Genomic DNA, 71,896 nt, shown 5'->3' with positions numbered 1-71,896 from the left:
CATCACCAGCAGGCTTGTCACTCCATGACGAATTCCTTGGCAATGGCAGGCCATGAATCCAAGATGAAAAAAAAAATGACCCCCAAGTAATAAACAAGTGTTTATCGAGAACTTATTTTGTTCTTAGCACCATGCTAGGTCCAGAGATAATAAAATGAAGGGGTCCCTGCCTATCGAGAGACTACATCTTATCAGAGGAGCCAATACACATACTAGAAGAAGGGAGCATGGCTCAGTGGGTAGAGCCAACCAGGAGCCAAGGGTTCAAGTCTTACCTTTGAGATATACTACATGACTCTGGTCAAGCCTAATGTTGCCCAGAAGGTGGCCAACATTTCCTGGGGAGGAGGTTTCGACACCTAGGAGTTTTCTACTCCAAAGAAGCCACAGGTTCCCTCCTTTCCCATCCTATAGTAAGAAAAAAGCAAACAGAAGGGAATTTGAGAAGGGAAGGCATTCAAGAAGGTATCAGCCAAGCTTTGGAAAACAGGGCTTCTCTTCAAAATTGTGGCAAAGAGGGGGTGCATTTCAGACATGGGGAACAGTTGATGCAAAGGCACAGGGATGAGACATACTGTCCTATGTGCGGAACAGCAAAAAGGCTAGTTCTGCTTCTGCAGGGACCAACCAATCAACAAATATTTTATAAATATTTATTTGTGCATTCATTCATTCATTCATTCATTCAAACTCTTACCTTTGTCTTAGTATCACTCTGAAGACAGAAGAGTGGCAAGGGCAAGGCAATCAGGGCTAAGTGACTTGCCCAGAGACACCCAGCCAGGAAGTGACTGAGGCCAGATTTGAACCCAGGTCTTTCTGACTCCAGGTCGGGGGTTCTATCTGCTGAATTTATCAAGCATCCCTTGTGTGCCAGTCACAGTGCTAGGTGTGCAAGTATGCAATAATCCCTACTTGCAATGAGCTCATATGCTAAATGTTGTGATGGTAGGTAGGTAACAGGTCACACAGCTGGTAAGTGTCTGTAGCTGGATTTGAACTCATGAAGATGAGTTTTCCTGATTCCAAGCCCAGTGCTCTATCCATTGCACTGCCTAGGATAGAAGTCCAAGCAAAAAGAGAGCCTCTCAAGGAGCTTATATTCTAATGGAAAGACAATACATGAAAAAGAGTAAAAAAGCTGGGAGATAAGGAAGCTGGAGGTGAAGGGTCAAGAGGAGAGTGAAGGGGGCAGCTGGGAAGCACAGTGGATTGAGAGCCAGACCTAGAGACAGGAGGTCCCAGGTTCAAATCTGGCCTTAGACACTTCCCAGCTGTATGACCCTGGGCAAGTCACTTGACCCTCATTGCCTAGCCCTTACCACTCTTCTGCCTTGGAACCAATACGCAGTATTGACTCCAAGACAGAAGGTAAGGGTTTTAATATTAAAAAAAAAAAAAGAGGAGAGTGAAGCCTGGTCAGCCTGGACTTCTATTGCAAAATAGAAACTCCCAAGAAAGAACTTATGAATGGGAAAAGTGGGCTGGCATAGAGAAGGGATGTTCCAGGATGAGGACAAAGAGTATAAAGAATCATGTAAAATAGGAACATTTTAATTTTTTTAAACCCTCACCTTCTGTTTTAGAATCAATACTGTGTATCAGTTCCAAGGCAGAAGAGTGGAAAGGGTTAGGCAATGGGGGTTAAGTGACTTGCCCAGGGTCACACAGCTAGGAAGTATCTGAGGTCACATTTGAACTCAGGATCTCCTATTTCTCGGTCTGGCTCTCCATCCACTTTGCCTCCTAGGCAAGTCTCTTGATCTTAGTTGCTCAGTCCCTGCTGCTCTTCTGTCTCAGAACTGATACTAAGACATAAAATAAGGGTTTAAAAAAATTTAAAAAGGACGACAATAACTAGCGAGTCACTTTTGTCTTCTCTTCATTTTTTCTTTTGACTAGTTCTGTGATTTCACTAGTATAAAAGTGTCCTTCCCAGGAAGCTCCCTCTTACTGCTGAAGGCAGCGCTTCCCAGCTATTCGGAGTCCAAAGGAGTTGCCTAATTCCCTGAGAGAATCAAAGACTTGCCCAGGGTCACAGGGCTACCATTGCCTGCCAGGTAGGGAAACTCATATGCCTCCAATCAGCCTCAATTTCCTGACCTGTCCATGAGAATAGCAATGCCTACAACTCTGCACACTTTGTTTCTAGAGCTTGTTAGTTGTTGACAGAGGTGGGGGATCTGGCCTTTCTTAGGGCGCACCTTTATAAATGATCACAATCAGGTTGTCTTTCCTGTTGACTGTATTCATGTAGTGGTTTGGGGCAGTAGGTGGCGCTGCAGTGCAGAGAGTGCCTGGCTCGGACTCATGCTCCTGAGTTCAAATTCAGCTTCAGACACTTAGCAGCTGGGTGACCCTGGGCAAGTCACTTCACTCTATTTGCCTCAATTCCTCATTTATAAAATGAGTTGGAGATGGCACATCACTCCAGTATCTCTACCTAGAGAACCCCAAATGGGGTCAGGGAGAGTCAGATACAACTAAAAAAAATGATGACAACAATAATTGCTTTTGATTTTTTGAAGCTAAATGGAGAAGTACTGGACCTAGACTGAATTCAAGACTTGAACCCAAAGGTGACTTCAGATACTAACTGTCAGACCCTGGGCAAGTCATTTAACCCTGCTTGCCTCAGTTTCTCCATTTTTAAGCTGGGGATAAGAATAGCATCTACCTCTCAGCGTTGTTGTGAGGGTCAAATGAGACAACCTTTGTAAAGTGCCTTGTGAACCCTGAAATGTTACATAAATGCTTGCTATTATTATATTTGAGAATAATGTATATACAATGCTTCACAAAACTTAAGGTACTATATAAATGTAGGTGATTATTACTAGTAGTAGTAATGATATTAAAATCATTGGAAATAGGGTATATTATAACATATAACAAAATTACATTTCTATATCAGTCAATGTATGAAGTGAGTTGTTTCTATCTAAAAGGGGGAAAGTAAAAAGAGAAAGGAGGAAAAAACATTTATTAAGTACCAAATGTATGCCAGGTTTTGTGTTAAACACTTTATAAATATTTTCCTCACAGAAACCTAAGAGCTAGATTCTTTAGTTATTCCTATTTAGGACTGAGAAAACGGAGACAGATAGAGATGAAATGACTTGCCCAAGGTCATACAACTAGGAAGCATTGAAGGCTGAATTTGAACTCATCTCTTTGACTCTAGGCCCTGTTCTCTATCCACTGTGCCACCCAACTGCCCTCTGTCTTAGATCCTCAATCCTAAAATAAGGACAATAATAGCACGTATCTAGTAGGATTGTTGTGAGTATCAAATAAGATAATATTTGTAAAATTTGTAAAAATCTCTCTGGGGAAATATGTTTTACATGATAATATATGTATAATGTAGATTGAATTACTGGCCAGCTCCAGGTGAGGGGAAGGGAAAGAAGAGGGAGACAATTTGGATCATATAATTTCAGAAAACTTATGTCAACATTTATTATTACATGTAATTGGTAAAATAAAATATCTTTAGAAAAAATATCTCTGGGCCTCAGTTTTCTTCTCTGTGAAGAGGGAATGATGATGACAACTGGCTGCCTCTTAGATGAGAGCCCCATGACTATATCCTACAAGAATTCTCTTCATTTCCTAGGCTTCATTTAGGGCTCAAGCTTTCTTGTCACTGAATAATTACATTGTTTTCCTAGCGTTCAGCTCATCATTGAGCATATTTTCTTTTTTTCTCTCTTCTGAAAAAAATCTGGTATTGATATCTTTTGTTTTTATATGACCTAATTAATTATCTTTCTTTTCTTCCCAGAAAACTATATTTAAAAAAAATAACACACAGAGTTCAACAAGGGGCTGCTAGGTTGCACAGTGGATAGAGTGATAGGCTGGAGTCAGGAGGCCTTTGGTTCAAATCTGATCTGAGACTGTGACCTTGGGTAAGTCACTTAACCCCAATCGTCTACCCTTTACCATTAGGATTAAAAAAAAACAACAACAAAGCCATACAATTAAAAAATTAACCACAACATGGAAAAATCTTAAACTGTTAACCTGGAACTATGCAATGTTCCACCCCTGTACTTACTACCTCTTTAGAGGAGACAGGTGAGGTACATTCTCATATCTCTCCTTTGGAGCCAAGTTTGGTCATTAGAATTTCCCAGCATTCAATGTGGATTATTTCCCCTTCCTTCCTTCCTTCCTTCCTTCCTTCCTTCCTTCCTTCCTTCCTTCCTTCCTTCCTTCCTTCCTTCCTTCCTTCCTTCCTTCCTTCCTTCCTTCCTTCCTTCCTTCCTTCCTTCCTTCCTTCCCATGAACAAAGTTGTACTTGTTATCCGTAGTGTTTTCCTGATATTGCCATTAGGATGTTTTCATTTATTATTTGGTGGCAAAAGAGTTTTTAAAATTTTAAAAATGTCTATGATTTAGTATGATGGGTCTTGAACTTTTGGGTCTAAGGAACCTTTCTTACTTAAAACAAACCAACAAACCAAACTCACCTTCCATCTTAGAATTGCTACTATCAGTTCCTAGCCATAAGAACAGTGAGGGCCAGGCAACAGGGCTTAAGTAACTTACCCCAGTTCACACAGAGAGGAAGAATCTAAGGTCACATTTGAATCCACAACTATGTGTGGGAACAGGTAGTATGTCTAAGTAGGGTTTTTGTGTTATGCATTGCAATGGAAAATGTGTGTGTGTGTGTGTGTGTGTGTGTGTGTGTGTGTGTGTGTGTGTGTGCGCGCGCTGTACCTGTTCTACTTCCCCATCTATCCTGCTTTTTCTTACTACCCTCCCCAATATTCTTTCCCCCAGATGTCTAGAAAAAAAAGGAATCTGCAGACATTTTCTGTACTGATAACCCCTACTTATCAGTTATACATTCTTAGGGAGGAGAGGCAGGAAGGGGAGGAGATCTTCCAGCAGGCTGACAATTGCTTATAGACTCTCCTTGTAAACTTTCAGTTTTCTCCTTTGAAATCCAGAAAAAGGAGGTGTTAAAAAAAAAAAAAGGATTTCAAGAAGGAGCTGAGGATAAGAATGGGGATATTGCTATAGAGATCAGGAAAACGGTCTGAGAAATATCACTTGGGGTCAAAAGATTAATCTATTAGCTTAAAAAAGCTGACTGAGAGGGGTCAGATGGATATAGGGGGGCTCTCATGCCTTCTCTATACCCCAGTGACTATAACACAGGATGGGTCATTTCTAAAATATATTTATACTTATCAATTTCTAAAAAAAAAAAAAGCCAACCCTTTTTACTCTTAGAAATTATAGTAAAATAGGTAGTTACTTTTTCCAAAGGAAAATGCACGTGAATGACAAAAACAGAATTTCTTAAGCATTTATGGATGTAGAAGAATAAGCATTGCGCAGAGTAAAAAATATATCTATAATTTAACAATCACATATTCTTCCTCAGCAATTTTGACTCACCCACATATGAAATCTTTTCAGGGTTAAGGGAGAAGATATCTTTCTTGGCAGCTTGAAATTTTTTTTTTTTAAAAAATCAGGAATTAATTTAAGAACATTATATATATTATGTATTTATGTATAAAGATACTATGTTATTTGGAGAGAAAGAAAGAAATGGGGTGAATTCTTGGTTCCAGGAAATAAAATTCCTGTCAAGGAAATCAGCATTGAATAGGAATGGTAGGCTCAGCAGATCAAAAGCCTGGCTTAGAGATGGGAGGTCCAGGGTTCAAATTTGACCTCAGACACTTCCTAGCTGTGCAAGTCACTTAACCTGGGCAAGTCACTTAACCTCATTGCCTAACCCTTACTGCTCTTCTGCCTTGGAACCAATTCTTGTCTCAATTATAAGTTAGGAGGGGGCAGCTGGGTGGCTCAGTGGACTGAGAGTCAGGCCTAGAGACTGGGAGGTCCTGGGTACAAATTTGGCCTCAGACACTTCCCAGCTGTGTGACCCTGGGCAAGTCACTTAACCCACATTGTCTAGCCCTTACCAGTCTTTTCCCTTAAAACTGATATATAGTATTGATTCTAAGACAAAAAGTAAGTGTTAAAACAATTATAGAGGACTTCCCTTTATCCCCCAAAGTTTTCATTTATATGGAATATAACTATTGATATCTACCACATTAGAAATTAAAACATAGTATTATTATGAAATTAGTGTTTACCTTATGGCCTCCCTGAAAGGGAGTATCCCAGAACCAGAGTTGGAGAGCAACTGATTTAGTAGATAAATGAGGCCAAATGATTAGGTCTAGATCCCATTATAATGGGGGACAAACAGAAATAACAGGATAATCCCAGGTTTTCCTGACTCTAAGCCAATTCATTTTCCATTACTGCATGCTGTCTCAAAGAAAATATTCTGAAATCCACAGATTTAATATGACGCTCAGGGCATAAATGAGACACAGTTCAAGCTCAGGCAAGTTAAGGGAATCTCTCAGGGAGCCAAGAATCTCAGGTGGGATGATGTGCCTTTATCCAAACATGAGGATGGGTGTTCAGTTTCAAGGAAGAAATGGACAATTATAACCCCTTAATTGGTCCCCAGTATATCTGAGGGAAGTTTTGATTAGATGAAAGAAAAAATACACCCCAGGCAACAATCTGAGTATAAATGGGAAAGCAGGTGAAAAGGAATTACATATACACAAATTGCCCTAAATTTTTTTGGTGTTTAAGAGATTGAAACTTAATTATATGTATGTATGTGTAGAACAATATGTATGTATATATAATTTATATCTACTCATAAGTGGGGTGTATGGGGTGCTCAGGGAGGGGTAGTATCTCTGGTATGGAGGGCTTGTGTGCCCTCCTAGGGCAGCTCTCCAGCCTCTGACCCCCACCTGACACCCAGCTCTCACTTGTGGCTCCTAGTAGCTGCCACTCTCCAGGCAACAGCTTCAACAGGCCAGCCAAACCTTGTGAGGGTAGCCATCAGGTCGTCGACCCCTGGTGAACCAGGACTTTGCTCACCCAGCATGTGAAGACTGCTTTGGCCGAACAGACGGAAGAAACCAATAAGAAGGTTCAACGGCTGAGAGGGCTACGAAGCAAAGCACTGTGGAGTGCTTAGGGCGTGTTGGAGCACAAAAGACAACAGGGCCATCCAATGCAGCTGAGGAAGTCTCCAGGTATAACGATTTGATTTTTCGTGCCACTGGACCCAGGCTTCCAATGCCAAGAGAGTGGGACTGTCTCTGTGCATTGACTTTTCCACTTAAATTTCCTTCATGCACAAGTGTCTTTGTGCACACTCATCTATCATAGATGAAAACGCACAAAGACAATTGTCATTCTCGGTTACCGAGAGACTACTACTATTACTCATAAGTACAGGAGAAGTAGAATATATGTTGAAAACCTGGTTAATTTATCTACCCAACACTGACAAAAAGAAAGGGAGAGGAAGGGGGGGGGCAACCATAGAAAAGACCTATATATATATATTTGGAAATAGATGAGAAACTGAGGAAAAGACTACAATTATCTGAGGAGATCGAATTATCAGATTTAGAAGGATTAGCACATTTTTGTTGAACTAGGATTTTGAGCCACTAAATGTTCATTCTCTCTTATCATTAAGATCCTAATTACTCAATTAGTCACTAGTTTACAACTCTTTAACTGCTTTTTATTCCTTTAAAAAACCTTCTCCAAATGGGATGGCCACCTACCCCATCAGGGAAAGCATTTTTACTTAAGAAGGGAGAACAACAAAAATTTCTTGGAGGTGTGGGAATAAAACCAAATCCTCAAGGCAAGAGCTGTCCAACTCTTGCCCTCAGGCAGTTTTCCCAGTAACTTGAGTACATTCTCTTAGGGCAAAATGGTTTAAGTTTCAGAGGTACTTATGTGGGAGATAAGAAAATCCCAAAGGAGAGAGGAAAGTGAATAATTGTATGTACTATTTATTAACTTGATTGCCTTTGTTACTTTTTTTCAATGGGTGCTAGATAAGGGCAATTAGGCTTTGGAGATAACACCTCCTTATCTCCAGAGTGGGCTGCAAGTTAACTTTCACCATCTTTTGTTTGCTCCTCTACCACAGCCTCTTCATTTTCTGGACGCTCAGTTGATAATGCTCTCCAAGGACAGATCCTGAGAGAGTCAGTTATAGAGTTTCAGCCTTTAGCTGCTTCTGGGAAAGAGAACTCTAGAGTATAATAAGGCCAGTCATCTCAGGAAGGATACAGGTCTTTCCTGGGAAGTAGTAGGAAGGGAGATTTATATAACATGGAAGAAGCAAATGACTGGTTCCTGTATCCGTTTCAGCTTCTTGGAGCCACAAGTGAAAGCTAGGGCAAAGAGAGACATCCAAGGTGGATGAGCAGCCCTGAAAAGGGCTTAGCAAACCCTCACACCCCATACACTCCAAACCGTACAACCTGTAACACCTCCTAGATGTCATAGGATACTGGCACATTACACAGCAGAGGTGTTAGGTTCTCCCTGAATACCCATATTCTCCCAACACTATAACAGCTCCTAACCAGATGTCATAGGATACTGGCACATTAAAGAGTAAGAGAGACCTCAGAGAATTTCCAGTTTAGCCCATCTCCTTTGCCTGTGTGACAGAGGCTCATTATTGACTCTCTCCCAGGTACTTTCTTGCCTTATCTCTAGGTCTGAGAACTCCCTTGAGTAGAAGTGTTGTTTTTTTTTCTTCTTTAATTATGTCCTTGTGATATTGTTGACTAATATCCTTGCCTAGAAAGGGGTAAAACTGCTGTGGTTATAAAGTGATGCTCAGTTGTTATGCAAGGCATCAGGCCTCCCAGCTCTGCTCAAGGCAATTAACACAATTTTGACTTTGGATTGGGATCCCTAAAGGCATTACTGGCTGGCTCTGAAAATGTGCCCAGTAAGGAGACTTTTAAAAGAATTATAAATGAGCTTGACTAAGACTCCTATCTTTGGCCCAGAGGAAGGAACCTGCTTTTTCTTTGGAAGAGAAGTAAATCATTCCTTAACTTCCAAGCCCAGTTATCCATCATGGACAAAACCTCAGGATTGTTTTGTTTTGGGGTCTGAGTGGAAAGGTCAAGGAGGCTTAAGAGAGACTTGATTTCAGGTTTGAGTTCAGCTGTTTACTACTGTGTGATCTTGGGCAAGTCCATTTAATATCTGGGTCTCGGTTTTCTTATTAACAAATTGAGGAGATTCTATTAGTTGATCTATCTCTAAATCTCTGATCAAGTGAATTTAGTAAAAAGGACCTGAGTTGAAATCTGAACTCTCTTATTTACTACCAAATCTGGCCTTCAAAGCAAGTCTCTGGCTTCAGTTTTTCAGATAGGAAAACTGAGCCTCTGAGGCCAGGTGGTGAACCTGAATTCAGGTACAGCTGAACTATCATGATAACATCCATCTATTAGAACCAGAAGATCAGCCTTCACATCCCACCTCTTGATATTTATTTCCTGGTCAAGTGACTTAATCTCTTTTGGGGGTCTCAGTTTCCTCTTCCAACTGTCTTTAGACTTTGTCACCATCCTTCAGTTGCTTTCTTTTCTCTCCCCACATTGCCCCTTCTCTCCTTTTTAGTTCTAGCTGGGACTTCCATTTTGAGGAAGACCCCAGAAAGATATTCTTCATCATCTAGACTCTTCTTCATTTTTCAAATCCCTTTCAAGCAGACTTTTCTCATCAGATTATAAACTGCCTCGAGGGCAGGCACTGCTTTCCTGCTTATCTTTGTATCCCCACTGTTTAGTTCACTTTGTTGTCCAGTTGTGTTCAACTTTTTGGTAACCTCATTTGGGGTTTTCTTGGCAAAGATACTGGAATGGTTTTCCATTCTCTTCTCCAGTTCATTTGACAAATGAGGAAACTGAGGCCAACAGGGTTAAATGACTTGCCCAGTGTCACACAGCTAGTATCTGAGGTCGGATTTGAACTCAGATCTTCCTGACCCTAGACCCTGCACTCTATTCACTGCTCCATGTGGTTGCCCTCACCTGGCATTTAATAGGTGCTTAATAAATGCTTCTTGACTTGAATAAATCAATGAAATTAGGAATTCTTACTTCTGTAGCACTTTGAGCTTTCCTTATGACTGTCCTAAAGGATAGGATAAAGAAATAGGACTCTTATAGGTGAAATGACTACCTTAGCATCACAGGGTATCAGTGGTAGTGAGTAGAATAGAGGTCAGCTCTCTTGACTCCAAATCCAACTTTCTGCAGTATTTTACTTTGTTTCCCACTAACTTTGAGTGTCCCTCAAGGCTCTGTCTATCTGAGGGCCTCTTCTCTTCTTTCAATACTGTCTCACCTGCTGATCTCACCAGATTCCATGGATTCAATTATCATCTGTAAGCAGATGATTCTCAGATCTATGTATCCTGTCCTAATCTCTCTCCTGAATTCTAGTCTCTTTTCGACAGCTTTAGGTGTCTGACCTGTGACTACACAAACTCAACATGCCCAAAATGGAATTCTCTTTCTTCCCTCCATACACCCCTACCCTCCAAGAAGCTCCCCTCTTCCTGCATTTGTTGTTCCTGTCAAGGCAATTCTCCTGGGCACTTGGCTTGCAACTTTGGTGTCCTGCTAGACTTCTCCCTCCACATATACAATCCTAATCTGGGCCTTCACAATATCTCTCCTCTAAATCCTTCTCTCTAATCACACAACTACCACCTTAGTTTATCACTATGCTTTTTAGACTATTACAAAAGGATTTTATTATTAAAAAAAAATTTTAAACCCTTACCTTCTGTCTTAGAATCAATACTGTGCATTGGTTCCAAGGCAGAAGAGTGGTCAGGGCTAGGCAATGGGGGTTAAGTGACTTGCCCAGGGTCACACAGCTGGGAAGTGTCTGAGGTCAAATTTGAAACCAGGACCTCCCATCTCTGGGCCTGACTCTCAATCCACTGAGCCACCCAGCTGCCCCCTACAAAGGGATTTTAATTGGTTTTCCAGTCTCAAGTCTCTTCCTGCTCTAGTTCATCCTCCCTTCAGCAGTTAGGGTAATTTTTCTAAGGCACAGGTCTGACCTTATGCACTGCCCTCTTCCCTCACCCCTTCAATAAACTTCAGTAATTCCCTCAACTCAAGGATCTTGTTTGTCATTTAATCTCTTTACAACTTGATTCCTTCCTACATTTTGAGCCTTCTCACATTTGATTTCTCTCTATATTTTATGATGCAACTACACTAGCCTACTTGTCCTCACCCATCTCCCATCTCTGGGCCTTTACCCTGACTGTTCCCCATGCCTGGAATGCCTTTCCTACTCATTATGACCTCTTAGTTTCCCTAGATTCCTTTAGGACTCAGCTACAAACCCATAATCTAATGGGTGATCTTTTCTGGTCCTTCCCCCCACCCCCTGGCAGTCAATACTTTCTCTGATTTTACTTTCCAATTACTGGAACTGTACCTCCTTTGTATCTAGTTCTTTATACATTGTCTCCCTCTTTAGAAAGGACAATTCTGAGAAATTTATGACAGAGAATACTATCTATCTCCAGAGAAAGAACTGTTGTTGGAGTTAGAATGCAAATCAAAGCCTGCTATTTTTCACTTTATTTGGGTTTGGGGTATTATATAATTTTTCTCTTACAAAAAATGAAACCAGATTGAGTTGCTTGCCAGTTCCAGGAAGGGGGAGGGAAGGGAGAGACAGACAGAAAGACAGAGAGGGGTGGGGGAGGGAGAGGGAGACAGAGGCTGAATTTGGGATATATAATTTCAGAAAACTTGTGGAAATTTGTTATTACATGTAATTGGTAAAATAAAATATCTCTATTAAAAAAAGTGAGCTCTTTGAAGGTAGAAGCTGATTTAAAAAGGCAAAACCTTACCTTTTGTCTTAGAAACAATACTAAGTATTAGTTCCAAGGCAGAAGAGAAGTAAGGGCTAGGCAACTGGAGTTAAGTGACTTGCCCAGGGTCACACAGCTAGGAAGTGTCTGAGGCCAGATTTGTATCCAGGACCTCCCATCTCCAGGCCTGGGTTCTCTATCTACTGAGCCCACCCAGCTGTATATGCAGTACTTTGCCCAGTGCCTGGAATACAGTGATTACTGAGGAGACTCTGAACTCCATGAGAACAGGGGCCTTGGCTTATCCATTAATCACAAACATTTATTATTATCTGCTGTGTGCCAGGTCCTCTGCTAAATGATTGATATATATGAAACAGTCCCTGGCCTCAAACGGCTAACATTCTAACAATTTGATATTTAAAAATGGAAATATATATATGTATATAGAGAATATAAACAAAATGAGGGGAAGGACAGCTAATTGGTCACTAACATTTTTTGTCTACTATGTGTGGGGTACTGGGCTAAGGCACTAGTAACTCTGGGATCAGGAAAAGCTTGTAGATGGGACACTTGAGCTGAGCCTTGGTAGACACCAGAAGTTCCAAGAAGAGGTGAGAAGTGAGAGCCACAGGCATATGGAAGGAACATCTAGAAAAAACCACCTGGAACTGAGAGATGTCTGGTTTGTGGAACAGCCGGGAGGTCGGTGTCACTGGAGATGAGTATATTTTGCGGAGTAAAGTGTAAGAAGACTGGAAAAATAGCGGGAGGATACAATATGAAAGGCTTTGAATACCAAACAGAGCACTTTGTATTTGATCCTGGAGGTGACAGGGAGTCACTGGAGTTTGCTGAGGAAGGCTGGGGTGTGTGGTGGCAGGATCAGATCTGCATTTTCAGAAAACTGCTTTATTTAATTAATGTGTAATTGATTAAAATTTAGTGGCTGAATGGGGGATGGACTGGAATGGAGAGAGTTTGAGGCAGGCAGACCCCACCAGCTGCTACTGCAGAAGTCCGGATGTGAGGTGATGAGAGTCGGTCAGAGGGGGAAAAGGGGCGTGTCGGGATGTGGCGAACTCTCTCCTCTCTCAAATGCCCTCCTACCTTTCCCTCCGCGGTTACTCCCCCACTCCCACCTTGGTCTCCTTGCGAGCAGAGACAGGACACTTTGGACTGGGATTAGCACCAGGTCTGATGCAGGGTAGCAAAAGGGGATTCTCTGCTCCTTGTGCTCACCTATTACTCAGTCTTCTACGGAGCAACCTAGGTGCTCCCAGGTACCCGATTTAGATGGCCCCAGAGGTTCCATCCAGCTCTGGAACTAGGACACTTTGAATCTCTCTGCTACGTGTAACCTTGGGCTAGTCGCTCCTAGGGCCTCGGTTTCCTTTTCTGTTAAACAAGGGATGACTCGTTATTTTTGGCTCTGGTCTGTTTCCACAAGCCCAGTTAACAGTAGCCCATGTGGCACACACGTGAGCGTTCCAATCTCGCCGCACAATCTCGGCCAAGTTCCAAGTTGCCCCGCCCCCTTACCCCTCCTTTTCCCCGCCTCTTTCTCCGCCCACTCCGGGGTCTTACTTGACGTCATCAGAACGGAGCCCTAAGCTGCCGAAGGACCCCGGGCAGCCCGCCGGGAGGGTGGAGGGTGAGGCAAGGCGGGGACCTTTTATGCTGGCGTCGCGTAGCCGGGCGGGTCCCGGAGGCGCCTGCTTGTAGTCCCCGCGGCTTGGGGCGGGCTCGGAAAACCCCGGCGCCGGGGCAGGGGGCGTCAACGGGCTCGGGGCATCGGCAGGCGGGCTCCCGACGCGGGTCGAGAGTGGCGGGCCGGGGGTGGCGGTCGGGCAGGCGGCGGGGCTGCCCGGCGCGGGTGTCCCGGCGATGTCTGGCGCTGAGGCGACGGCGGCGGCGGCGGGATCGGGATCGGGATCGGGTTCGGGATTGGGAGCAGGAGTCGGAGCCAGAGCCGTAGCGGGATCGCGGCGGCGGCGGTGGCGGCGGCGGCCCCGGAGGCGGCGGCGGCTCCGCGGCGGGAGCTGGCGGCGGCGGGCCTGAGCGGCGGCGGCGGCGGCGCGGGAGGCGGCAGCACCGGTGGGGCGGGCGGCGGCGGGGCCTCGGCCCCTCTCCTCGCTCCGCCCCCGGAGCCCGGGGATGAGGCGGGGCGGCCGCGGCGCCGGAGGCAGCAGCAACAGCAACCGCAGCAGCCCCGAGGGACCCCCACTCCCGCCGCAGGCCTAGCGTCCCCCAGACCCCCGAGCCCGCCGTCGCCTCCCGGGGGCCGGGGCCGCCTGCGCCGAGTCCGGGCCTCGGGTACCGTGCCGAGGAGCATGTCCGCGGAGACGGAAATGGAGAAGAGCATCAGGGTAAGCGAGGACCCCCTGGTGCGCCCACCTCTCGAGACTCACTGATCGACCCGGTAAAATGGGCCGGCAGGGCCGGGGGGTGCTCTTGTGAGGTGCCTCATAAGTGTTTACCTCGAGTGACCCGCTTCCGCCTTCCGACGCTCACCAAGTTTAGGGGGCAGCGGTCAGTCACTTCATCTTCCTTTAGCTTCAGTTTACCGTTCTATGAATAGTAAGAAAATCTGCTTTGGGGCAGGTAGGTGGCTCGGTAGATAGAGAGCCAGGCCCGGAGACTGGAGCGCTGCGTTCAAATTGGGCCACAGATACTTCCTAGCTGTGTGACCCTCTGTAAGTCTCCTAACCCCCCATTGCCTAGCCTTTACGGGTCCTCCTGTGTTGGAAACCAATGCACATTATTGATTTCAAGTTAGAAGAGTAAGGATTAAAAAAAAAAAAGACTTCTCAATGAATTTAGCTATGTGACCCTGGGCAAGTCACTTCACCCCCATTGCCTAGGGCTCTCTTACTGCACTTCTGCCTTGGATTCAATACAGAGTACTGATTCTAAGACAGAAAGTGAGGGTTATTTAAAAAACAACTGTGTCTATATGTATATCTGTCTACATATAGTATCTACTTCATTGAGAAGTTCAAATGAGAAGTATTGGGGACCAGGTCAGTGTTAGCTCCTGGGAATGATAATAAGGGCCATGATGATAATGACAACAACAGCTAGTATTTAGCTGTCTCTTTACAAGGGCTTTATGAATTATCTCATTAGATTTTCACAAACAATTCTAGGAGTCAAGTGCTATTATCATTTCCATTATCATTTCCATTTTATAGATGGGGAGGCTTGGGTAGACTTGGCCAAGTCTAAGAGCCACTATATGTCTGAAGCCAGGTGTTGAACCTGAATTCAGGTACAGCTGAACTATCATGATAACATCCATCTATTAGAACCGGAAAATCAGCCTTCACATCCCACCTCTTGATATTTATTTCCTGGTCAAGTGACTTAATCTCTTTTGGTGTCTCAGTTTCCTCTTTTTTTTGTGTGAAATGGAGACAATGACTGGAGTACCTACCCTTCAAGAGGGATTTTCAATAGGCACAAAGGGAGTAATGTAGGAGAAGAGCTTTGATGAGAATAAATGAAGGTGTTTTTTTTTATGCTTTATTTGGCTCGGTAAGAAGGGAGAAGGGCCTAGGGTGAGATCTTCTTTGTAACGTATTAGCTGTAGGACCTATTAGCTGTAGGACCGTGGAATCATGCGGTTTCCTTAATTTCCCTGAGTCTCAGTTTCCTCCTTTGTTAAATGTAAGGGGCAAGGGTAGCATGTAGGAGGGGTAATAGGAATGCAAATCTCACAAGATGGTGATGAGACTCAAGTTAGCTAAGGGATGCTTGTCAACTGTAGCAAAAAGGGAACCAGGTTTAGAACCAGAGAATGTGGCTTCAGATCCCTCTTGTAATTGACTAGCTGTATGACCCTGAGAGAGTCAACTGCATTTTCCCTGAGCCTTAGTTTACTCCTCTGTAAAATGAGGATAATAGTACCTACATCATAGTGCTACCTGAGGCTCCCATTATGAAACTCCTAACAAGTGTTAGAATATACAGTAATATGGGTTAGAGTTTCATAAACACAGAGCCGGAAAGTGTAATTCCAAGAAATTTAGGCCCAGAGCTTACACAGGTAGTAAGCACCAAAGTTTTGCAAACTTGAAGATTATATAAATATCAGCTACTATTACTGTTACCACCTCAGTGGAAGGAAGGAGGGGCCTTAGAAAGATGATCTTGGTTTCTTTCAGCTTGCCTATCTGGAAGGCTCACTAGTACTTTCGAAACTAGTTTTGGATTAGGAAAGTTTGGGTCAAAACCTTTTTTATCTTTCTCTCTGTCTGTCTGTCTCTCTTCCTCCTTCCCTTCTTCTTTTCCTCCCTCCCTCCCTCCCTCCCTCTCTCTCTCTCTCTCTTTGTCTCTCTCTGGCTCTCTTCTTTTCAAGAGATGGTGGTTGTGTGTATTTTCTCCAACTATGTGAAGCAGTGTGGTGTTACTGAGTGGAGTGCTGTACTTGGTATCAGGAAGATAGTTTCTGATACTAGCCTGAGGAGTTTCCTTATCCATTAATAGAGATAATATTTGAAGGGCCTTTGGGCCTTCCTTATGCCTGGTTGTTTGGAAGTTGAAATGAGAGGTGTGGGAAGCATTTAGCAATCTTTTGGTCTGACCTCTTAACACATGAGGAAATTAAGGTTCACCCAAGATGAAAAAGTTTATCAGGGAAACAAAGGTATTCATTAAAAGAACCAAGATTTAAACCCAAGGCTTCTGATTCCAGACTTAATGCTCTTTCCAATGTACCTCCTTGCCTCCCATTCTTCTCTCTGGATTCTTATATTCTTTCTCCTACTTGAGACTGGGTATATGGGTATAACTCTCCTCTATAGATTGCTTTCTTTCTGATTTACAGATTTGTCTTCCTCATCTCTGGGATGTCTCAGTATCAGAATTTAAATTGTAAGAGCTTTTAGAGACCATTTGGTTCAAGCCTTTGATTTTGAATATAGATAAACGGAGGCATCTAAAGGATAAGATGTTTCCCCAAAGTTTATTTGGAGTGGAAGGGCTTAGATATCTCTTTCTATAGAGAAGTTGGGCTCCTCTGATGTCCCAACAGGTAACAAGTAGCAGAGCTGAGCTTGAAAATTCAGAATTTTCCACTCTTCCATGCTTCAGGGTAGTCATTTGGAATCAATACATCTTCATCAATGTGGAAGCTGAAAGCTCCCCTCCGGCTGTGGTCCTAGACTAATTCAGGGCAAAGATGGGATTTAGACCTAGCATTTCCGAGGCTTAGTTCAAGGGCTCTCTGTCCTATGTCCACCACTTCTGCCCAGTACCCCTTCCCCCCAATTCCTGCTTCTGCTTCCACAGGGCCCAGGTGGGGAACCCTTCCCTCTTCTTCTTTGCCCCAGGATCTGGTACTATCTGGAGGGAGTGACATTCTCTAGCTCTTCTATCTCCCACCCCGACTTTGGCTATCCTCTCTTCCTATTCTACTAGTGTAACAAAAGCTGAACACATTTTTAGATACTTCCTTAAATCAGATATTAATACTAGGAATGATCACTTAAAATGTAAGTTTCTTACATGACAACTGGACCAAGAAGGTAAGTGTCTTGTGTAACTATGTCTTATTTGTCTTGGAGCTATGTGCATGTATTTGTGTGGGAGTGGGTCCCAGGGCAGGCATTCACATTGGGCTTTAGGTAACTTTCTGGTTCCTTTCCTTGGATACTTCAAAGCATTTCTCTCCAAAGAGACTCCTACTATGCAGGACGTGGTCCTAGCCAGGAGCACCCAACTTGGTGTCCAAAATCAGGATGTCTGATTTTGCCTCTGATGATATCCTAGCTCTGTGAGTTAGGCTTTTCACTCACTGCATGGCTCTAAGCCTCATCTGGAAAATGAACGGACATAATAAGAGTATTTCCCTTGGGAGATTGGAAATGCACTTCTGAAAACAGCTTCCCAAAGTCCTTGGTTTAACCTTCTCAGCCTTTGCTGTTGAGTTTTAATTTGTTTTAAAAGAACTAAGAGTGCTTGCTGACTTATTGCTTCCTTTACCAAGGGAGAAACAAATGGAATTTTTAAAGGACCCATAATAAAATGAGTTTTCAAAAGCCTGTCTCCCCCCCTGTTTTGGCTTCCTTTTCTTCAAATCTCCAGTGTTTAGTACAGTGCCTGGCACTCAGTAAACACTTCATTGTTTGTTGATTAATTTTTTTCCATTTTAAAATGAAACAAATTGTTCCTTGACATGTATTTGAAAATTTGATGGACACAGGTCTAAAAAATGTGAAGGCTTTAATTATGCTAAGCAGAAGCAAGCTAGAGACTGTCACTCTACTTTTGGTGAAAAGTTTGATGGCATTGTTTGTTCCTGACATCTTGTAAATTCAAGTTTTTGATCTGTCAGTGACAAATTCAAAGTATTTCAATCTTTAGTTGTTTCCCTGGCACAAGCTTCCTTTGGTAGCTTGGACTTCCTCCTGGGGCTGATCCCTGGAAGGGCATCTTCCAGTGAGTAGTTCACAATCTGTACCAATTCCATTTGAATGTATTTCTTTGATGATAGGAAATGTTCAGGATGGAACTAGAGATTTCAGTGTTATAAGCAGGCAGCTTTGTGTGAGGAAACAACCTCTACCCAATGAGGTCACTACCTTCTCTGCAATTTGGGAGTCTTAGAGTTATCTGGGGCAGTAGAAGTTTCAGTGATTGATCCAGGATCTCTTAAACGACTTGCATGGGTCAAGAGGCAGAATTTGAACCCAGGTTTCCAGGCTAACTTTTTATCACTAGGCTCTATCACCTCTCCTAGACTTAAAGTACTGGAGGCTAATCAGTATTCTGGATAGAGTAGGAGTATTAGCTTTAAAAGGAAACTTGCAAGCAGTTTAAATACTAAGGAAGACTCATGCCTTTAAAAACATCAAGGTTTAAAATTTACTTTCTGCTTTGTTGTATCTGACTCTCCTTATTTGGGGATTGGAAAAAATTCTTTTTAGATGTATGACCGAATAATAGCTATTGTGAGTTGACCTGAGGGGAAAAAAATTGCATGTACACTTAAAAGCCCGATGGACTATATTTTTTTTGTTTTTTTGTTATATAAATAGGACCTTTTTTTTGTTATATAAATAGGACAAATAGATTTAGGAAACCAGAATTTTCAACTTAGGTGAAAATTTACTTTTTTAAGCACAGCTGAAACTTAATTTTCGAAGCTTCATGTTTCATAGCTACTTTCTATCTTAGTATCAATTCTAAGACAAAAGAATGGCAAGATGTAGGAAATAAGAATTAGAATACCTGCGTTACTTACCTCAGGGTTTTGTAAACCAAAGAGCTCTCTATAGAAGAAGAAGAATTAGGGATTAGTGGTGTTAAACGTATCTGATGGAAATCTCTTGCAGTAACCATTGATTCCCAATATTTGGCTTTTTTTGTGAAATAGGATCATTCCCATAAAGCTTTGACCTGTAATGTCTTGGTGTATTCATTGTATTCTTTTTTTTTTTTTAATATTGATTTGAGTTATTGGCAGTATGAGTAGTATGTCCAGGTTTAGTGGCCACAGTTTAAGAAGCACAGAGATGAACTGAAGGCCATCAAGAAGAGGATAACCAGTAGGGAAGGGCCTTGAGATCATGCTATGAGATGTTTGTTCTGGAGAGGAAAGGACTGGAGGATTCAGTGACTCCTGAAGGGTTTGAAGGGGCATCTTGGGGGGCGGGGGTGGACTTGTTCTACTTGGTACCAGAGATCAGAAATAGGAGCAGTGGGTATAAGATGCAAAGGCAAAAGCAGTTAGAACTGTCCAGTAGTAGAATGCACGGCTCTGGGAAGACCCATATTCCTCCTCCTTGGCCATCATCAAGCAGGACTGGGTCACCACTTTTTGGCTATATCCTAATGAGACTGCATAAAAATGGTTTGCAGTAGATGATCTTTGAGGGTCCTTTCAAGGCTGAAGTTTGTTTAGTACAAAAAAAAAAAGGCCCAGAGAGTTTAAGATAGGTTATACAGGTAGTATCTAAGAAACAGAGATTAACTTTAAACTCAGTTCTTAGGACTCTAAATTCAAAATTTTTGTCCCCTGTACCATGTTGGATTTTGTTGTGGTATGTGTTAGAAGGGCCACAGGTCTGTGCGTTATGAAAACTTTTGGAGGGCTGAGGAGTTTGAAAGACCTGGGGATAGTTAGCTTGGAGAATAGAAGACTGGTTGAGAACATTATAGCATAGTACTCTGCACATAGTAGGTACTTAATAATAAATGCTTGCCAACTGATTTTTTTTGATGATTTTTTTTTAATTTTAATATTATTTTATTTGGTCGTTTTCATACATTATTCACTGGAAACAAAGATCGTTTTCTCCCCCCCCCCCCCCCCCCCCCCCCCGCCTTTCCCTCTCCCATAGCCGACGCATGATTCCACTGGTTATTACATGTGTTCTTGACTCGAACCCATTTCCCTGTTGTTGGAGTTTGCATTATAGTGTTCATTTAGAGTCTCTCCTCAGTCTTATCTCCTCCAACCCTGTAGTCAAGCAGTTGCTTTTCAGCGGTGTTTTTACTCCCACAGTTTATCCTCTGCTTGTGGGTAGTATTTTTTTTTAGATCCCTGCAGATTGTTCAGGGATTGCATTGATACTAATGGAGAAGTCCATCACCTTCGATTGTACCACAATGTATCAGTCTCTGTGTACAATGTTTTCCTGGTTCTGCTCCTCTCGCTCTGCATTACTTCCTGGAGGTTGTTCCAGTCTCCATGGAACTTCTCCACTTTATTATTCCTTTTAGCACAATAGTATTCCATTTGCCAACTGATTTTTAAGAAAATCACAAATATGTATACCTGCCAACTAGTGGAATCTTATATCTCTGATCTCTCCTTCCACCACATTCTTTTAGTTCTTCATATCATTCATGTAACCTTTATCTCATTCTACCTTAATCATTCTTGATTCTGATGGCTTTGCTAAATATCCTTTTCTAGATTTACACATTTATTCTTCCACATTTCCTAATATTCTGTCTTACATTACCTTACAATACCTCTCTCTCTCTAAACACACACACACACACATACACAAAATTATATTTTAAAACTCTTACCTTCTATCTTGGAATCAATACTAAGTATTGGTTCCAAGACAGAAAAACAGTAAGGGCTAGGCAATTGGAGTTAATTGACTTGTGCAGAGTCACATAACTAGAAACTGTCAGAGGCCAGATTTGAACCCAGGACCTCCTGAGTTTCCAGGCCTGACTTTCAATCTGCTGAGCCACCTAGTTGCCTCCACAAATATTTTTAAAATTAAAAAAATCACTTGCTTGAGTTGATTAGTTTTGAAAACAGCTTGAGAGCATTGACCTAGTTTATTTTAGATCTGGGGGTCCTTGACCCCTCCTTAGACAACCTGGATTGTGGGGTTTGTTATATTGGTGTTGGAAGTAATACAGATATTGTAGTAACAGGTGTTGGGGGGCTGGGTGGGAAGGAGGCTCTCCTGAGAAGCCTTTATAGACAAAGAGAGAGCCAGATGACACAGGCAGGTTATATGGGTTGGGAGGGAGTATTTGTGTCAGTGAGAGCAACGATCCATCAGAGTATTTTAAGAAGCATGTAGATTGATCATTTGCCAAAATAGATACACAACTAAAATATTAATATCATATCATAAAAAAATTAGAAGAGAACCAGAATATTTTATAGCTATGACTAGGAGGTGAATTATTAACCAAAAAAGGTCTGATTGACGTATACAGAAGTAAGATGGCAATTTTTAATATGTGAAATTGAAAAGCTTTTGCAAGAACAAAATTAATATAGCTAGGATAAGAAAGAAAGTAGTCATCTGGGAAAAGAAATTCTTTCAAACATCTCTGGTAAGTATCCAGTATCTAAGATATATAGGTGACTAACCAGTATTTAAGATCAAAAGCCTTTCTCCAAAAGAGAAGTAGGCACAGGCCATGAACCAGTAGTTCTTACCAGAAAAGTTTTAAATATGACCAAATAACTAATAAGAGAAATACAATTAAAAACAACCAAAATTTATTTTAACACTGAGCAAGTTGGCAAAGATGACCCAATAAATGGGAATAATTACTGTTATAGGTATTGTTGAAAGATGGATACACTAATGCATTATTGGTGGACTTGTGGTTGGACCAGTCATTTTGGAATGCAGTTTAGAATTATGTGAAGAAAGTAATTTAAAATATTTATGTGTTTTGTCTGAGAAATTTCACTGCAAAGCATATACCTCAAGGAGGTCACTGACATAAAGAAAGTCCCGATGTACACCAAAAAATATTTATAGCAACTTTTTCTGGTAGCAAAGAATTAGAAACAAAATGGATGCCAATGAATGGGGAATGCCTAAGCAGATGGAGGTACAGTAATGGAATATTATTGTGCTCTCAGTAATGATTTATCTAATAACAATATAGCAGTATAGGAAGTCACATGAATTGATGCAAAGTATGCAAAATCTAGAGAATAATACACATACAGTGACTATAAGAATAGGATTAGGACAACAGAGGGAATGTAGCCAAAGTAGAGTGACTAAATTAAGTCACAGAGAAGAGATGTGAGATGCCATTGCCTCTTCTTGTGTTCTCCCCCCCCCCCACACATTATTTTATTTTTTTTGAGCATATTTTTCCAAGGTTACATAATTCATGTTCTTCCCCACCCCCACCCCCGCCAGAGCTGACAAACAATACCACTGGTTTATACATGTCTTATTACTTAAAAACTATTTCCATATTATTCATATTTGTAATAATCTTTTAAAACCACAGTCCCAAATCATATACTCATATAACCAAGTGATAAATCATGTTTTTCTTCTGCATTTCTACTCTCATAGTTCTTTCTCTAGATAGCATTCTTTTTCATAAGTTACACGGGATTGTTCTTGATCATTGCATTGCTGTTAGTAGCAGAGACTATTACATTTGATTATGCCACAATATTTCAGTGACTGTGTACAGTGTTCTCTGGATCTGCTCATTTCACTCTGCATCAGCCTCCTTGTGTTCTGAGGCCAAGGATTATGGATATGGAACACTGCATATGGTGTATAAGAATTTAAATTTAGGTTTTTTATGCTATTAGAAAGTTCTAAAGTAATATTGTGGTTGCCGATTTAAAAATATTCCAGCTTAAGTCAAAATGACTTTTAGCAGCTTTATTTACAAAGAGGTGGAAAGACTGAAACTGGAAAAATGTAGATAAAGAGACAGAAAGTACTGCCTAGCTACAAATACCCTAAGTTCAGTCCTAATGTCTCCAGATTGCACATGTGAATCTGAAAGAGAATCTCACCAGAATCCAAAGTCCTAATTAGGAAGCCCAAAATCTGAAGAGCCAGGAGACGCTGAAGGATAATCAGATGGGAACCTTCATTGCACATGAGGCTAAGACTGCCAAGAATCTCACCAGAACTCATGCTGAAGGGAGTGTCCCACTGAAGAACCAAAGAAGGAATCACTCAACTCATCACCTCAGGATCCAAGGGAAGCGTCTCTTCAAGCACCAAGGCAAGAATGACTCCAAGTCAGAAGATCCGAAGATAGAAGTCCCAAATCCAGGAAGTCATGGCCTTTTTATAGGCCTTTTTCCACATCACTTCCTGTTTCTTCCCCTCTTCACAGGGACCAATTACAGCTTCCAAACTGCTTAGCCCTACCCAAGGTAGTGCAATTCCCTTTGGAGGTGAGGGTTTTTGACTGTGAACTCTTCCATGTAGTGACTGGTCTAGTTTTAAGTAGGGGTGTTTTCAGTTTTTGATTGATTAAATGAAAGGTTGCTGATTGATAGACAAAGAGGGTTTGATTCACAGGTATCAGGCTTTTTCAGTATGTTGGTTAGTTTGACTATTGTTTTTTCCTTTAAAAAAATTCTTTGTTAGGATGTACGTCCCTGTGGGACAGGGAGGGGAAGATATGTTGAGAAATATAAGTGATGTCAAAACAATATAAGTCATCAAAGTTGAGGAAAAGAAGAAAACACCTACAAATCTGCCCTATGGTAGGTGATTAATAAATACTTATTAAGAAATAGTACCCTGAGGGCCATCATAGACAGGGATGAGAGTTACTTAAATATTCCATAACTACTTCATATTTCAGGCAAGTGGTCTCATCTGCTACCCTCAACTTTTACCTCTTATGGTCAGTCAGTAAACAAATATTTATTAAGTGACTACTATGTGTCAGGCCTAGATTAGATGCTGGAGATACAAAAACCAAAGTGAAATGACCTCTCCCCTCCAGGATCTCACATGTGGAGATAGAATGTGGCAATGTGCACATATAAATGAACACATTTGTAGATTTTTATACCAGGTAATCTGGAGGGAAGAAAAAGAAGGGACTAGCTTCTCAGGGGACCAGAAAAGATAATCATCCAGAAGGATGGCTCAAGAGGCAGCTAGATGATTCCATGGGCAAAATGTTGGGCCTGGAGTCAAGAAGACTTGAGTCCAATTCAACCATAGACACTGTCAACTTGGAAAAACACAGAACTACTAAAGCAGTCAGAAAAACCAAGCCTTTAATCAGGAAAGAGACAGGTCCATATTAATGGGCCACTCCACAGAGCCAAGTGCCAAATACTACACAGTCAAAACCCTGGGGCTCTGGGAACAGTATCTCTGGGAGGATCAACATTCTAGAAGGTTCTCCAAAGAGTACAGAACTTGGGGATCTTCTAGCATTTGGGGAACTAAGGACAGGGAAGGATGATTGATTGGCATTAGCAGGGCCACAAGGAAATGAGAAGTCCAAGACTGGATTATTAGGGAGAGGCTGATGCTTTACAGTGGATACAAAAGGGAAAGATCCAACCAAGGGCTGGGCTGCTTGGGAGAGGATTTTGATACAACAGGAGAAACTACCAGGACAAAAGGGTACTTTACATTTAGTTAGGTCTACTAGTACCACCTGAACTGGGACCCCAAGTTCTTTAAGGTCTATTGTTTAGTTTGAATTGGGTGAGTCTGGGACCTCCCTCTGGGTTTCTCAGGGGACATGGGCAAACTTGGGGTTCCCCAAAACCCAGTTGACATGCATAATTTAACATTTGACAACATTAACTAGCTGTGTTACCCTTGTCAAAGCATTTAACCTATTGCTCTTATTCTCCCCATCTATTATTAAATGGGTGCTACCGTCGGTGTAATCAGGCCCAGGCAGGATTCCTTTGACTGGAGAGGTACAACTGACATGAAGCGGCAGGAATTACAGAAAAAGGAAGAAAATAAGAGGAGCCAGAATAGAGGTTAGAAAAGTGCTCTCTTTTGTGCCCCAGCTTGAGGGGTTTTATTAAGCAAAAACCATTTCTCATTGACTCCAGGTGGATATCAGTGGGAGACGGGAAACAATACAGATGGTTACATCAAAGATAAAAGGTCTGGTTTTAACACAGGCTAGCCAAATTCTTGTTACAGGAAAAGCTCATTTTTATGGCTATGTGACTTTTGATAAGGAAGTAGGGAAGAGGTGAGAATTAAGATTCTTAGAGATTTGGGGTCTGGGAAATCCTAGGTCTGTAGTGTTGGGATGTTCTAAGTCTGAAGATGCTAATTAGGAAGCACCTTCAGAAGAGGCCAGATTTCAATTGTGAATTAGCCAGTCTTCGGGGAATAGACTTCATGAAATTTGGAGTGCCCACCAATTCTTCTTATATTTTAAAGGGAGATGGTCAGGACTCCTTAACTCATGAGTATTTTTCATTTTGCTACAAGAAAAATGCCTTTGCAATAATATCTTGTTTTTACTAAATCCTAGCTTTTGCCTGGAGATCCAGGGTGACAACAATATTTCTCTCATTGTATTTCAGTCCTGGCAATCCCTTCAAATGGGGATGATGATAACACCTTCTTAGAGTTGTTGTGAGGTTACATTGAGATATTTGTAAAAAGCCTGGCAGACCTTAAGTTGCCATGTTAACTGTTTTTATTAGCTATTATTATTATTATTGATCTGAATCTTGAGAGAATCCTGGGAAGAGAAGAGAAAGAGATGAGGAAGGATTATTTTTCAGATGAGGGGAACAGCCAGTGCAAAGGTACAGAGATGGTAAATGTGGTGGGATCTGTTGGGAATGGTGGAATGTTCAGACTTGGGCTTTAGGAATATGCCTGTTGGTTGGGTAGGCAGGGATAGCAATCTGGAAGTTAGGGTTATAATCTAGGTGAAAGATGAGGGCTTGAAAAAGGGTGAAAGGAGAGAAGGATCTAAGTAGGAGATCTCGTGGAGATAGAAATGACAAGATTTGACTATGTGGCCTGAATAAAAGGGAGAAGTTGAGGAAAATCCAGAGGCCAAAATGCAGGCTTCTGTTTGGCTTTGAAAGCCCTTTCACAACCTGATGCCAATCACTCCCTATCACAGACTCTCCAGCCCAGTCAGACTGGTCATCTTGCAGTTCCTCACACATGATCTCTGTCTCTCATTTCCCTGCTTTGGGTACATGCTGTCCCCTATGCCTCCAGAGTAATCCCTTCAGACTTCTGCCTATTGGAGTCTTTAGTTGCCTTCAGAATTTAGTTCAAGTGCCACTGTTTACTCCGTGAGAACTTTCTTGACCTCTTCAGCTCGGTCATCCCTGACAAATTGCGTTGTGTCCATTTTTTATGTGCTTAGATTTGCCTGTTTTCTCCCTCAGTAAAATGTAAGCTCTTGGAGCTTGGGGAATCCTATTTGGCTTTCTGTTCCACAGATACAAGAATAAAATAGGACCTTGTTGATTGATCAGTGTTGCTCCTCTAGAAGCCCTGTTGGGTCCACCTTGTCTCCAGGACCAAATGCAAATTTCTCTGGCCCTTTACCACCAGGTTCAATGTTGCAGTTTTTTCAGTGAACTTAGTAGTACTGTTTCCAGTCCTTCCTTCCACCCTAACTTTTGTCCCTGTCCCCTTGAAGGGGGGGATTTCAACGTATGGGTTCATATTCCTTCAAAACCCGAGCGGAGGCCCTCAATCTACTCAACGTCCACGACCTCTCCTCTGCCTCAGCCAAACACAGGGATGGTCATACTCATCATCTTGTCATCTCTCACAAGTCTTCCATATCTTGTTCATGAACTCCAAAATTCTATTTTTCAGTCATGATATTTTATCATTCTATCTTAACTTTTGCCTTTTCTCATCTAATGCTGTGCTTTGTCTTTCCTGTGACTGCTAATTCCCCTTCACCTTTCAGTATTTCTATGTAGAGCTCCATATGGCATTGACTATATTCTCCTCCTTCAGTCTTGACCCTGAGGGTCAGGCCAGCAGTTCCACTCTATACTGTCTTTTGGTCTTATCTCCCTTAACACAGTCACTGGTCCTGCTCTGCCAAGTCCTGGAGGATCCAGACCTCTTTCTTCCCCTGCTGCTGACTAGAGCTGGAGGAAGGCACAAAATTGCTGATTGGGCCCTCCACTAGCTTACTTGCTGTTCCTTTTCCAGGATGCTCCATCTTCTGTGTCTGTGCCATTTCACTCACAGGCCTGGCCTGTGCCCTCCTTCCTCACCTCTGCTTCTGAGCTTCCTTTAAGACTTCTACAAGAGGCTTGTCCTGGTCCCTACAGCTGTTGGAGCAGCACCCCCTCTGCAGAACAGCAAAACATATCATCAAATCAACACAAGATGCTTTTTGCATTGACTCCTTCCTCACCTCTGCCTCATAGAATCCTTCTCTTTGAGACTTTGCTTAAGATCCTCTTCTATGTGAAGTCTTTCTTGATGCTCAGAATCCTTAGTGCCTCATATTGTTGGGGGGGGGGGGGACTTGAGGTGAGCCCCTGGGTTTGGGACAGATCCCCTTTGCAAGAATGCAAGACTATAACTTAGCTTTGAAATAAAAAGAGAAATTTATTACTTTGGTATTCATGCTGAAGAGGCTGGGAAGACAGAGTAGGTGGGACAATGCCTCTCCGAGGAGATGGATTCTGGGGCTTTATATATTTATATATCCTTTTGACAGCAGGGGCTCTGTGACCAGGGATGATGGAATGGAATGAGGTGGGGGATGTTTGTTATCTGTCCGGAAGACACAGACTGTATAGTTTAGAGGATGAGGAGCTATCCCAGAATACTGCCTGATGGTATCACAGCATAACTGGAAGCTGTATTTCTGGGTCCATCTCAAAATTTAAGGGAGAATCTAAGGGGAATATTTCTCTTGGGGGTTTTTCCTTGTTGTGAGTCTCTGATGCCCAGAGTTACCTTTTCCTTAGCATTACAAAAATGCAAAGAAGGAAGGGAATTTTCCTGCTTAAATACTTGTGGAGTTTGAGTTGTACAAAGGGTAACCCAGGGTCTCAAGCCAGTATGATAATAACTAGCATTTATATAGTGATTTAAGGTAGGGGTCCCCAAACTTTTACACAGGGGGCCAGTTCACTGTCCCTCAGACCGTTGGAGGGCTGAACTATAAAAAAGAAATTATGAACAAATCTGTATACCGCTATCTGGGGTAGTGGGGCTGCAGCGCTGGCTGTGATGGGCCTGTCACACCTTGCACAGGCCCATCAGTGCCACCACTATACCAGGCAGCAGTATACACAGTGCAGAATCCCCTCCCCCAGATCGCTGCTCACCATGCTGACATCTTCCATTGTGCAGCCACATAATCCTTTGGGCAGCACTTCGTTCTGTTCAGTTACTCTTAGAACAAGGTGCCACTCAAAGAATTATGTCACTGGAAGTAGTACTGTATGTGAGCGACACTGTGCTTTGCGGCGCCACTACATACAGTGCTCCTCTCACTGACCACCAGTGAAAAAGGTGGCCCTTTTGGAAGTGCAGTGGGGGCTGGATAAATGGCCTCAAGGGGCCACATGTGGCCTGCGGGCCCGTAGTTTGAGGACTCTTGATTTAAGGGTTGCAAAGTACTTTCTATCCACCTGTCATTCATTTCTCCTCCCCCTCCCATCTTGCTCTTTTCACATCAAGGTTTATAAAGTGTTTTACAAATATTTGATCCTCATAACAACCTAGGGAGGTCAGTGCTATTATTATCCCCATTTTACAGATGAAGAAACTAAGGCAGATAGGTTAAGTGACTTGCTCAGGGTCACATAGCTAGTGAGTGGTAGAAACTGATCTGAACTCATTTTCATGAGTTTAAAATGCTCTATTTACTGAGCCAGTGCACTTGTCTCCCTCATTAAAAAAAAAAAATCTCTGTCTGGGCAGGTCTTGTTTTAGTCATTGTATCCCAGTGTCTTTAGCACATAGTAGGTGCTTATTAAGTACTTATTAATTGATTTACTTTGTATCTTGCATGTGTCTATATTGATGCCTCCTGTATTAGAATGTAAAATTCTTGAGTCCAGGACCATTTCATTTATGTATTTGTATGCCTATTACCTGGCATGGAGTAGGTTTTCAACAAATGTTTGTTGTCTGGTTGTTTGATTGATAGGAAGCTGTTCTTCTAAGCAAGATTCCTTTACCTCTCCCACAGTTTTTCATTTTTGGCATTGAATTTTGATGAATTTTTCTCTTTGGTGTCCTAGGATTCACATTTGTCTTAAAACATGGGTAGTGTGTAAAGGGAACCCTCTCTTCATGGGCTTGTCTGACCTCTGTCCCTTTGTGGTTGCCATCTGTTAAAGTTAAATTACAAACTCCTGGTTCTTAGTTTCCATAGAGTTTATTAATATTACTTGAGTAAAGAAAGCAGATAGATAGATATTAATGCCTATTTCTAATCTAATTCTGATCATGTGACTCCCCATATGGCTATCTCTCAGCCACAGTCCTTCAACTGCTGCTGTCCAAGGGAATAGAGAGACCACTTCCTGGCACCCCTCCTTTATTGTTTCTTTTAGTCCAGACTCATAACCTTTAGTTCTGGGTCATGTCTCTAGGACTTTTCACCTGTGACCTCTGTTTGTAGCGTTCACGTGACATCCAGCCATGCAGTGTGGAGAAATTTTAGGAAAAGAAAATCACCAACATCCCATATCAGTAAAGTGGATCTTTTGGAGAAGGTGCCATAAGGATGCCTGTGGAAACCACACATTGTGTCAAAAGATCTGGAGTATACTTTGGGATATAATGAATTGAACTGAAGGGGGTTGAACATATTTATTCTGAATGTGAACTCTTATGCCAAAGGGGAGTGCCCCCAGTTGACTTTTTGTCAAGGCATAATATCAATCATTTTTTGTTTTTTTCTTTTTTTCCCTCTCATCCCCAAATTGTTGTAATTCCCCCTTTGTAAAGGGCAATATTTTATACCCTTCTAGTAAGAGAATCTTTAGAGATATAAGCTGGTTATGTGAAATGATTCATTGGAGAGACTAGGCATCTTAATCTCCCAAGACCCCAAGTGGGGAGATTTTAACATGATCGTCTCCCAATAGAATCACAGGGAGGATTGTGTAAAGGGAACCCCTTCCTCCCGGGCTTATCTGACCCGTTTCCCTGCACTGTGTGGCTGGGCATCACATGAACGCTTCAAACAGAGGTCACAGGTGAAGAGTCCTAGAGACATGACCCAGAACTAAAGGTTACAGATTCGGGACAAAAGAAACAAAAGAGGGGTGCCAGGAAGTAGCCTCTCTTCCATTGGACAGTGGCAGTGAAGGACAGTGGCTGAGAGAGAGAGAGAGCCATGTGGGGAGTGATGTTGTCAGAATTAGATTAGAAATAGGCTTTAATATCCATCTTTATTCAAGTAATATTAATAAACTCTATGGAAACTAAGAACCAGGAGTTTGTAATTTAATTTTAGCAGTAGTATTCATGGAATCATTAATAAAATTATAATATTTAGCAGAGGAAAGGTATTTGAGAAAATGGAGAGAGGAATTCTGGAATGTGGGAAGGCCTAGAAGAGTAGAAGTTTTTTTAACCTTAGGTACACCAAGTATAGTGTTAGACTTTTATTCTAAAAACTTACTTTTTGTCTTAGAATTGATCCTGGGTATCAGTTCCAAGGCAGAAGAAATGGTAAGGGTTAGGCAGTTGGTGTTAAATGACTTGCCCAGGGTTATATAGCTGGAAAGTGTCTTAGGCCAAAGGTTTGTCTGAATTTGAACCCAGGACCTCTCGTCTCTTGGCCTGGCTCTCTATCCATTAAGCCACCTAGCTACCTCTATTGTTAGACTTTTCACATAACTCTCCAAAAGGAGTTTATTTAGTTCTTTTTTGGAAAATTATTATGTTTTGAGGATTATGATTTTGAAAATACATTTTTTTGGTGAACATAAAAATCTTTTCTCTCTTCCACTTTTGTGGAAAAATTAAAGCAAAATAAAACTTTTTAATAAGTATGCATAATAAAAGCAAAACAAATTTCTGCACTGTCCAAGTCTAAAAAAAGCTGCCTCTGCTGGGAACCTGAGCCAATCATCTCTCTGTCAGGAGATGGGAAGCATGCTTTGAGCATTGGTGCTCTGGAGTGGTGGTGGTTGTAATGGTTGCAGTTCTTAAAGGCATTCAAAATTGTCTTCATAACATCCAAGGCAACTCGAGATGCAGTGGATTTTGCTGGCCCTGGAGGCAGAAAATCTGGAGTTTATATCCAGCTGAGCTGTGAGACTGGGCAACTGGCTTTACAAAACTCTCTTAGTTTTAGTTTCCTCAACTATAAAATGGGGATTGTAAGATTGTAACTTATGAGAATCAAATGAGGTAACATATGTACAGTGTTTTATAAGCCTGGAAGTGCTATGTTATTATTATTATTAAAAAGCACTACATTATCATCATTATTATTACAGTGCTGTTAATGTATACAGTAAATGTTTTTGTATGTAGTAGCTTTTTTTCTCTTTGATTTTTTTTGGGGGTACCATATAGACTCAATAGTGTGGCATTGCTGGGTCAAAGGGGTATACACAGATTGGCAACTTTTTGTTTCAAATTGCTTTCCTGACTAGCTGGGACATTTTACAGCTACACCCACAATGCAGTAATGTCCCTGTTTCACTCTAGTCCCCTTTAGTATTTATCATTTCCCTTTTTTTCAGTCTTGCCAATCTGGGGGCGGGGGGGGGGGGCGCATAAGGGCATAACTGCAAGTTATCTTGAATTTGCATTTTTTACTTATTAGTGATTAGGAGCATTCTTTCATATGGTTATTGATAGCTTAGATTTCTTCTGAAAAATTCCTGTTCATATTATTTTCCCATTTGTCAGTTGGGGAGATGTGTTTTAATCCCCTATTTATGGGTAAAATGCTTTTCATCCTCATTGCTACTACCTCTTGGAATCAAATTTCTTCAAGGCTCAGCTTAGGTGCCATCTCCGACAAGAGATCTTTTCTGATCTCCCCAGATGTTATTACTCTCACTTACCTTAAATTATCCTTTATTTACATATATACTTATGTGATATATCTCACAGTACAACAAAAGCAATTTGTAGTCAGGTAATGTCTTTCCATATCCTCTGATAGCATATAGTATATACTTAATAAATATTTGTTAAAAAGGAATGAACAGGGGCAGCTAGATGGCTAAGTGGATAGAGAGTCAGACCTGGAGGTAGAAAGATCTAGGTTCAAATTTGGCCTCAGATACTCCCCAGCTGTGTGAGATCCTGGCCAAATTGATTGCCTAATCCTTACCACTTTTCTGCCTTGGAACCAATATTTAGTATTGATTCTAAGATAGAAGGTAAGGGTTTTAAAAAAAAATTCACTAATGCTAGGTTAAAAATTCTTATCTTAGCAGTTTTACAACTGAATTGTTGAAGTGTTTTTTTTTTAAGTTTTATTTTCTCCCAATTATATTTTAAAATAATTTTTAACATTTGTTTTAAAAAATTTTAAGTTCTAAATTCTCCTCCTTCTCTCCTCCTCCCTTATTGGGAAAGCATGCAATTTTATACATTATATATATATATATATATATATATATATATATATATATATATATATATATGCAGTCAGGCAAAACATATTTCCATATTAGTTATGTTGTGAGAGAAAACACAGACCCAAAAAAGCAAACAAACCCCTAAGAGAAATAAAGTAAAAACAAAGTATGCTTTGATTTGTATTCAGACTTTCAGTTCTTTCTTTCAAGAGGTGTATGACATTTTTCATCATAAGTCCTTTGGAATTGTCTTAGATCATTATATTGCAGAAAATAGCGATGTCATTCACAGTTGATCATTGTACCAATTGCTTTTATTGTGTACAATGTTTTCCTGGTTCTTCTCACTTCACTTTGCATCAGTTGATGTAAGTCTTTCTAGGTTTTTCTGAAATGTCCTGCTCATCATTTCTTATAGCATAACAGCATTCTATTACAATCATTCTTCTGCTCATTCAGCCATTTCCCAATTGATGGGCATTCCCTCAATTTCCTATTCTTTGTCACCCCAAAAAGCAGCTTTAACTATTTTTGGTACAAAGATAGGTCCTTTTCCTTTTTCTTTGATCTCTTTGGTATTACCTCATAGTAGTATTGTTGGGTCAAAGGATAGCAGAATTTTATAGCCCTTTGAACATAGTTCCAAAGAGCTCTTCAGAATAGTACAATCAGTTTATAGCTCTAGCAACATTGCATCAGTGTCCCAATTATTCCTTGTCACCTTTTGTCATTTTCCTTTTCTGGTGTATTAACCAATCTAAGGGTTATGAAGCGGTACCTCAGAACTGTTTTAATTTGCATTTCTCTAATCAGTAGTGATTTAGAGCAATTATTGTTGAAGTAAATGTATCTAAACAAAAGTATTACTATTATTTTGCCTGCTTACAGGAATTTTGTAGAAAAGCCTTTCATCTGGGCTCCTTTTTATTGTAGTTCAAAACCTATCCCAAACAAAGTAACTACATTTTTAGTGATTAACGTATATCAAGCCACTGCCATACATGTGTGTCATTGTTTCCTTTCAACTGAGACATTAAAAAATAGGGCATCCCAACTGAATTCAACAAATATTTATTTGATTAAATGATGTGCAAGACATTGTGTGAAGCCCAGGAGAGTCTGAATCTTCTAACTCTTTGTCTTTTTCTCTCCCTCTTTTTATTTTAATAGGAGACCTCCATTTTAGAGGAATACAATATTAATTGGACTCAGAAACTGGGAGCTGGGATTAGTGGTCCAGTTAGGTAAGAAACTATATATTTGAATGTCTCTTTTAGAAAAAGATGCTAGAAAATCCATTTTAGCTCAAATACCATCTTTCTTTGCTCTCCATCTGCCCCAATTTTTTGGATGATGTAAATCATTCTGTGACACAAATTCATTGTTGATATGTGACTTGAAGTTGATTATTACATAGTGCATAATGATGAGATTTTGCCATGCAAGAATTGTGGCAACTTTGCCACATTTGGAAGGTTCTTTAAGTTCAGATGTACCATATGAACAAATGTATAGCCAAATTTGAAAATAACCTAGAATTGCCATGTAGAATGGTAGTATAACTTTTTAAAAGTTTTTTTTTGGACATTTAGAAATAAAAATAAATTCCAAAGTTTTTGCATTTCACTCAAATATGTTTTATACTGCATAGCTTTAGAGCAATGGTATGTGGACTTAAGTGTCTGGAGCCATTTATATGACCTGTAGCATTGACTTTGAGAGTCTTATATGAAAGCTAGTGCTGAATGTTGCTCTTAGATCCAAGATAGCTCAAGAGTCCTGCTCAGGGTGCAATTAGGTGACTTAGAGGATTGAGAGCCAGGCCTAGAGATGGGAGATCCTGGGTTCAAATCTGGACTTAGATACTTCCTAGCTTTGTAATCCTGAACAAGTCACTTAACCCTCATTGCCTAGCCCTTATTGCACCCTTCTGCCTTGGAACCAATACATACTAGTGATTCTAAAATAGAGGGTAAGGGTTTAAAAACAAAGAAGTCCTGGTCAGAATGTCGTTGGCTTAAATATACTTTCTTCCAGTAGGGCTGGTCTTTTCTTTGTTTACTGGGAGGTTTGGCCAATCCAGTTAGTGTAGGATAATGGCTTTGGATTAAACGTTTATGTAATTTATATTCAGATCTTTAGACAAAGGGCAGAGTTTTCTTTCTGATTTGATCTCTAACTCGCTCCCCCCTATCTAATACTAGGGTCTGTGTGAAAAAATCTACCCAAGAAAGATTTGCCCTGAAAATCCTTCTTGATCGTCCAAAAGCTCGGAATGAGGTATGATCCATGTCTGTCTTCCTCTTTCCTTTTTTTGCATCCCCCATTTTCATTTGTAGAAACAATTCTTTTTACCCCTTTATTAATTTAAGCTGGGCAAAGATTGGGCATTTTCCCTTTCTTAAATGATATAAACACACAAGAGAGTTTCATTTAGACTCACAGAAGGCTTGGGTTGGAATTTCACATCTGTAGCTTTACTCCTTTCTTCCTCCCTTCCTCAGCCTGTAGTTTAAACTTCTTTTCAAGGTCTTGTTGAAGTAGCACCAATTAGCCCACAATGGGCATGTGCTTCCTTTTGGGCACAACTCTTGAGAGTAGCCTCTTAACCTTCTTTGAGTGTGGCCTTTGATTTCTGAAGTGTTCATACTGGCTCTATTGTCTGCTCACTTAGAAATGGGGTTTGGAGGCCAAGGATGAAGGTACTTATAGTTATGTGTGTGAGTCTGGGCAGGGGAGATGTGGAAGAAGCAGGAACAGCAGTGAACAGAGGGTACATGGCTCCCAAGAGTGGTTCTCATAGGAGAGGATGCTGACTGTGTGTGTTTGGCTTCTCAGTAGGGTGGAAATCAAGTTGACATGGTGTTATGATCCTGATTTCACAATCCCTGAATGTCTTTTTTTTGTTGTTCTTTCCCCCTATTGCTTGCACTACTCCTGTATGCCAGAGATTGCATGCACAGGACTCACTGGAATAAAGAGTAATGAATTGTTGAACAAAGAAGGGCTTTGCCTAATGCTGATTGTTATTTTTCAGTTCATTTTTCCATTAACCAATAAGATTCAAAATCCATTGGCTTGGAGGTGTGGTTAATGAAAATAGCACTATAAGAGCACGTGTGTGAGTAGTTTGGACCTTTTATCCTATAGTTGTCAGCCTTGGTTTACCTGGAGCAGCAGTCAGGGGAGGTTTCTTTTCTATTCCCTTCCAGATCTAACGTTAAACTAGATCATTAGCAAGTTTACTTAAAAACCCAGTATTTTCTTTTCATTCAGAATAAAACATTTAGCCAGTCCTAAGAGTTGGACTTTCTTCCTGGAACATGTTCCTCCTCTCACTCCACTGGGCTTTTTCTTTGGCCCCAAACCTGAAAGTTTGGAAGGAAAGCATTTTCAAAGCCTACTGCATAGTAACCTATCCTCTGTTCTCTTTAAGGTACGTCTGCACATGATGTGTGCGACACACCCAAATATTGTGCAGATTATTGAAGTATATGCTAACAGTGTGCAGTTTCCTCATGAGTCCAGTCCAAGGTAAGATGCTCGGAGAAGATGGAACACTCAGCTTCCGAGATTTCTGCTTAGTGGTGCTTAAGGCGAAATCATGAAAGTCAACCTGGCCATAAGAAAAGCAGATACTAGTATGAAAGTTGAGCCTACATTTCCGTTGTTCATAAAGCCAATGTTTTGTGTTGTCCAGCACAGACTGACTTTTTTGCTATTTGTACCATGCAGTGACTTGGGCCATCCATTGTAAAGATCACAAACCAAATCATCCTATTTTATAAGTAGGCATTGTTGGTGAAAGCTTTTGGAAGCCAGCAACATTTAGATATGAAACCTTTGTTATTGAGAAGAGGTAGCCGAAAAAGGAGGCGTCTTCTTGGGAACTTTTGTGGGGAATTTCTGGCTCTTTGCTTTTAGAAGTCCAGTGGGACAAGGCAGTTCCTGGTTGAATAGTTTTTCATGGGAGATGATTGCTGTGGTTGGGTAGCTATATGGTTTTGAGCATGGTACCAGTAAAGACAGGATTGTAGTAGGTCTGTTTCCCATCAGACCTTTGTTCCATGACCACAGATCATACTTGTCTGTAACCCTGATCACCTGCTTATATGTGCATAGTGGGTTACATTGGGAACTAGGTGAAAAAGGTGAACAGATCTTACTGATCCGAGATCAGTAATATTGTCATATATCCCCAAAGCACATTTTTGGAGGGGGAAGGCAGTGACAATATTTTTCATTATAATTCTGCAGTATAGTGCTAAGATCACTTCCTCTGAATCCAGTGGACCTGGGTTCAGGTTTGACTGAAGCTTACTAGCTGTGTGACCTTGGGTAAGTCACTTAACCTGCTTATGTTAGCCTCAGTTTCTTCATCTGTGAAATGAGAGTGTTGGACTAGGTGACTTCTGATGTATCTTCTGAAGCTAGAACATTGAATCTCATGATCCTATCCAAATACTGTGAAATATTTATAAGGTGTTATGCTTACAAGATCTCTCCCCATCTTAAATCCCAATGAAATTAAGAGACTGTTAATGGTATAAAAATGTCTCTTAAGGATCTAAAAACAAATGGATTTCTTCCATTATAATTTTTTAGATTGTGGCTGGACCTAACTTTTTGTCACATTTTAGTCATTGGTAGGAACCAAAGAAAGGGGAGAGAATTGGCTTATCACAAAAACTAGCACTATTTAAAATAAAGGGTTACATACACTTTCCAAGTGTGAAATCTGCATCGTTAGGTCAGCAGCTTGATGTTTGAGTTTTTTTCTTTTTTTTTCAATTTAACAAAAATCAAATGCTTTCAAACAGGGCTCGACTCCTAATTGTAATGGAGATGATGGAAGGGGGAGAGCTATTTCACAGAATCAGCCAGCACCGGCACTTTACAGAGAAGCAAGCCAGCCAAGTAACAAAGCAGGCAAGTGACCCCCTGCATAGCCACCCAACTGCAAACGTGGGGCAAGAACAATTTCATTGGGGGGGAGGAAAGGAAGCCCCAAAGAAAGCTTTGTTTGATCTGACGCTCTCATTGCCTGCTTTGTTATGTGATCGGAAAAGCTGTCTGGACAGGAGAGATGGGACCTCTTGGATCTTGTGCCTTTTGGGGGTCCCATAGACTCCAGTGATTGTTTACCTTGACATTGCTGTTCCCTGAAGCCTACGACATTAGTTCTGCTCAAGAAGGAGGATGATATTCTGTATAGACTATAGGTATGAATGTCTTGCTCTTGAGATAGGTAATCTCCTGTGTGCTGTTGTTTGGCTGTTGGGTTAAAATGCTGCTGAGAATACCTAGAAGGGTGTGTGTTATTGGGGTATATTCCAAGATAATTGTGCCTATAAAAATACTAAAAGAGGGGTGGCAGGGGAGGGGGAGAAGAGACAGAGAAACAGAGAGAGAGAGAGAGAGAATGAAGAGAGAATTTGTGTGTGTATGTGTGTAGCCTTTTCTTTGTTGTGTTCAATCTCTGTGTTTACAAGATCTTGGTTTCTCTGATTTCCCCTGGTCCTGCCTGTCTCTGTCGAGGGTTGTATTCTTCCTCTTTGTGACCTCACATTTGGTTGTCGTAGAGCTGATTTACCTCATAAACTCCAGCTGGAGAATAGGCCTCTTGAGAAGGTGAAAAGCTAAGTCTCAGAGGCCATGGTTTCAGGCCAGAGGAGGGGAGAAAGAAATTATCTCCCATAGCACAAATAGTTCTAGGTAGAAAGTACTGTCAAATTTTCCATGATGCCACTGAGCAGCAGAGAAATGTTATTTTTGGAGTAACTGGGAAATGCTATCCTTTGGCTTTGAATTTCCCTTCAAAACCATCTCTTCTATGTATGTTAGCATAACATACTTTACATTAACCTTTTTTTGGAATAAAGGATGCCCTATGGTTTTCTTAAAGACGACAGAACCCAGCACCCTGCCCCAAACCACCATCTAGAAATAACTTTTCACCATTTAGCATGAACCAATAGAAAAATCTGATTCAAAATCCAAATGGAGTTTTAATATTTTCCCTTTAAAGCCGGAACCTGAAGTTGAAGATCTCAGAACCTAACTGGCTTCTGAACCCAGTTTTGTTGCATATTATTGCCTGGGTTTAGTCAGAACAGTGTGGTGTATTGGGAAGAACAAAGGACTCCCATCCAGGGCACTTGAGTATGAATCCTGTCTCTGAAGCTAGGCAGCTATGCACAGGTAACTTCACTTCTCTGAGACCCAGCATTCTCATCTGCAAAATAGGAATAATAGTACTTTCATGACCTACCTCACAGGGTTGTTGTGAGGAAAGTACTTTGTAAACCTCCCATTGCAATGAACCTCTGGGGGCTGATGCCCGTCACAAGAATGTCACTGTTTACTCTGGACCAACTGCAACTTGGACTTCAAAGGACTGATGAAAGCAAGCAAGCCTTTCATTTTAAAAGAAGAATGCCGAACAGGTGCTCCTTTTCTGCTTGTCCTGTCAAAGAGCCCAGCTCTGCCCAGCTTGGGTTTGTGTCCTGGCAGTTTCTTCTTTACCAAGTACAGTTGGCAGCTAAGTTTGATTCCTTGGTTTCATTTTGGTGCAATTGGTTCTTCATTTACTCTGCTTTGAGTCTATTTGACAATGGCTCAACCTGGGAAATAAGCTAATTGTGATTGTTTTCCTCAGAGACCTAAGTAAGCAAGGGGAATGCAACCAGTTCTCCCTCCTAAATTCCAGTTGGTTTATTGTGCCTTTTTCCAGATAGCTTTGGCTTTGCAGCACTGTCACTCACTAAACATTGCACACAGAGACCTCAAGCCTGAGAACCTGCTCTTCAAAGATAACTCCTTGGTAAGAAGCCTTTCTTTTTGGCAAGTTTTCAAGCCCAACTCAATGTGCCTGGTCCAAATGCAGGGGTACGAGTTCAGAGAAAGCGTAGACCAGAAGACTTCAGGGAGTACCAGGCTTTGCCAGCATCCATATATATCACCGAAGGGCTGTGGGTGGAGTGAAATTTCACTGGGTCTCAGAAACCTTGTGTCCTTAGCATTGGCTCCCATACTTATGTTTGGCCCAAAAGAGAGTCCTGTTTCGGAGATTGATACCACTTGCTGTGAGCCCAGGACCAATCAGATTTCAGAGGTGTGAAGGGAAGAGTTATAAGAACTATGCCCTATCAATGTAAGTGCTTGACCATAAATTGAAATCTTGTGTTTCTTATCACCAGATAAAGTCACATTATTTTTACCCTGTTCATTATTACATATTTGTTCTACTGTCATATAAGTTCCCCACTGAGTTATTCTAAAACTTATGACAATTACTCTTTGTGTTTAACTGTTGGTCTCTTTCTGGAACAGTGTGGGATTTAATTTGTTATTAGAAGGAATAGGTCACTAAGATTGGGACACAGTTGGCTTCAGGCCTCAATTTCCCATCGTTTCTTTTCCTGGTTGAGACAGTTAGAGGATAGTAAACATTTTTCAGCCTACATTAGTAAGGTGAACTGTTCTTCCTGTATCCTGCTTAGCCTAGACATTCATTTGGGCACCATTCACAGATCTGATAGTCAGCATAAGACAGAACTTCCAAGTGATGTGTCCCTCTTGCCTCATTTTAGGATGCTCCAGTTAAGTTGTGTGACTTTGGATTTGCCAAAATAGACCAAGGGGACTTGATGACACCACAGTTCACCCCTTACTACGTAGCACCTCAGGTAAGAATAAGCTTTTCCTGCCCCAAAGCTTCATTTAGTAGCAACCTCTTGACACCATCACCTTATTTCTTTCTTAGAATGCACATAGTCTTTAAAAAAAAAACAAACCCTTATCTTCTGTCTTGGAGCCAATACTGTGCATTGGTTCCAAGGCAGAAGAGTGGTATGGGCTAGGCAGTGGGGATCAAGTGACTTGCCCAGGGTCACACAGCTGGAAATGTCTGAGGCCAGATTTGAACCTAGAGCCTGACTATCAATCCACTGAGCCACCCAGCTGCTTCCCCCACATAGATAGTCTTATAAATAGAAGCTTTTAGAAATACAATCCAGGAGCTTAGTGAATATTTCCTTTAGGCTTTATTTACACTGTGACTGACAGAGACTATAGTCTCTTTGCTTTAGAAAATTGCTTTAGAAAAATGGGATTATTTTCAATTAAGTCTTAATTAAATTTCTTATTCACACATGAGTTTTCATCTGTGCCATTGTTTTAGAGAGGACAGTGTAGAACACAAATCCTTAATGGGAGTTGAACACAAGTCTATTGAGGAGATTGAAGGAGAGCATCTTATTATCCTTAGTAGTTCAGTTAAGAGGTGTGGACCATCTACATTCAAGGACAGTAAAAGAAATAGAAGAGAGATCCAAGGAGCATAGTTTAGAGCATAATATAACAAGGAGCCCATCAAAGAGGTGTATATAGCAGAGAGGATTTGAGCCCAGGTTCTAGGCCACTACCAGTGATTTTGAAATAATAATAAAAATATGATCATTTTTATAACACTATAAGATTCATAAATCCTCGGAACAACTTGTAGAGGTAGGTGCTATTAGTATTATCCCCATTTTACAGATGAAGAAACGGAGGCAAAGGTTAAGTGACTTGCTCAGGGTCACACAATAAATGTCTAAGATCATATTTGAACTCGCATCTTCCTCCAGGTCTATCATTGTATTCATTGTGTTACCTTGATGCCTCAGTAATGATAACTAGCAATATCATTATTCTGATTCTGTCATTAATTACAAACAGTATGATCATACACATTATTATATATTCTTAAAGTAATATTATTGCCACAGTAACAGTAATAGCTGACATTATGCAAAGTTCTTGACAAAATGAATCTCATTTGAACCCTACAATAATCTTATGCGGTAGATGCTATTATCATTCCCATTTTTTAGATGTAGAATCTGAGATTCAGAGATTAAGTGACTTTCCCAGGGTTATACAGTTTCTTGAAAGGTGGGATTCGAACTCCTGGCTTTCTGATCCAAGTTGAGTCCTCTATCTGCTTTGCCACAAGAGAAAGGTTGTGATGATTTGGAGAATCAAGACTAGGGAAGAGCTAATGCCCTGATTCTCAAAAAAAGAAGAGAAGGTAGAATTTACAAATTGACAATGGGTTAGTCATTGAGATTGATGGAATAACCAGATTCATAGAGTAATCATGAGTGGCTCTATGTTAGCTTGAGAAGTCTCCAAGGGAGCTCTGCTTGGTTCCATGTTGTTGAATATTTAGATGAAGGTCTAGATGGTGTGCTCTTCACATTTGCAGATGGCTCAAAACTAGCATGGACCACTGAATCAGAATCCAGAAAGATTTTGACAGGCTCAGTTTGGCTGTGGGCCCAGTCTTCCTCAAGATGATATTTGGCAAGGATCACAGTAAAGGCCTACCTTTGAATTTAAATGGTCACTGCCCAAGTCTAGGATGGGGGAGCTGGGGTCATGTGACAGTTCAAGTAAAGATCAGAGGATTCATCACTGAGTCATGGCAGTTCAAAGAGAGTCAGGGTGCTGTGTAGAAAGGGAGCAGTCAGGGTTCAGAAGGAGGGAGTTTTTATAATCCTGCTTGGTCAGACCATATTGGGAGAGTGGTGGACTGTTTCAGGACTGCAATAAGGATATTCAACAAGCTTGAGAAGATATTTGGGAGGAGGTCAATTGGGATAATGTCCACATGAGTACCTACCCTATTGTTATTTCTAGGTATATAATATTTGAAATTTCTGTAATAACAGAATTGATAAACATTTGTTCATTTGATTGAAATAAAATATTTTGTAGATACAATTGGAGTTAGGGAATCTGGGTTTGGATCCTATCTCTGCTACTTTCTACTTGAGGTTTGACCTCAAGAAAAGAATTATTCTTCTTTGGCAAAATCTCCAAAATGAGGAGGTTGGACTAGGTCAGCACTGGCAGATGTTTTTGAGATCACGTGCCCAAATGGCAACTTCAAGCTGCCTGTGAACTCCTTGCATTACCCCAGACAGTAGAGGGAGGAGAACTCGCACTAGGTGGCTGGTTGGAGGGGCAAGGCATGCAAAAAATGTTCTTGAGAGCTGTGGAGAGGGGGAACAGAGCAGTCCCATCCGTCCAGCCCTGGCACTCATGCCACACCTTTGCCCACATGGGACCAAGTTATTGATTTCTCAGGTCCAGCCCAGTTCAAAGAATGGGGCCTGTGAAGGAAGAGTAGTTAACTTCCATCTCTTAGACAGGGATGCATCTACAAGGAAATGCAGTGAGAACTCCTTTCTTACATTCTAGCAGCCCTAGAACAGGCTCTCTCAGTAGAATAAAATTGACAATAATTTGCATAGCAGAGTGTGATTAAAGTTTGTTCCTAGCACAGCAAGATAAGTTTTTTAGGAGAGATGAATTTTCCCAATCAGATCCTACCTTTGCAGGGGAAAAAAGCACTTGAGAAGTCTATATGATGAGAAAGCTGATAAAAGCAGCAATATGTTTTCCAGTTAGCAGTTGTCTGATCCACGGATTCTCCTAAAAGTCTTCAAGTGCAGGTGGATGCCATTTGTGGTGAATGGTGATATTTCTGCTTTTGATTTGGTCCAACAGGTATTGGAGGCACAAAGAAGGCATCAGAAGGAGAAGTCTGGGATTATACCTACCTCGCCCACACCCTACACTTATAATAAGGTAAACTTCTTGACTGTGCATATCTTCATCATTTTGTAGCAAAGTAGATCTTCTTGTGGGAGGTGCCCATGTGAGGCAGGACAGAGAGGTATTCATTTCTGGTTTCAATCCATTTTGTTACCTGCCATAAAGAGCCGATAGCTGGAGCTAGGGAGGGGTTTGAGCTTCCTTAACTGTTGCTTGACGTGTGATACATAACAGTTGAGTTTCTGTAGGAGGACCCACTAGTCGAGGCTCACTTCTGGGCTCTTTTTGCTTTTCTGTATGAATGAACTTCTCTCTTGGTCTCATTTTGTTAGCTGTGTGTTTTAATCTCATTATATTTGAAAACTGGTTCTAACGCATTTTGCATGTGAGGACTTCTCTTTTGGGGACAGAAGGTACCTCAGCTGTTTGCTTTAACGTACCTCCTTCTTGTTAGTTCAGAATGAATAGGAAAAGTGAGGCTGCTTCTGATGAGACATTCATGAAGGGCTGGCTAATGGTTTCTTAAAGATAATAGGAATTTGTGCCAGAATAAGTACAGTCGTTCCCATATTATAGACATTTAGGCAAGCTTCATTTTTGGTTTGCCCACACCACTGAAATCACCAATCCTTGAGGTATTGAGGACTGTGACATAAGAGTAATGTTTTCTTACTTAGAGGATCATCGTGGCATCATTGCTCTGAAGCTGGAAGGGACCTTTGAAGCCATCAGATCCAGACCCCTCATGGTATAGATGAGGAAACTGAGTCTCAGAAAGACAAAAGAAATTGCTCAAAGTTCCACAGCTAGTAAGTGACTAAGGTGGGATTTGAACTCAAGTCTTCCTAACTGTCAAGCCCAGTGCAGACCAGATTTTGGAAACTTATAGCTCCAGAATAGTATAGGGGTAGGGGTGTGAGGAAAGGCTTGAAGGGAGTCAGGATCCCTGGGGCCTTTAGGATCGCAGGAGTCAATAGGGAGATAGTATGGTAGGATGGGAAGAGCCCAAGTTTGTTTCCTGGCTTTACCATTAACCATGGCTTTGATCAAGTCTTTTCACTCCTCTCTTTTGAATGAGATGGTTGTTAAGATCTCTTTTAGCCTGAAGATTCTGTGGTCATTCTGTGATCTCATAGCACATTTGTTTATTCTTGGGAGTCATTTGGATTAGGGATCATTCAGAACATCCAATCATTACAGTGGACATTGTCAGTCTTTTGCACGTTTGGTCTCTCAAAGGCTAATTGGTTATTGAATCAGGTCTTTATTATAAAATACGTGTTAGGAACTGAGGAGAGGGAGACAAAGGATACAATGGACCCCACCCTCAGGGAGCTTCTATACTATCCCGGTTAATAACAACCTATAAAATATGGGTAAATACAGAGTACATGGCAGGGAACTAGCCAAATTCACTGAACTTTTGACTGAATCTTGACTTAATCAAGATGTAGACACAACCTAAGGTCATCAGTCAATAAGCATTTATTGGTACCTGCTTTTCTGCAGATGAAAGACTATGGAGGTCTGACTGTCATGTGGTTCCTACCCAGCTGGCTCCTTTGCTTTGTGTGTATAAAGCACAGATGTCAAACTCACTGCCCCTGGCCAGAAGGGAACCAGCAAAACTCCCCAGGCCTGAACCATTGGGAAATATTTAACAAAATAAAGAAAATTAGAATGCAACATAGATAATGTTGGTTTGTGGTTTTCAAAGTCACTATTTGGGCAAATTCCCCACGCCCACCCCCTTTTTTTTTGAGTTTGACAACTCTGATATAAAGGACTTAATTATCTTTATATCATTGTCTATCTTGGAGCATTTCTGCTCTGGAGATCCCATGTGTGATCCGCTGGTTCAGTATTCTTTACAGTCTACTGAGCTGCCTACCTTCGTGACTACTTATTAGTTGCTTATTGGGTTCAGACCCATGGCATGAGGGGGCATGCAGAGTGCTGCTAAGACTGGAGTTTTGTCTCCCCTCAGGGAGTATACAGTATGGCCGGGAGAAGGATATACAAACAGCGATGATTAGAATCTAGTATGTGCATTCATGGATTCATGACTCAAACCTTTTACCAGATTAGATGGCATTGTCTTCTCCAGGGAGAAGTGACTTGAGCCTGTTTCTCTCAAGGGCTCAGTGATTCTGAATAAAATATCAAATTGATGGTAACTTGGATTTGATGCAGCCCTGTACTGGGAAGATTCAAGAGTTCCTTTCTCATATTCTTAGTCCTTAGTCTTAGAAATTCTCATTTGGTGTGAGATATACATGTATGTATGCATGTTAAGATAAATGTTGTTGATATCTTTTGGTCTTTTACATGATCAAAATTTCCCCTAAGATTTCTCTCTTTCCTCTTCCTTGAGGGTCATTCCATTTAGAAAAATAATACTTTCAAAGTAAAAACAAAGAAAAAAAAGCCATCCAAACTGACAGAGGTCATCCTTCTTGATACCATCTTACTTCAATTTACCATGAACGTGACTTTGGAGAATAGTGGCATTTGCTCTAAATGGAAGCCATTAGCTAGGTGGAAGATCCCTTTCTTGGCAGAAGACAGACCCCCTTGGGCAGACCTGGTTAGTGTTTCTGGGCCTGAAGGGTTCTCATGTGGCAAGTCAGCTTGATAGAATAGTTCATCCTAAAGGATCTTAATTTCCCTAAGAAATGGGGCCTCCATTTGCCTTTCCTAAAGTTGGTCTCCTTAGTGGGATGAATTTGAAAAGAGGCAAGTACTGCTCTCCACTGTCAAGAGCTTCTGCAACAGTGTTGAATAAATCTACCTTGAAAGAGCCCAGAGAGCCCTGGTGTTGAACAGGTCCCAAGTGTGGCAGATACATCAGCCTGCTTTGCCTGGTATAGAGGACCACTGGAGTCCTGGGAAGGAGTAGGCCGTGTGGAGGCCAGGCCCTGAGGACATGTAGGCAGGACTAAGTGTCATCCAAAAGGGGAATTGATCTTTGACTTCACCTGGGCCTTCCAAACAAGACTGATTAGTTTTATTCATCTGTTCAGTTACTATTTAGAATTGTACAAGGCCAGAGCCAAACCTTGCCTAAAGAACGTTCTAGTCCAATGCCCATATTTTATTGAGGCCTGCCAAGTTGAGGAGATTCATCCATCTCCATACTGCTACTCACAGGGATGAGAGGCAGGCCTGTCTGCAAGAGCTTTTGATCCCAAGTCCAGGGTTCTCCCTCTTGCAGTGAGCTGCCTTTTTCCAACATCATGATAAATGGGAAAGAATGCTGAATTTTAAATAAGGGGATGTGGGTTCAAATCCTGCCTCTGCCACTTACTTGTGTGTTCCTTTGTTTCTCTTGGCCTTATGTTCTTCATTTGTACAATGAGATGGTTAGATAAGAAGACTTCTAGCTCTAAATCTATGATGCTATTATATATTGTTATTTATTGAGTGCTTGCTGTTTGCAGAACATAGTCCTAGAAAAGACGCACAATTTAGATCACTCAAAATAGTTCTCAGAAAGCATACAATAAAATAGAGAAAAGATACAAATTAATTTAATACGAATTTTGATGTGGGACCTGAGGACAGAAGGGGTGGGGAGGAAGGGAACAATATTTATATAGCACCTACCATGGGCCAAACACTCTAAAATCCCATCTCATTCAATCTCACAGCAGTCCTGAGAGGTAGATGCTATTAAGATACTCTCATTGTTCATGGGGAAACTGAGGCAGACAAGTTCAGTGACTTGCCCAAGATCACCCAGTTGGAAAGTGTCTGAAGTTGGATTTGAACTCAAGTCTTCCTGATTGTAGGCTCAGCTGCCTCACATAGTATCATATGAGAGGTCTGAAGAGGACTATACTGTCATTAACCTAAGAATTCACAGGTGAAGAGGAAGAAAGAGGAGATTCTAGGCACATAAACAGGGAAAAAAGGTGTGACAGTGGGGAAGCAAGGAGTATGGAGGGGTTTAGAGGGGTCAGTAGAAGTAGTCATCAAGGGGAAGCAACTTTTTCAAGAAGTTTAACAGTGAAGGGAGAGGGAAAAGAGATGAATGAAATGGTAGCTGCTTGGGCTAGGAAGATCAAAGGAAGACTTTATGGTTCTTTTTTTTCATTGGGGAACCTCAGAGGCTGTGATGCAGCCCCCAGAGATAATGTGTAATGATGCTCCTGACAGAGCTCCAAGCATTGTAGTGAGCTGCTCTCATTAGTGGCATTCTGAGAGAAGGACTCAGTGTGGGCCCAGGGTTTCTGAGGCTGTGCGCTGGAGCACGGGTTGTTTTTCCTCTGTTACCAGAGGGAATGAGGAAGGCATGGGTGAGGAAGCCTAGAATGGTGGAGGGAGAAGCTGAGCAGATCCCAGGCTTGACAAGTAGGAGTCACCTGGAAGGTGTGTCCACCGTCGGACATTAGGAACAAGGCTTTATAGCACTTCTTTGCCTTCGATAGATGTTCCCGAAAATGCCTTTGTCAGGACATTTTCATCTGTGTGGTAAGGCCCAGGGAAGATATTTCCTCAGTATCCTAGACCTAAGGTTAGAAGAGTCCTTAAAGGGCATCTAGTCCAGTCCCTTTATTGTACAGATGAAGAAACTGAGGCACAGAGACATTAACTGATTTGTCCACAGTCACATGGTTAATTAGCAAGTGACAGAGCCAGGATACAAATCCAGATCTTCTGACTTCTAACTCTCACCATTTAGTCACAATAGAGCTGACTGAGAGGATGTCCTTTCTACCTCTCTGTGTGCCATGAACTACCATGGCAATCCCTTTAGAACTCTCTTGTGTTGGTTGAGTTTTAGAGTCAGGTGTCTTTTCTTCCCCTCCTATGGATCCCAAGCAGGACATAATGGGCCTGGTTTCCATGAAGGACCTGGCTCAGATCTGTTCCTTCCCAATCCAGGAAAAGGATTGTATCTTATATTTCAGAATAGACTGGTAGTTCAGTAGGGGCTTTGGGACTGGCCAGTGGGAAGGCGTGACATCATTTACATTTCCCCTGGAGCAACTTGGAATAAATGCTTGTTGAATTGAACGTATTTTGTGTCTGAATATTGCTTTGGCTGCATAAAAATAAATACTTTGAACAGAAAGGTTCGTTGTCTTAGGAGCTGGGAAAATTGCTCTCCAGCAGTCCAGTTCAATGTATTCCAGATACCATGTCTCCTACAGATCAGGTGAGGTTTGTTTCCTGGCTCTTCTCCATCCCTCAAGTGTGCCCCAAAGTGACCCTTTCCTTGCTTTCAGAGCTGTGACTTGTGGTCCTTGGGGGTGATAATTTATGTGATGCTGTGCGGCTATCCACCTTTTTACTCCAAACACCACAGTCGGACAATTCCAAAGGACATGCGGAGAAAGATCATGACAGGAAGCTTTGAGTTTCCTGAGGAAGAATGGAGCCAAATCTCAGAGATGGCCAAAGACATTGTGAGAAAGTGAGTCACAGAGGCTTTGTTCTATTACCTCTCTGTTATTCATTTGGACAGATCACAGGGACAATGAAGGGTGAGGGGAGGGTTAGTGTCGGTGGGATGGATGGAGAGGGGAGGGATCACTGACTTGATCTCCCACTGCCATGGAGGGACGATGAGCCCAAACAACTCCAAACATGTTTTTCCACAAACCTTGGTATTTCCTTTGTCACTCTTGTGATTTAGGCTGATGCCAGAAACCCAAAATTACTGAATCAGAAAAGGTGTCCTAGGACCCATACACAAAGACAAATACCCTTTGTGCTGTCCCCAGTGTGACCATACTTAAAATTATTTGAAGATCCCAAGGGAGGCAGCCCTGCCCAATTAAAACAAAAAAGCCTGGGTCTTCCTGTTTCATTGAGGCTAGTAGTACAGGCCCAGCTCCACTCCAATCCACTTAGGAGCTTTGGTCTGCTCTGGTTTCCAACCTGGGCTGATTTGGTCCTTGTGAAGCGACCTGGGTCTCCCCTATGCCCATTCCCAGAAACTCCACATCAGAACGTCAACCTCAGAATGCCTCCTTTGTCAGCAGGAATCACAGGCTTTGTTTGTGCCTCTTTCTATCTGGCCTCTTTCATTTTGGGGATGGCATGATTTTTTAAGTAGGTTTTTTTTCTTAAATTCAACTAAAAACAGCCTCTTCATAGCTTCCCCTTTTGTTCCAAATTCTGCCCTCTGGGGCCAGGCAGAAAGAATTCATTTAGTCCCTCTTTTGTAGGACGTAAGAGCTGACATTCATTTAGCACTTTGGTATAGTAAATAGAGATTTGGACCTGGAATCAGGAAGGCCCAAGTTCAAGTCCGTCCCTAGACAGCTATATGGCCCTGGGCAAACTCATTTAACCTCTCTCTGCCTCAGTTTCCTTATCTGTAAAATTGGGATAACAGCAGCTTTCTATTTTACAATGTTGTCCTGAGGATCAAAGAGATAAAAACCATAAAGTTCTTAATATAGAGCCTGGCACATAGTAGGTACTTAATAAATGCTTGTGTGTCTCCTCCCTCCTGCCTAAGGCAAAACTCTTTACATATAAAGTGTCCCATAGCTTAAGTTTTTGTTTGTTTTTGTTTTTTTTTTAATAAAGCCCTTACCCTGTATCTTAGAATGGATACTCAGTTTCAAGGCAGAAGTGGGTAAGGATTAGGCAATGGGAGTTAAGTGACTTGCCTAGAGTCACACAGCTATGAAGTGTCTGAATCCACTGCTAGGCCTTTCTTTCTGTTTACTGAGCCACCTAGCTGCCCCCTCATTAAAATGTTGTTTTTTTTTTTAAGCCCTCACCTATCTTGGAGTCAATACTGTGTATTGGCTCCAAGGCAGAAGAGCTGTAAGGGATAGGCAATGGGTGTCAAGTGACTTGCCCAGGGTCACACAGTGAGGAAGTGTCTGAGGTCAAATTTGAACCCAGGACCTCCTGTCTCTAGGCCTGACTCTCAATCCACTGAACCACCCAGCTGTTCTCCCTCCTCCATTAAAGTTTAAAACTGCACTAAGATTTTTAAGATATCCTATATTATCTCATTTGACCCTCATAACAGCCTTGGGAAGTAGATGCTATTGTTCCCATTTTATAGTTTGAGAAATCTGAGGCATACAGAAGTTAAGTGACTTGCCCAGGTTCAATTAGTGTCTCTGGCTGTATTTGAATCCAAGTCTTCATCATTTTACAGATGAGGAATCTTAGGCATTCAGAGGTTAAGTGACTTGCCCAAGTTCAGTAAGTGTCTGTCACTGTATTTGAACCCAAATCTTCTTGATTCCAATTCCAGCACTCTATGCACTATTCTGAACTACTCTTCAAATACTTCAGCAGAGCACTTACTCTGTCCCTTCTAAGTCATCTTTTCTTCCCATGAGGAGATTTGTATAGAAATGTCTCATATGCCAAAGCTCCTGCACCATGGGCTGCCGGTGATGTCAGAGAAGAGAGCTTTTCCGTCTCTTTTCCACCTCTGTCCCTGTATTCCCCTGGAATCCGAGCCAGATTATGTGCCAGTGATCAGCTTTCCCCCATTCCTAGGTAAATAGTTGACAAGTGGTCACTATGGCTACCCAGGATGGATTGTCATATCCTCTGTGACCTCCATAGACTTGTTATTAGAAAGCATGAATTAGAATTTGCAAATGAATATTAGAGGAGAGAATTGAGGTCTTTTAGGATTTCAACCAACTTTGAGCTTATTTTCATATTAAATTTTTTTCCCTAAATTTGGCAAAAAGGAGCATTTTCAAATAGAAAGAATTGAAAAAGAGGACTGTACGTGAAATTGATTTTCCTTTATATACATCTTGTTTTGTCAGTTCTGAAGCTATCAACCTGTTTCCTCTTCTGTTCTGGAGCAGCTAGGTAGTACAGTGGATAGAACTCTAGGCCTGGAGTTGGGAGGAACTGGGTTCAAATATGGCCTCAGACACTTCCTAACTGAGTGACCCTGGGCATGTCACTTAACTTCCATTTTCCAACCTTTACCTTTACCTAGCCTTTCTAGCCTCCTCTCTTATAATTGATAATGAGAAGGGTAAGGGTTTTTAAAAAACAGAAAATGACCCTTCTACTCTGTGCTCCATTTTATTGTCTATTGGCAGCTCTTGTATGGGAGGAGATGGGTGAGGATCACACAGGATGGGCAGTCACAGAGGAAGCTCCAATGTGGATGTGATCACAAAGTCATTTGAGTATTAGACAGTGTTGATGGTCTCCCTCCACTCCTCATTAGTACTTCTTTTCCTGAAACATACCCCCCAAACCTGTGTAACTCATGAGTGTTGCCAGACAACACAACCCCACATGTTGGCCTTGTCTGGGAACGTGTGTTTCTTGCTCCACCTTTTTTTTTTTTGGAAGGAGGGAAACTGACTTCCTCTCTATCCTCTAGAAGTGTGCTTGGCCTTTGCACTGACTGATGCTCTGAAGGCTTTCTTTCTGGTGTGTAGTCATTGTACAATTTGTTTCCCCCTTTCTGCTCCCTTTCCACACAGTCTTCCAGGCTTTTCTTTCATCTTTGATTTTTTTGAAAGACTATTGCAGCAAGGGCAGGTCAGACAGGATGGAGAGAGAAGTGACTTGGGTGCAAGAAGAATTGAATTGGCAGCAGTGCCGATGCCCAGCTGGGCTGTGGTTGGACAGGTGTGGGCAACTTGAGGTTTGGGAGAAACCAGTGCTATATGGATAACAGCCTGGAGCACCCTGTCTTATTCAGGAGGACTCTCGGTAACTGTTCTCCACACTGTTTGAATGCTCTTAAAGGGGTCTGGTGAATAGAGAGCTGGACTTGGATCAGGAATATCTGGGTTCAAATCATGCCCCCAACTCTTACCAGCTCTTTGATTGTAAGCAAGTCACCTAACTTCTGAATGAGCTTCATGCAAGTTCCTAAGACTTATTAATTTACCTCCAGCAGAATGTAGACTCCTTGGTAGCAGCTAGGTGAGTTGAAAGCCAGGGCTAGAGACAGGAAGTCCCAGGTTCAAATGAGACCACAGAAACCTCCTAGCTATGGGACTCTCAGCAAGTCACTTAATCCCAGTTGCCTAACGTTTCACTCTTCTACCTTGGAAATAATACTTAGTGCACATTCTAAGACGGAAGGTAAGAATTTGGGGGGAGGAAGGGAAGAAGGTCTTATTTTTATCATTCCATACCAAAGCATACCTTAATTAATTATTTTTGGTTAGTCCAGACCTTTGATTTCATCAATCTCTAGGAATCTCCTGGCTTGGAAATTTCTTCTGACTAAGCACATCAGTGACTCATTTGTGTCTTATAGCATTCTCTAGGACATGAAGAGTTTAAGTTACTCCCTAGTCTATGGTCAGATAAGCCAAGGTGTGCCAGAGGCAGAGATAGGACCATGTCTTTTTTACTTAGTCCAGTCTTCTGTCTGTTACACCAGAACACATATGGAACAGATGCTTATTAAATGCATATTGGACCGAAGCTTTCCATGGGCTGAGGACGGGGTGGTCTCTCTAGTGATCACTGGCTTACAGATATTGACATATTGGGGGAAATGGATCCAGGAGGGCTAAAGATCATTGCTGATGGTGGATGATAACAGAAAATAGAAATACTTAGTTCTTGTATTGTTTCTGTTTTCTCTGCCAAGGAGAATATTCTTTGTACTGGAAAAGCTAGAAAATAGCTTAAAGAGAAATCTGTCTAAATCTCAAACAAATAGGGAATGACTTTTAAGTCACCTGTCCCAGATGAACTCTTAAGGATGCTGAAAGAATTGGTGACTGGGCTAGCTAAGGAAGCATCAGTGATTTTGGAAAGTCCCTGGAAGAGAGAGAGGTAGTGCAGAATTGAGGAAAGTCAGATGACCTGGTTTTTGGCAAAAGGAAAGAGGAAAATGGCGACACATTAGTAGAGTCTTCCAGAAGGATACTGGATTGCCTGAATAGTTAGTGGACTTGTCTTCTCTTTGGAGTCTTCAGACAGAGGTTAGGTGCCTTCTTGCCCAGGGTGTTGCCCAGCACTTTGTTGATATGCCTATTCAGATTGGGTTTCGACTATTGTAAAAGTTAAATAATAATATTATATTTTAAGCGATTTATTAATCATCATTAGGAATCAAGGAATAAAGAAGATACAAAATAAAGACCACGTGCCCATGGCTGGCTAGCCATTTTTTAGTCAATCCCACTCACCACCATCAATGCTGATTCTACATCAGAGAGAGGAAGCCTCCAAAGCCCACGCCATTTATCCTCTGTCTATAGGAAGTATGTAATGACAGGAAGTCAGTGGGCTCTTAGGATATGTAGTTCTTTTTTAGGGTAACAGATTTTCAAAACTAGTACACTAAATGGTCACAGGTCTTCCAGCTCCATTTCCCTGTGAGGAACTGAGGAATTTTATAGATGATCAGTCCATCAAAACTCATTTTTTAAGTGCTTACTGTGTGCCAGGCATTGTGCTAAATGCAAAGGATACAAAAAAGGAAAAAATCAGCCCTTGCCCTCAAGGAGCTTACATTCTAATGAGGAATACATACTACATATGTATAAAATTAATGAAAGGTTTCTCAGAGGGGAAGGCACTTATTAGTTTGGAAATAGGAAAAGGCTTTGTGGAGAAGATAGGATTTGACATTAAAGATATGTTGGGAATTTTTTCACTCAACTCTGCATAAAACAAGGTTGCTTGAGGGCTTAGGCGCCATGCCCCACTTTAACTGTTTTGCCTTAAGCAAAACTGAATCTCTATTTCTTCATCCATGAAGTAGGAATTATCTTTTCTACTTCTCTTAATGCACGTATAGTATATGTTCCAGAATGCTTTTGAAATGTATCTCTATATTTTATGCCTGGACCTGTCAAACCAATTCCCTTCTGTTCAGTTCAACAAGTATTTTATTAAACACCTACTTTGTGGTACTACAACTGGGATGAAGAATATAAAGACCTCAATGAATCCTCCCCTTCCCATAAGAGGCTTGCTAGTCAGGTTCTCAGACAGGTGCTCCTGTATGATACAAGCCCAGGCTGTTTGAAGTGAACCTTATATTACAATCTGACCTAATCTGGGAAGATTGACCTTCAGAGAGTGCCTGAGGCTAGTCATAACACAGAAAGGAAACCACCCCTGCCCTCAAAGAGCTTATCCTCGGTCAGGGAACAGGTACCACCAGATAGTTGTGGGGAGGAATGAGCAGGTAATGAAGAAGATCAGGAAAAACTTCCTGTAGAATGTGGTGCTTGAGCAGAGGCCTGAATCAAGCGAATGATTTTGTGAAGTGGAGGTGAGGGAGAAGAGCCTTGAAGGGTTGGGGAGGGGGGATGGTTATTGTAGAACCACAGAGATTGGAGAAGGACCTTTGTAGGAGAGAAGAGCAAAACCAATTTGGCTGAACCATCAAGTATATGAAGGGGAATAATGTATAATGAGACTGGAAAGGTAGGTTGGGAGCCCGGTTCTAAAGGTTTTTAAAAGCCAGACAAAAGAATAGTTTCTGTTTTGTATGAATATGCTCTAGAGCTCCACTACAGTGACTATTTCAGTACTTTTTTTTAAGCCCATGCCTTCTGTCTTAGAATCATTACTATGTATTTATTTGTATTTATTGATTCTAAAGTACAAGAGTGGTACGGGCTAGGCAATGGGTATCGAGTGACTTGCCCAGGGTCACACAACTAGGAAGTGTCTGAGGCCAGATTTGAACCCAGGACCTCCCATCTGTAGGCCTGGCTCTCAGTCCATTGAGCCACCCAGCTACCTCCCCATTTCAGTACTTCTTGTCATACAGCTCTTCCTCTTCAGTCAACTCCATGCCACTTTTCATATGTTTGTTATGGATAGAAGCCCTTTCCCCAGGCAACTCACTTGCTAAGCTAATTTGGTTCTAAGCCAGATAACATTATTGTAAGGCATGCACTGAGAAATTGGTTATTTCCTAATTTATGACACTTTTGCTTTTTATAGATTGATTCTTGCCAGTTTGCCCATCTCTATTTGAATGCCATTAACCTATTGGCAAGTGAAGTTTAACGGAAAAAACTCTGGACCTAAAGTCCGAAATTCCTATCTAAAAACAGGGTTTATATTCTAGTCTACTACTAATTCTGGACTACCACACAGTACTGGTGGCTCCCTTGGCAAATCACTTAATCGCTCTGGGCCTTAGTTTCCTTATTTGTAAAATAAACTGATTGGGCTCACAGAATCCCTTCCAAGTCCATGATTATATGATGCTAATGGAAATCTTTACTTTGTAGAAGATTTTTTGTTAGTTTTTCTGCTATCACTCTTTCTAGAAAGTTTCACAAATGACCTTTGTAATTTTTAATTAATGTGATAACAGTCTAGGTTCATTCCAGATAATTTTTTTTTAGAAACGTTCTAGGTTCATTCTAGATACCTCCCCCCCCTTTTTTTTTTAGTAACTTGAACTGAATAGTCTAGAGTCACAAACCTTAAAAGATCAACTGGGTAACTGAGACTCAAGTGGAAGAACTATATAGTTAGGAAGAAATGCAATAGAAGCCAAATATGTTAGCTAAGGATAACCAGAAATTGATTGATTGGTTCCCCAAGTCTGATTTAGCCATCCATAGGTTATACTGAGTTGGAGTGCTGATGCCCTGCACTCAGAGGTACTGATACTTCACTTTAAACCAGTATCCTTGGAGGTAAGGCCTAGGTCACAGTAAAAGTCAGAGCAAGTCTGTGGTCCTTCTGACAGATCTGTTCCTTAGAAGCCTCATTCGTACTCACAATTGGACAGAATAGCCATTCAGTTGTAGTCATTCCTTCAGTAAAATACTTAATATTCAGAATGTGGAGTAGGAAGTTCAGAGACCTTCTAAATATTATTGAACGAAATCCTTTTCTCTGTGCTCCATCCTTTCTGCTTCTGCCAAGGCATCCATCTGTAACCTCAAACCAAGCAGGCTTGATCCTGATGACAGGTTAGCAGTTCAGCCCCCCTGTGAATTGCCTAGGGATTCTTGAGGGGCCAGCAGGATCAGCACTGAAATTCCCTAGGACTGATTTCTCAGGCACAGGTTTTTTTATTTACTTTCAGCTTCATCAAACTTGACTGGCCAGTTGGGAAAGGTAAGGAGAAGTGGGAATAATGAAAACCAACTTGAGGACAAAGGTTTATACCAGGTTTCTCAGCAGCAGTTTACATGTTGGGCTTGTTTGTCTTCTTCCCCACAGGTTGCTAAAGGTCAAACCAGAGGAGCGACTTACCATTGAGGGGGTGTTGGACCATCCCTGGTTAAACTCAAATGAAGCACTGGACAATGTGCTGCCATCTGCCCAGTTGATGATGGACAAGGTTTTTGATGACTCCTCTTTTCTTTCTGGGAAAGGCTGTTCTAGGAGGAATGTGGGGGCCCAGCTTGATCAGTCCCAAGGACAGAGTTTCATGTTATCATCAGCTGTCCTTTTAATAGATGGACATTTGTGGTGCCCAGAAAGGTGGTGTTAAAGATGACATTTGTGCAAAAGAAAGCATTTATTTTCATAAAAGATTAGACCACAATTTGGAAGATATACTTTAAGGAATTACCCAGGTCAGAGGGGTTGAAATAAAGGCCTCTCTATTGCCAGGCCCTTTTCTTAGATGTTTATTTAGCTCCTCCTTTGTATTCACCACTTGCACTTAGTATTGTGAGTTATAGAGAGGTGACTTCAAGCTATTTAAAACCTTGTTTCTAATATAGAAAACAGTTGTAAAATAGTATAAGGGATTATATAATTGTATCATTTTGTACCTCTGAAAAGGGTGGTGGATAGAACACTGACCCTGGAATTGGGAGGACCTGAGTTCAAATCCAGCCTCAGACATTTACTAGTTGTGTAACCCTGGGCAAGTCACTTAAACCCTGTTTGCCTCAGTTCCTCTTCTGTAAAATGAGATGGAAAAGGAAATGGCAAGTCACTTAGTATCTCTAAGGCTTTCAGAATTCAGGAAAGAGGGTGACTGACATGGGCCTAGAATAATCAGATAAAGATTCTTAGAGGAATTAGTATTTGATCTGGTTCTTGGATGAGCCAAAAGTATTTCCAGGGGCTAGTGAAACACTATAAACAGAATTCTAGAATCTGAACACTGAGGAAAATGAGCTTGACTCAGAAAGTTCGGTGGGGAGAGATTCTGAAAAACCTTGAAAGCCAGCCAGACTAGTTTGGACACTACCACAGGATCCATTACAAGATTTCTGATGGCATAAGGCGATAGTGAAAGTTTTAGAGGTGAGGACTAAATGCTTCAGCGTAGATACACAGTCTGGTTGAAGTCATGAAAAAGGATGAGCTATTCAGAAGAATGAATGTAGGGACAAAAAAGCCAGAAGACCAAAGGCCAAGCCACCTTTAGGGAGCAGGAGGAAGAGGAAGAACTACAATTTGGAGTATTCTTTAGTTAGTCTTCTGGCAAAGCTGTGTAATAGTGCCAGAAATTAGCTCTCCAAACTGATAGAAAGCTATGACCGTGAGCAAATCTCTTAGTGTCCCAGAGACTCATTTCCTTGTCCATTGTATAGCGATGCGAATAGTTGCACTTCTTCTCTCTTAGGGTTCGTGAGGATCACATGAGATAGTGTATGTAAAAATGCTTTGGTAACCACAAAAAGAATATGCAAGTAAATATTATTTCTACCATCAACCCTTTTATTACTACTATTATTGTTGCTGTTACTACTAGTACTACTACGACTTTATTTTTTAAAATCTGCTTATTCTTTAGTCATCCCCTAACTCAGATGTCCTTTGTAACGCACTTGCTCTGATGGGATCTTTATCTGGTTTAGTAGACCTATCCCTGTTACTTAGAGGAGGAGAGTCTTCTGTCAGCACAAACTGTATCATAGTTCTAAGGCAGAAGAGAATGGTATGAGTTAGGCATTGGAAGTTAAATGACTTGCCCAAGTCGCAGAAGTCACATTTGAACTCAGGGTCTCCTGTCTAAATCTTTCTTTACACTGAGCCATAGCTGCCCCCTGGAATGGATTTTAATGGTTTTGAGTTTCCCCAAACCTGCTCATCTGACTTTTTAAATTACTCAGCCAGAATTTATTAATTGCCTACTCTCTGCCAGGCACTGGGACCAATGCTAAACTAACTCTTCTGCTTTCTATTCAGGCAGTAGTTGCTGGAATCCAACAGGCTCATGCAGAACAACTGGCCAACATGAGGATCCAGGACCTCAAAGTCAGCCTCAAACCCTTGCACTCTGTAAATAATCCCATTCTCAGAAAGAGGAAATTGCTTGGGTAATTTGGTTTTGTTTCTGAATTGCTTTATTCCCTTACAAACAAGTAGGCTAACGTAGTTTGGTTCTGCCTCCGATTTTTCAGTTCCCTTCCCTATTTGCACATGCCCCGGGAGGCTCTGACTCAGTATGCTCAAGACATTATCAGGATTTGGGAGATGCTACCATAATATTGTTGGAAGTCTTTGTCCTTGGATGCATGTGGGGTTAGCATCTTTTCAGAGATTTGGATGGTGAAATCTGACTTAAAAAAAATATCCCTCCCCTCCCCCCTGTTTCATAGCACAAAGCCAAAGGATGGTGTCTATATCCATGACCCTGAGAATGGAGCAGAAGATTCTAATGTGGCTCTGGAAAAGCTGCGAGATGTCATTGCCCAGTGTATTCTGCCCCAGGCTGGTAAAGGTCACACTCTTTAAGAATGCTTTCTGTGTGTGTGTGTGTGTGTGTGTGTGTGTGTGTTTGCGCGTGCGCACTTGTGCATTTAAAGACTACAGGGTAATCCTGTGTCCACTAAGTAAAGCTGACCCTAAGACATGTCATCAGTTCTCTGTCTGGGTTTCTTTGCCCTTTGTGTTTTTGCAGAGAGGGACGTGGTGAAATCTCTGAGTAGATAGATGTAGTCGAGAGCTTTATTTAAAACCCAGCTGCGAGGTAGAAATGTGGCCTGAAACTGCATAGGGAATCAGTCTAAATGGGATCAGAGCCATGTGTGTAGACTGGTGAGCATCTTTTCCAGCTCCTTGGTTTAAGAATCTATGGGCAAGATTTCAATCAGCATCTTGAGTGCAGGACAAATGACCTCACCGACCATTGCTATTATTTTGGATCTGTACAAAGTGTTCCTAACTTGAGGCCCTTGGTGTTTGTGGGTAATAATCACAGATTATTACATTCTCCTTTGCTTCTTGTCAGACACTAATGGTCTTTGCTGCAGCTTCCAGAGAATTAACTGAAGCACCTCACTGGTCTCACCCATTTTTCTCAGCTATTCAGATTTTAGGAAAATTCCCACAATTTCCCCAAAATAAGCTCTTCGAAGTCAATTAATTCTTTAATGGCTGAACTGTTTTTGAGATAGGAAATGAGCTCAAGGAAATCAAGTAGTTCATGGCACTTTATCCTTCCTGTCTGGGAGTGGATTTCAGAGTCTCACAGTCCTTGGCCAGGCCCCTCTGCACAAGGTTTGATCAAACCTAATAAAGAGATTCATGTTTATCCTCCAACAATAAAGATTTAGGGCTATGCTCTGAGAGGAAATGGATGTCTAATGATTTGGAACTGTTTGGGTTCAAGTAGAGAAGGATAGTGAGGCTGGTGAGGGTTTACATATTTGATCTTTGATAACCAACTGATCAAAAATCCTGTCTCCTGGTCCTTTCCTTCCCTCCTGCTTCCTTTCTCCTTCCCCTTCCCCAGCCCCTCCAAGCCTCACCTAAGGAAAGGGTCTTCTCTGATGCTCCTTCTACCCTGTGCTGCTTCTGAGAAAACACAACTTCCTGTTCATCCCTTTCAATAGGAGAGAACGAAGACGAGAAGCTGAATGAGGTGATGCAGGAGGCGTGGAAGTACAACCGGGAATGCAAACTCCTCCGAGACACCCTGCAGAGCTTCAGCTGGAATGGTATGGCCAGCGAGGGTAGAGTTGGCTTTTCAGAGAGCTCTGTCTCATGGGTCTGCCTGAGGCCCACCCTGAGATGCTGTGCTGAGGTGGGCATGTTGTGTCTGGCGAAGGTGGCCAAGATCCCAGGCTTGCTTTAGGTAGCTTCTCAGCAGTGGTGACGATGGCTGCTAATATCTCAAGTCTTAGTGATCAATTCTTAGCATTTAGGGTTTGTGTCAGGGGAGAGCAACACCGAAGCATTCATTCTAAGATGAATGAATGGAGCTCTAAGGTCTGATAGCTCACAAGATGTAGAATTTTGGGGAGAAATCACTGATGGAAGAAGCCTGTACATCTACTGACAGCAAATGACAGTTCTAATAGCTTCATTTATAGAGCACTTTAAAGTTCAAAAAGTGCTTTACAAGTATTGCCTCATTTGATCCTTAATAATCCTGGCAGGTAAGTGCTATTATTATCTTCTCTTTATAGATGAGGAAAAGGAAGCAGAGGTTTCATGACTTGTCCAGGGTCACACAGCTAGGAAGTGTCTGGCTTCAGGCCCATTTCTATTCACTGTGCCATTAAGCTGCCTCTTCTAGAGTGGAGGGAGAATAGGCTTAAGTTCCATAGAACCTTCCTCCTCTTAAATGAACCTTAAGTTAGAAGAAAGTAGGGAGCACCATTAATCAGAATAAAGCAGTTGTTGTGGTTCACTGGTTTCAGTTAAGTCTGATTCTTGGTGACCCCATTTGGATTTTTCTTGGCAAAGCTAGTGGAATCATTTGCTGGGGTCTTAACTTAAAGTTTATTTTCCATGAGGTATTCAAACAAAGGCAAACTGCTTTGGATGGTGGTAGACCTGATGGACAGACTTCAGTTCCTGGGAGATCATCAGAGCCACCCAAATTGATGGAGAATTAGAGAGTTGCTCAAAAAGGACAGATATTTTCCCGATTTTTTTTTAAAGGAAGAGAGTATTTGTACCCATTGTAGACCAACGAGTTTGATTTTGAATTCTGTCAAAATTCTTGAATACATTTTCAAAAAAAATGCTTAGTGACATCTAGAAAAGTAAGTAAATGGTGTGAGAACAGGTTGTGGTCTCACCATTTTTCCTTTTTTGAGTTCATTTGGTTACTAGACTGGGAGCATGGAGGAATGCCAACTTTTGAATGTCTCAAGCTTTTAGCAAAACACTTAGAAGACTCCTTCATGGTTTCCTGGTGGATCATATGGATCAATATAGGCTTAAATGAGTGTGCACTGTGGTGGATTTGAAATTAGATCCCTCAAAAAGAGCCATTCATGGCATAACATTGATCGGCAAGGAGGTTTCTCATGGACATCACTGAGATCTTTGCATGTAGAGAATGGAATATTTCTATCGGCGGATCTTGGATGAAGGTCATATTGGCAAGCTTCTCAGAGATGGTAGATATCACACTTAGAAAGTGCAACTAACTTGCTGGATGCCACTTAAGAATTCAAGATTTTGACAGTTTACAATACTGGGCCCATCTTGCTGAGCTGAACTTTAATATGAAGGCTTAGATTTGGGTTAATAAAATCACATTCACGAATAAAAGATGAGGGAAGCGTGGCGATGTGGCAATTCATTTTCATAAGTCTGAGTGTTTTAGTAGATAGAGTGCTAAACTTGGAATCAGGAAGACCCGAATCAGATCTATCTTTAGACATTGACTAACTGTATGACCTTGGGCAAGCCACTGAACTTCTGTTTGCCTCAGTTTCCTTAGCTATCAAATGGGGATCATAATAGAAGCCCCCACCTCCAGGGGGTGGTGAGGATTAAATGAGAGAATATTTGTAAAGCTGTGGACATAGTCTCTTGTACATATTAGATGCTTGTTCCCTTCCCTTCCTCATTATGATTCAGCTGCCATAAAAACTAACACAATCTTAGGCTAGCTGAAAAGAGCAAGCGTTCAGAATTAGGAAGAATGTAGTCCCCTTATATCCTGCCCTCGTCGGGCTACATCTGGAATAGTGTATTCCGATCTGCCTGCCACATTTTAGAAACAGCATTAATAAGCTGCTGACTAGCATATTTAAGGACCTCAAGACCATGCCATAGTAAGATCGATGAAATGAAATGGAGATTTTCAGCCTGGAAAGTGGAGATTGGGGAGCTGAGGTGAGGAGGTTAATGGTTATTTTAAAGTATTTGAAGGACTGTCATGTGGAATACAAATTAGATTTATCCTGCTGGTATCCAAAGGATAAAATCCTAGTTGTTCAAAGGCAGAAATGATTAAAAAAGCAGTTTTAAGGTCAGTGCCAGAAATGACTTCCCAACAATGAGAGCTGTCCTGGGGTGGGATGGATAAGCCCTGGTTAACAGTGCCCCGAAGGTTCCCTTCTACCTCCCCCAGTTAGAGGTCTTCATTCAAACTTGTTTTTCCAATTCTGTGAGCCAAGAGAAGAGGAAAATTCCTCTGTTGTCTTTCTGTAGTTGCAAATTTGTTGCCTTGTCACACCATGTGACCTTTATTTGTCTATAGAGATTCCTACTTTGGCAGAGATGAACTCTTTATTTGGTAGAAGGCTCAAGGTACTTCTTAACTCTCCCCTGATCTAGGTGATAGGGCGGGTCAAACCTTGATGGTTGAAGATCAGATGAAAGTATGCCCTGGTGATCATGCTTGGGCATTTAGAGATTCCATCCTGAGTCTGTCTCGGACAGAGCTAGGTTCTGTTTCTAATCAGGCTCAGGCCCTGGGAGCCAGTCCACTTCTGGATCCCTGCCTCTGGGGCTCCCTCTTGCCAGAGCAAACTTATCAAGACTGACTTTGTTCTCTCTCTTTTTTTTTGGGTTACAGGACGTGGATTCACAGATAAAGTGGATCGACTTAAACTGGCAGAAATTGTAAAACAAGTGATTGAAGAACAGACTGCCTCTCACGAGTCCCAGTAGCCCCAACCTCAGAGCATTAGTTTGGTTTTGGTTTATTTTTTACATTTTGAAAATTTATTCCTTAACTGTACAAAGTAATTTTTATGTAAATTAATAAATCATAATTTCATTAAATTTCCATACTGCTGGAAGATGCTGTATAGGTGTAGATACAAGAATCATTGGTACTGTAATATTTTTTTAAGACAAGCTCAGTTCTTAGAGATACATTATCACTCCTGTATTGTTCATTTGTATGTCTCTCAGACAGGACAGGTGATGTCACCAAGATCCTTTGATCTGTAATAGACCCAGAAGCACCTTACCAGTGATGAGCAGCTAAATAGTTCTAGGAGCCTTTCTGCTTAGTAAGAAGCTGGAATATCATCTATAAACTGTGGACTATATAATCCATCAATGCTCTCTGTCCCCCCCCCCCCCCCCCTTTCAATAACCATCAGGGCTGGAGCACCGATGGAGGGAGCTCTGTTGGCTTTGGCTCCAGAGGGCCATCAGGGACAAGCCAGTGAGCAGCTTCTTGGCCCACCTGGCCTCTGAGGCCAGTGTCACTGTGCTCTCCTCAGTTTTAGGGATTCTTTGGGGCAGAACTTGTCTTCTTTCTCTTTTCCATTTTTCTCCTGATCTTTCTAGGGTGGAGCAATGAGGTTCCCTAAGGTTTTCTCTTTGTGAAATGGTTAGGAATGAAAAGGATTTGAATAGTTTAGTAAAGACAGATTCTTGTCCATTTATTCTCTTTCTGCTTGTAGGTCCCCAGTGTTAGACTTATTTTTCCAGACCAGAATTTCTCTCCCTGTTGCCTTTGTCTCTCATTTTTGTTTTCTGCTCCTCCTTCCTTGTTCCTATATTATTTCTAAACCTTCATTGCAGGCTTGGAAAGCTGTGCATCATATGTATCTGTTGACTCTCAGACTGGCCTTCCGCATTATTCAGGCTTCTCCCCAAATTTGAGCTCTGCTTTGAACTTCTTTTTGACTATGTCTCTGCCATCCTGATCCCATATTTTCACTCAGCTCTCATAGCCACTCATATGGAACATAATTCTGAGCGTGGCTCTCGAAATGTAAAACATATCTGTTTAGTTTTCTAGTTTTCTGTTCTGTGATATTTTCCTGTAAGAGGGTTGTAGAGAGACTTTTGGTACCTTTGTAGGTAAGCAGGCTAGGTGTTGTAAATTGAGGTACCATTAGGGAAGAGAAAAAGTAGGTTTGTTAATTTTTATAGCATGACAGGTCAGGCAGCTAGCACTGACTTTAAGGCATTTTGTGAGGCACTGGGGACACTGAGGCAAAAGTGGAACAGTCAGTGCCTTTAAGGAGTTTGTGCTCATGCTGGGGTGAAGCAGTCTGTTAACCAGCAAGCACTGATTATGTCCCTACTTACTGTAATCAGCCCCCACTAGGGCAGGGCTCCAAGGTTTACAAAGACCTAAGTGAAGCGGTCCCTGCTTTTAAGGAACATCTTCGAATGTTCTGGGTCTCCAGTTGAAAACTTGGGCCACTTTGGCTGCTGCTCAATGGCTGCTCAACTTTTCTCCTTTTCTAAATGGATCTTCAGAGAACTACATGGGGCCAACTCTGACAGTTTATAAGAGCAAGTGTAGCCATTCAGAGAGGCCCTTTGCTCCCAGGGCCCCCCCTCATGTTGCTCTTCAGCTTGCCCAGCCCTCTTTGGCCAAGCTTTCCACTATCAAAAAGGCCATTATGTGATCATGGTTACAAATTTTTATGTTCTCTGTTGAGAGAGAGCAGCAAAGCCTAACCCTAATGGAGTTCAGGAGCAAAGAATAGCATATGCTTTTTCTCTTTACTAATCTGAAAACCTGTAGATCAGAGACAGTTGCAAAGACCCTACCTTGTTGTCTGGCATCTGAACACCTGGAGTTTCCCATCTTCCCAGTGACAGAGGGGAGGTTCGAGGAGGAAGTGGGGGTGTGTGGCATCTAGTGTAGGGCTGTGTTGAAAGTAAACACTTAGTGTTTGAGGAGCACTGTTGTCAGCCTGAGCTTACTATCACTCAACTTCTAGGACATCATTTCCACCATAGAGTTCTGATGAGTTGGACACTTGAAAACCATCACCTTGAACTCTCATTCTTTTTTGTTAGGGTTGGAAGTGATGATCTTTGGCCAAGGCTTAAGGGGCCACCCGAGGTGGTGATCATCAGTCCAGAAAAGAGGGCACGCGTCTTGGTTCCCATAGAGGAGCGGAGCTAACACTGTGTAGACCATCTGGGGAGTCTGATCCCCTGTCACTTAGCCATGGCTGTCCTGGGCTTTGAAAGAGCAGAGGGATCGGTGTGGACGGTGGGCCCCAGGATGCTTGGGATCCAGGGACCCCTATCCAGTGACTGCTGCCCTGGCCTCTTTGCTCTGTTAGTGAAGCAGAAAGCAAATTGTAATTCAGACCTGAACAAAACTTTCATGCGTTTCTTTTTGTCCGTAGCAGGGAACATCCTACTCTTGAAAGGCTTTGACATGTTACTGCTAATGCGTGAGCCTTGTGATTTGGAGAGTTGATAAGAGGACTGCTCCTGCCTAGAGTGTTGAATCACATGAAGTCATCAACTATAGACTGTCTTGACTTTTCCTCATTGTACCTCTGACCCTCTCCCCCTCGATTTATTTATTAAAGCCATTGTTCGTCAGTGAAATGCCTTTGGATCACCCATAGTTAGGTGTCTGGTAGATGGCAGAGCCATTCCTACCTGTGTTCGTGTGTGTCTTTATAAACGTAAACGTGTATGGGCAGGGAGAGGGTTGTCAGAAGTTAGTGTTTGAAGTGTGTGAATATAAGGAATTACCCTTTTTTAGTGTTCATGTTGAGTTTATCCATTTGAGAAAGGACCAATTTGAAGGATTGGTAGGCAAGAGTAGCGTAACATAAGGTCAAAGGTCAAGTGATTGATTTCAGGCATGTTATGTCTAAAACAACTGTGTTTTAGAACAAAGATGGGATGTAATTTAATTTCTAATTATGCTTTAATCCTTTAAGTGAAAAAATCAATAACAATTATCAAGAGAGAAAATGGACGTAAAGTTATAAAATCATTAATGTCAGCTATTGTGGAGCATGGTGTAGTGGATAGAGGGCTGGCCTTGGAGTCAGGAGAACTGTTCTGCCTCTTATACCCACTGGCTGGGTGACTGGGGCCAAAGCACTTAACCTCTCAGGGCTGCTCTAATTAACTCTGAGTCTAAGAGTAAATGGTGCAGAGGAGTTGTGGATCTGCCTTAAGTATAGGGAATTTCTAAAGTAGGAGTTCCCTGTGCCAGTGGAATCAAAGGTCCAAAATGGCCCTTTCCCCTAAAATGATTACTCTTAGGCCATCTCACTCTGATTTCAAGATAATCACTCAATATGTAATTCCCATTGTTTTTGTGAAGTCCTGGAGTAATTCCAATTGTTTTTATGAAGTGCTGGAGGAATCTCTCCCCAGATTCTTCAGATCGAAATGTTCACATTGGACAATTTTAAACAAATGTTCTTTTGTGTGAAGTGCAAAGTCAAAGATGTGTCTAGAAATCATTTGATCCTTAGGGGGTATTCTTTTGAACTAGTGACCCAGCTACCTGCCAGTGTGTTCTCTTCTTGTTGGATGATGGAGAGAAACTGTCATCTACTCCAGGAGAGAATTATTAGAATTTAATGATGAAACCATTATCCCAGGTAGTTTGTTCTACAACAGTGGTGATATATGAGATAACACATAGTACCTACCCTTCATTTCTGTGTCAGGTCAAGAATGTTTTCCTTTTTCAGTGTTACCTGTATGCTTATTTTTATTTTGGAATCAGTATTATATTGTAAATATTCGATATTGTTGTATATAAAATGATTTTACTAAAGCTAAGAGACACCGAGTCTTATTTTTAGAATAAAAGGGAAGCCACAGGAACATACTGGACTATTCACACCAAAAGGGCAACAGCCTTTTTTGAGTTCAAATTCAGGCCTGCTACTTGCCTATGTTTGGGATCTTGAGTAGGTATTCATTCATTGGGCTAGTCCCTTTCTTTCTCTGGGCCTCACTTTCCTCTCTGCCAAATGAAGTGGTGGGACCAGATAATTTTTAAGGGCATTTCTACCCTAGCTCTTAATCTGTGGTCCTTGTGTTTCAGTTAAATGCCTTACAGCATATCCATATTCATTTTAGCAAATAATAATTAGGTGAATGGCAAAAAACTACAAGCATGAATGTCATCTGTGTTATATATCGTACACCTCCCTATGCACCAAAATATTGTGACAGAGTAGAAAAAATTTTTAATTGTATTTATTTGCAATTCTGAAATGTGGGCTTCAGAAATTATAGAAAAGGGAAAAGGAGTAACTTTGTGCTCTATTCCTAAGAAATTTCTCAAGAGAGTAAAACTGTATATGCAAGTCGATTTGGGGGGGAGGTGTGTGTGTGTGTGTGTGTGTGTGTGTGTGTGTGTGTGTGTGTGTGTGTGTGATGTTATAAATCTGTTGACCAAAAATTGTTTCTAAAGAAAATGCCAAACAATGACTGACTAAAAATCTTTGGGAGCAGAGTGAATACTGCACTTAGGAGCATAGCAGAGAATGGTACTAGTTTTTTGGAAAAGAAGTGAGCAGAGCCCTTGGCCTTGACCACAGATATGTGAAGCACTCCCTCCTGTACCCATCTCAACACCATCCTTTTTGGTTCAGAGATTCTCCTAAGGAAGGGGAGATGCTTGCTGTAGGGGTGGTGGTTACAGTGCCTAAGGCTGAAGGACAAGGAGAGATTTTTTTTTTTCTCAGAGCTTAGTCCTTAAAGCCTACTACTGGCAGAACCCTCTACACAGGCAAATGGAGTTCCTACAGGGTGCCCACTTATCCAAGTATCATTAAAGCTGTTTTGGTTCTGGGAGGGTCACAAAGTCAGACAGAGTGAGAGACAGAAGGGAGATCAGCATGGGGAAGAGGTAGACTGGGTTTACCTGATATCCTGGGATTTTCAACGACTGGAACTAAGAATACCGCAGGCATCACCTGAAGATTTTTGATGAGGGGCCATGTCACCGCTGGAGCTTGGAACAAAGGTGAGATGCTGAGAAACACCCCAAAATGTCAGCTGTTCTATGAAATCTCCTAACCTCTCTCCTTGCAAGCAGAGACCATGAAGAGGGTTGAGGTCATCCCTTCACAGATTTTGGTTATTCATGCTGTCACGGTAGGTGCTACCATGTAAGTAATGTGACCTGAAATCAGTGTTATTTTTTTAAATTTTATTTAATTAGTCAATTTAGAACATTTTTCCTTGGTTATAAGAATCATATTCTTTCCCTCCCTTCCTGTAGCCAGTGCTCAATTCCACCAGATTTTACATGTGTTCTTGATCAAAACCCATTTCCATGTTTGCACTAGGATATTCATTTAGAGTCTACATCCCCAATCATATCCCCCTCAACCCATGTAATCAAGCAGTTGTTTTTCTTCTGTGTTTCTGCTCCCACAGTGTTTCCTCTGAATGTGGATAGTGTTCTTTCTCATAAATCTCTCTGAGTTGTTCAGGATCACGGCATTATCACTAATGGAGAAGTCCATTACATTCGATTGTACCACAGTGTATATCAGTCTCTATGTACAATTCTCCTGGTTCTGCTACTCTCTCTCTGCATCAATTCCTGGAGGTCATTCCAGTTCACGTGGAATTCCTCCACTTTATTATTCCTTTTAGCACAGTAGTATTCCATCACCAACATATACCACAATTTCTTCAGCCATTCCCCAATTGAAGGGCATCCCCTCACTTTCCAATTCTTTGCCACCACAAAGAATGCAGCTATGAATATTCTTGTACAAGTCTTTTTCCTCATTATCTCTTTGGGGTACAGACCCAGCAGTACTATGGCTGGATCAAAGGGCAGACAGTCTTTTAGCACCTCTTGGGCATAGTTCCAAATTGTCCTCCAGAATGGTTGGATCAATTCACAACTCCACCAGCAATGAATTACTGTCCCAACTTTGCCACATCCCCTCCAGCATTCATTACTCTCCTTTGCTGTCATGTTAGCCAATCTTCTAGGTGTGAGGTGATACCTCAGAGTTGTTTTGATTTGCATCTCTCTGATTATAAGAGATTTGGAACACTTTTTCAAGTGTTTATTTATAGTTTTGATTTCTTTATCTGAAAATTGCCTATTCATGTCCCTTGCCCATTTATCAATTGGGGAAATGGTTTGATTTTTAGTGCAATTGATTTAGCTCTTTATAAATTTGAGTAATTAGACCTTTGTTAGAGGTTTTTGTTATGAAGGTTTTCCCTCAATTTGTTGCTTCCCTTCTAATTTTGGTTGCATTAGTTTTGTTTGTCCAAAACTTTTTAATTTAATGTATTCAAAATTATTTATTTTACATATTGTGATTTTTTTTTAAACTCTTGCTTGGTCTTAAAATCTTTCCTTTCCCAAAGATCTGACATGTATACTATTCTAGTATGTTATTTTGAAAAAAATATTTTAAGAAATCTCTGAACTTAAAACATTCCAAAAACAAGCATTTCCATATATACAGTAGAGTACAAAAAGAGAATTGGGTATGAAACTTTGAATCTCCATCTCTTGCCTCTTACTTTTAAAAAGAAAAGTATGTACAGTGATCCCTCACCTATCATGGGAGTTATATTCCAGAGATCCCTGCGATAGGTGAAAATCCACAAAGTAGCAGCATTATATTTATTTTATTATTTATGTATATTTTAAGGCTTTATAAATCCTTTCTACTCTCCTATAAACCTTTTCCAGACTCTTATTAACCTATAGTCACTGAGCCAATCAGTGCACAGGATATAGAACACAGTACTGTGGTTGTCCACCTTTCATTCCATCAGCCAATAGTGGGCAAGTGTAACTCCAAAATACAGAATTAGATTTTTTTTTTTAACCCATGATACAATGAAGCCCCGATAAGTGAACTGAGATATATCCAGGGACAAATATAATATAAATTCCAAACCTCACTTTCAAAACTGGCTTGTTTATCTGTTCTTCCTTTTGAACTTACTGCTGTCTAATGCACGTTAACATTTCAATAGCTCACTCTAATTTTTATTTTCTACCCTTTTAATTATTATATTTTAAAAATCAAGTCTTTATTATCTGCCATTCCCACTAAGAAAAAAAAATTAATTCTGAAAAATAAAACCTGCAATATAATGCACTTTTCTTCCTTTTAGCAAGGCATTACTCTTGCTTATTTCCTACCTGCTTCTCCACTAACTGCATCCTATTCAAAACCAAGAGGAAAAAGAATAGGTAAACTGAATCTTTCACCTTTGTCAGGAGGTAAGGAACAGAATCCATCCTAAATCCTCTGGGTCATTGATTAGTCATTGTGCTGAAGAGAGACCTCAAGTTTTTTGAAGTGGTTTGTCCTTATAATATCATTCTTACATAAACTGTTCTCCTTTCACTCTTATCTGGAACAAAGGAAGATTGAACACATACATATAGTTTAGGGTACTAAATGATAGTTATGCATTTACACTGACTGTCCCTTTGGCTTAGAATGACCTTCCTCTTCATGCCTGCCTCCTGGCTCCCCTGTCTACAAGTATCAGCTAAAATTGAGCTTTCTGTAAGAAACCTTTCCTACTTTCACTTTATGCAAATACTTTCACTCTGACATTATCTGCAATTTATTCTGTATATATCTTATTTATAAATAATATTTTGCATATTGTCTTCCCATTTGATTATAAGTTCCTCAAGGGCAGAGACTATTTTTGCTTTGTGGCCTGTTATTTACATACTTAAAATAATACGTGGCACTGAATAAATAATGAATGTTGACTTGACTTGAAATTCAAAAAAACTTCCCTCACCACTTCCTCCATATTTGTATAGATCTCTCACCCCAGTTATGGGAAATAGCAAATTCCAACTTCTTTTCTTCCTCCTTTCTTCACTAGTGTATTTCTTTACCACTCCCCTTCTCTCAAAAATCTGAGAACAGAACCAATCAATTTTTTAAAAATTTCCTCATTTTTTTCAAGTGATTTCCATTTTTCTTTTAAATATCTAAAAAAATTGTTTGAGTTCAAAATTGTCTCCCTCTCTCTCGACTTTCCTCACCCATTGAGAAGGCAAGCAATATAGTACCCGTTATTCATGTGGACTCATGTAAAACCTTTCCTCGGCATTCATATTACAAAAAAAGTGAAAAGCACACTTTAATTCTCATTCAGAGTTTATCAATTCTTTCTCTGGAAGTGAATAGTATTTTTCGTCATGAGCCTTTTGGAATTGCCTTAGATCACTGTACCTAATTACATTTGAAGGCATTAAGGTTCAGAAGGGATACTTGTTTCTTTCTCCCTAATTAGAATGTTGGCACTACGACATCATATAACTCCTTCAATTGTCCACATTAATTTAGTTTTCTTTTGATTCTTGTGTTGGTATTTAAAATTCAATCCTGATCTTAATAGCAATCCTTGAAAGTCCTTTGTTCCATTAAAAGTAATCACCTTTCCCCCACCCTAACCCCAGGAATATCAGATTTTCAGGTTAATTTATTCTTGGTAATAAGCTTGTATTTTTTTGACTTTTGGAATATATTTCAAGATCTCCTCTAGTTTATTGTAGGAGCTGTCGGGTCTTGTATGTAACTGATTATAATCCCTTGATACTTGAATTTCTTCTTTCTGGATCTTTGTGGTATTTTTTTCTTTGGCTCTGATAGTCTTGGAACTTTTACTTTTTGGAGTTCTTTCAGGAAATGATCAGTGAATTCTACTTTAACCTTTCCTTCTAATTCTGATATATTTGTTCTTTTTTTTTTTTAAACCCTTACCTTCCGTCTTGGAGTCAATACTGTGTATTGGCTCCAAGGCAGAAGAGTGGTAAGGGCTAGGCAATGGGGGTCAAGTGACTTGCCCAGGGTCACACAGCTGGGAAGTATTTGAGGCCAGATTTGAACCTAGGACCTCCAGTCTCTAGGTCTGACTCTCAATCTACTGAACTACCCAGCTGCCTCCTAATTCTGATATATTTGGGCAAGAAATCATTTGTGATTTCTTGAAATATGGCATCTAAACTTTATTTAGTCATG

At 41.2% G+C, this 71,896-nt stretch overlaps 1 protein-coding gene across 3 annotated transcripts; it reads left to right on the top strand.

The window, feature by feature from the left end:
• The first annotated feature begins 13,375 nt into the window (after positions 1-13,375).
• Positions 13,376-66,684, top strand: MAPKAPK5 (MAPK activated protein kinase 5). 3 transcript variants are annotated; one of them, XM_007489824.2, is made up of 14 exons: positions 13,380-14,118; positions 33,684-33,757; positions 34,718-34,793; positions 35,950-36,047; positions 37,334-37,442; positions 39,247-39,336; positions 40,106-40,201; positions 43,071-43,151; positions 48,350-48,537; positions 56,241-56,361; positions 58,170-58,300; positions 58,583-58,704; positions 59,819-59,923; positions 62,746-66,684. In XM_007489824.2, exons 1-14 carry the CDS (start codon positions 14,083-14,085, stop codon positions 62,838-62,840), a joined length of 1,422 nt encoding a protein of 473 aa, XP_007489886.1. In that variant the 5' UTR covers positions 13,380-14,082; the 3' UTR covers positions 62,841-66,684. The 3 variants fall into 3 exon arrangements, with proteins under 3 accessions (XP_056677720.1, XP_007489886.1, XP_001371152.2); XM_001371115.4 differs by having other exon boundaries at positions 13,381-14,118; positions 58,583-58,698; XM_056821742.1 differs by lacking the exon at positions 62,746-66,684 and having other exon boundaries at positions 13,376-14,118; positions 58,583-58,698; positions 59,719-59,855.
• The last annotated feature ends 5,212 nt before the right edge of the window (positions 66,685-71,896 follow it).

Source organism: Monodelphis domestica, chromosome 3 (genome assembly GCF_027887165.1).
Source record: "Monodelphis domestica isolate mMonDom1 chromosome 3, mMonDom1.pri, whole genome shotgun sequence".
Taxonomy (NCBI): domain Eukaryota; kingdom Metazoa; phylum Chordata; class Mammalia; order Didelphimorphia; family Didelphidae; genus Monodelphis; species Monodelphis domestica.
Note: the sequence above shows the minus strand (reverse complement) of the source record. Positions and strands in the feature narration are given on the sequence as shown.

Excerpts from the sequence above, each read along its gene's own strand:
- MAPKAPK5 (XM_007489824.2), top strand. The coding sequence starts at position 14,083 with ATGTCCGCGGAGACGGAAATGGAGAAGAGCATCAGG. Across the intron at positions 40,202-43,070 it reads CTTACTACGTAGCACCTCAG|GTATTGGAGGCACAAAGAAG; the intron begins GTAAGAATAAGC and ends TTGGTCCAACAG. Across the intron at positions 56,362-58,169 it reads CCCAGTTGATGATGGACAAG|GCAGTAGTTGCTGGAATCCA; the intron begins GTTTTTGATGAC and ends CTTTCTATTCAG.